This window comes from Watersipora subatra, chromosome 7 (assembly GCF_963576615.1).
Source record: "Watersipora subatra chromosome 7, tzWatSuba1.1, whole genome shotgun sequence".
In the NCBI taxonomy this organism is placed as follows: domain Eukaryota; kingdom Metazoa; phylum Bryozoa; class Gymnolaemata; order Cheilostomatida; family Watersiporidae; genus Watersipora; species Watersipora subatra.
Window position 1 is genome coordinate 25,415,119 of NC_088714.1, and position 72,089 is coordinate 25,487,207.

The 72,089-nt window shown below is 33.0% G+C and overlaps 2 protein-coding genes across 2 annotated transcripts; both read left to right on the plus strand.

Moving 5' to 3' along the window:
- Positions 1-21,191: 21,191 nt before the first annotated feature.
- On the plus strand, positions 21,192-22,461 carry LOC137400587 (uncharacterized). Its single transcript, XM_068086918.1, has 5 exons — positions 21,192-21,344; positions 21,496-21,564; positions 21,830-21,895; positions 22,189-22,248; positions 22,357-22,461. The coding sequence occupies exons 1-5, from the start codon at positions 21,192-21,194 to the stop codon at positions 22,405-22,407; spliced, it is 399 nt and encodes a 132-aa protein (XP_067943019.1). The 3' UTR covers positions 22,408-22,461.
- A 1,519-nt stretch (positions 22,462-23,980) lies between these two features.
- Positions 23,981-54,653, plus strand: LOC137400589 (uncharacterized). Its single transcript, XM_068086919.1, has 10 exons — positions 23,981-23,996; positions 24,751-24,954; positions 26,394-26,618; positions 38,848-39,051; positions 40,258-40,476; positions 49,213-49,365; positions 50,851-50,970; positions 52,550-52,753; positions 53,474-53,707; positions 54,532-54,653. Exons 1-10 carry the CDS (start codon positions 23,981-23,983, stop codon positions 54,651-54,653), a joined length of 1,701 nt encoding a protein of 566 aa, XP_067943020.1.
- Positions 54,654-72,089: the final 17,436 nt, after the last annotated feature.

Sequence of the window (72,089 nt, forward strand, 5' to 3'; positions counted from 1 at the left end):
TGAGTCTTTAAGAGTCAACCTTGTCAACCCTATATAATATATATTTTCCTCACCCCGGATACCTTGTATGGTTGGTAATTTCTGCTCTAACTCGAGTCTCCTACCAGAGACCTGGGAGTTTGAACACTCGCCTCAAGATCTTAGCTGATCCCAATAGCGCACTTTTCTGCAACTCACCTGAATTGATTGCTGTTGGTATTTGGGCAAGCCACATTTTATGCGCCAGTGTTATTGCGCCCAGTGTCCCAATGACTGCTGGGATTACAGTTGTTCTTACATCCCAGAATTTTTCAATATCTTCTCCAAAAGGGAGATATTGCGCTACCTTTTCTTTTTCTTTGCTGGCTATATTATAGTCATTGGGTACTGCTATATCTATTATAGTAGCCCTCTTGTTCTCCTTGTCCACCACAGTATATATATATTATATATATATATATATATATATATATATATATATATATATATATATATATATATATATATATATATATATATATATATATATATATATATATATATATATATATATATACATGTATATATTATATATTTCTTCAGGCTTCTACTTAGAGTAGCAGCCTAAAGAATTCCATTCAAGTTAAACATGTGTTCGAACTATCCGAGAGTGAGCTATCAGGGTTTGACTGTATATTGATATAGAGGTGTAAAAAGGTGCTATGTCTTCTTTTATTCAGTGAGATGTAATTATACACCCATATTGCGAATGTTTTTCATCCCCTTGACCCATAAACCCTATAGCACTAATTCACCCAACTAAGCTGTTGTTCCCATTCATCTATTCATGCCAATGTCAACATTCATCAATCAATGCTCTGTGATCCATTGGTCTGTCAGCACAGGTCAATAAGGGCTATTAAAAAAGTTAAGCTATGATCAACTAAAATATGCCTGCTCACTGCCTTGTAAAGAGGAAGTTGTGTTAGGGGCTTCCATTCAACGTAACAAGTATGTTCTATCACTATCTTACGCTCATCAGAGGCAAATCCTAGCTTAAACCATAACTGCCACGAACAACTTTTATCGTATTTACTAGGTAAATCAGACATGCTGATTCCGATTTTGTAATCAAAATAAAGATTAGGCCACTAACTTTCAGAGTAATAAAGGATTTTTCATAGCGTTTTAATATCGGTCTCGAAAACAACACGATCGGCTTAACAAGCTCCGCCCATAAATACTTGACGTAACCTAGCTTTTTAGGAACAGAAGTTACGTAGGGATGTGTAGACCGATTTAGAATAATAGAGATGGGTGTTTTAAAATCCATTAATATCTAAATTCAGCCTTAAAAATAATATCAGTCTTTTCTGAAAGGTAGATAAGCTATTTAGCATTGCATATTTAAAAAGCGCAATAACAACGCTAGCTCGTGATAAAACCGCGCTTTTTGAGCTCATTTTTTTTGGCGTCCAGCCCATTTAAACGTCATGTAACAAGCTGGGAGCAATTTTAAATAGTTTATATCCCTTTCAGAAATAACTGAAACTTTTTTACAGGCTAGATTTAGATAATAATGGGTTTTAAGACACCCATCTCTATTATTCTAAATCGGATTAAACATTCCCAACTTCCGTTTCTGAAAAAGCTAGGTTTCGTCAAATATTTATGGGTGGAGCTTGTAATGCCGATTGTGTTGTTTTTGAAACGGATATTGAAACGCTTTAAAAAAAGCCTAAATAACTTTGAAGGTTAGTGGACTAATCTTTATTTTGAGTACAAAATCGGAATCAGCGTGTCTGATTTACTTAGAAAATACGATAAAAGTTGTTCGTGACAGTTATGGTTTAAGCTATGATCAACTAAGATATGCCTGCTCACTGCCTAGTAAAGAGGAAGTTGTGTTAGGGGCTTCGATTCAACGTAATAAGTATATTCTATCACTATCTTACGCTTATCAGAGTCAAATGCTAGCTTAAGTTAGTGACAGGCATTCAGCATGTATAGTCTTGCTGTTATCACTCTAATACTAGCTTCTGCAGCACCTCTACAAAGTGAGTCTTTAAGAGTCAACCTTGTCAGCCCTATATAATATATAGTTTCCTCACCCCGGATACCTTGTATGGTTGGTAATTTCTGCTCTAACTCGAGTCTCCTACCAGAGACCTGGGAGTTTGAACACTCACCTCAAGATCTTAGCTGTTCCCAATAGCGCACTTTTCTGCAACTCACCTGAATTGATTGCTGTTGGTATTTGGGCAAGCCACATTTTACGCGCCGGTGTTATTGCGCCCAGTGCCCCAATGACTACTGGGATTACAGTTGTTCTTACATCCCAGAATTTTTCAATCTCTTCTCCAAAAGGGAAATATTGCTCTACCTTTTATTTTTCTTTGCTGGCTATATTATAGTCATTGGGTACTGCTATATCTATTATAGTAGCCCGCTTGTTCTCCTTGTTCACCACAGTATATATATATTATATATATATTATATATATCTATATATATATATGTATATACATGTATATACATGTATATATTATATAGTTCTTCAGGCTGCTACTTAGAGTAGCAGCCTAAATAATTCCATTCAAGTTAAACATGTGTTCGATATATCCGAGAGTGAGTTATCGGGGTTTGACTGTATATTGATATAGAGGTATAAAAAGGTGCTCTGCCTTCTTTTATTCAGTGAGATGTAATTATACACCCAGATTGCGAATGTTTTTCATCCCCTTGACCCATAAACCCTATAGCACTAATTCACCCAACTAAGCTGTTGTTCCCATTCATCTATCCATGCCAATGTCAGCATTCATCAATCAATGCTCTGTGATCCATTCATCTGTCAGCACTGGTCAATAAGGGCTATTCAAAAAGTTAAGCTATGATCAACTAAAATATGCCTGCTCACTGCCTAATAAAGAGGAAGTTGTGTTAGGGGCTTCCATTCAACGTAACAAATATATTCTATCACTATCTTTTGCTTATCAGAGGCAAATGCTAGCTTAAGTTAGTGACAGGCATTCAGCATGTATAGTCTTGCTGTTATCACTCTAATACTAGCTTCTGCAGCACCTCTACAAGGTGAGTCTTTAAGAGTCAACCTTGTCAACCCTATATAATATATAGTTTCCTCACCCCGGATACCTTGTATGGTTGGTAATTTCTGCTCTAACTCGAGTTTCCTACCAGAGACCTGGGAGTTTGAACACTCGCCTCAACATCTTAGCTGTTCCCAATAGCGCACGTTTCTGCAACTCACCTGAATTGATTGCTGTTGGTATTTGGGCAAGCCACATTTTATGCGCCGGTGTTATTGCACCCAGTGTCCCAATGACTGCTGGGATTACAGTTGTTCTTACATCCCAGAATTTTTCAATCTCTTCTCCAAAAGGGAGATATTGCGCTACCTTTTAGTTTTCTTTTCTGGCTATATTATAGTCATTGGGTACTGCTATATCTATTATAGTAGCCCTCTTGTTCTCCTTGTCCACCACAGTATATATATATATATATATTATATATATATATTATATATATATATATATACATGTATATATTATATATTTCTTCAGGCTTCTACTTAGAGTAGCAGCCTAAAGAATTCCATTCAAGTTAAACATGTGTTCGAACTATCCGAGAATGAGCTATCAGGGTTTGACTGTATATTGATATAGAGGTGTAAAAAGGTGTTCTGTCTTCTTTTATTCAGTGAAATGTAATTATACACCTAGATTGCAAATGTTTTTCATCCCCTTGACCCATAAACCCTATAGCGCTAATTCACCCAACTAAGCTGTTGTTCCCATTCATCTATTCATGCCAATGTCAACATTCATCAATCAATGCTCTGTGATCCATTCGTCTGTCAGCACTGGTCAATAAGGGCTATTCAAAAAGTTAAGCTATGATCAATTAAAATATGCCTGCTCACTGCCTTGTAAAGAGGAAGTTGTGTTAGGGGCTTCCATTCAACGTAACAAGTATGTTCTATCACTATCTTACGCTCATCAGAGGCAAATCCTAGCTTGAACCATAACTGCCACGAACAACTTTTATCGTATTTACTAGGTAAATCAGACATGCTGATTCCGATTTTGTAATCAAAATAAAGATTAGGCCACTAACTTTCAGAGTAATAAAGGATTTTTTATAGCGTTTTAATATCGGTCTCGAAAACAACACGATCGGCATAACAAGCTCCGCCCATAAATACTTGACGTAACCTAGCTTTTTAGGAACAGAAGTTACGTAGAGATGTTTAGACCAATTTAGAATAATAGAGATGGGTGTTTTAAAATCTATTAATATCTAAATCCAGCTTTTAAAATAATATCAGTCTTTTCTGAAAGGTAGATAAGCTATTTAGCATTGCATATTTAAAAAGCGCGATAACAACGCTAGCTCGTGATAAAACCGCGCTTTTTGAGCTCATTTTTCTTGGCGTCCAGCCCATTTAAACGTCATGTAACAAGCTGCGAACAATTTTAAATAGTTTATATCCCTTTCAGAAAAAACTGAAACTATTTTACAGGCTGGATTTAGATAATAATGGGTTTTAAGACACCCATCTCTATTATTCTAAATCGGACTAAACTTTCCTAACTTCCGCTTCTGAAAAAGCTAGGTTTCGCCACATATTTATGGGCGGAGCTTGTAATGCCGATTGTGTTGTTTTCGAAACAGATATTGAAACGCTGTAAAAAAGCCTAAATGACTTTGAAGGTTAGTGGACTAATCTTTATTTTGAGTACAAAATCGGAATCAGCGTGTCTGATTTACCTAGTAAATACAATAAAAGTTGTTCGTGACAGTTATGGTTTAAGTTAGTGACAGGCATTCAGCATGTATAGTCTTGCTGTTATCACTCTAATACTAGCTTCTGCAGCACCTCTACAAGGTGAGTCTTTAAGAGTCAACCTTGTCAACCCTGGTTATGATGATAACTTCAGATTTTTGTTCATGAGACTCTTTAATAGTTTTCATCATATGTTGTCAACAAGCTATTATATTCTAGTCTGTAAGGCTAATCACATCTTCAGAAGTGATATGCTTTAGCTTTAGTGGTTTTCTGTCGTATCATATTTAAAGATTATTAAAATTTACGTATCTAGTAAAACATTTGACATTAAAAAAAATGATCTGGTAACCTTCTGATATACATTGCATGCATGTCTGTTTTGTAGAGGTAAGTTGCAAGGTAGTTTGAGTTTTGTATACCATTACACCAAAATGACAACCTACTAGGTCTAAACATTGTTACATTCTATAGTTGAAAAAGCCATTAAAAATGATTTCTAGAAAAGGTAGCACCAAGCTGTATTACTATACATGAATATGCAGTAGGATAACTAAGGAGTTTGTAAACGATTTAGTAAATTAACAATTTTTTTGCGTACTTCCTTTTTATTCTTTAGGCATTGAATATTTGCAGAATAACAGACAACAAACTTAATTATCACAAGTGGGTATATGTAACTGCCAATAAAAGGCAAAGAAAACATATAAACAGAACATGTGTTAAACAAATCCTTTGCCTCACAAAATATTATTCATAGATACTTGATGGCAAGGTACTTCAAAGGTTGTTCATCAAATTTAGTTTTGTCTAGCATAATACAATCAATCAAGTTCTATGAGATAACAACACAAAAATGTAGCAAAACAATCTAAGTCCGCTTCAATCATTTATTTGATCTTATCTTTTACTCAACCTTAAATTCAATATTTAAGATGAAACAGAAATTCAGCATAACGTATGATACTGCGTAGCTAAATACTTAAAATTTTGTGTACTTTGACCCTTGTCTTTATTAGGTTAGGTTGATAGGTTTAACTTAACTGGAATGACTTACCTTTGTTATTGATATATCTTATTATAGACATCTTTCTAATTCAAGTGAGGCAAATTAAACTTTATTAGTGAACAATGATTATAGTGAGAGGTGGAGAAAATCAAATTTTGTATTTGTTGCAAAGGAGTATGCTTAATAGGTTTTTTTCAACACTTGTTTGTATTGAATGCTACCTGATAAAATCAAATTTTGCTTAGAATACATGTCTTTGCTAGCAAAATTTTAAAGCTTGTCAAGTCATAATATACAGCTATATCAAACTTTCGTACTGGATCCAAACTTGACAGCTTTTGTTGCCGTTTAAAGAGGTATTAGGGCTGGTATTGTTTGAGCCTAGATATGGGTAGTCTGCATGTCAGAGTCATTTGTGTTTGTATATCCTTGAACAAACACTGCAAAAGATTAAGTAGAACAAACTTTCAAGATTGGTGCGTGCTTACATCGTCAGTAAAATAAATTTCGTGTGCTAATAGAGTGAGCAAAATACTTATCCCAAACTTCAAACAGACCATCAACTTGCCGTAACAGCTCATGAATCAAGTTTTGTACCTTAAACAACGATAAACCTTTACTCAAAGAGTTCCGTACCGTCTAGATATAAAGAACACCACACGATCATGTATGCACTGCATTGTGTATATAGAGACATTTGATATGCTAAAATTTTTAGAACATTTTGTCTATCCACCTATATATGCTATATATATATCCACCAATACGATACAAACTTACAAGATTGTGGCGTTGCTTAAACCATCAGTGAAATAAATTCTTTGTGCTAATAGAGTGAGCAAAATAGTTATCCCAAACCTCAAACAGACCATCAACTTGCCGTAACAGCTCATGAAACAAGTTTTGTACCTTAAACAGAGATAAATCTTTATTCAAAAAGTTTGGCACTGTCTAGATATGAAGAACGCCACACAATCATGTATGCGCTGCTCTGTGTATATAGCGACAGTCGAAATGCTATATTTTCTGGAACATATTGTGTATCCACCTATAATTCCTAGTATCAACTAACTTTAATTCAGTTAAGGGTGTGAGATATGCATTATAAAATAGCCATTCATAAGCATTTTCATTGTATTAATTTTGTAAATAGCTGACAATCATTTAAAATAACGAATATTTCTATTATGCTGCACTTGATGATTTATCTGGTAAATATATTTAACGATTTATTATTGCACTAAGTCACATTGCTAAACCAGACACCAATCATAGTTATCCTTCATAACTGCTACCTAGAATAGCGTACTGAAATGTAATAATAAATGAATATTTTATAGGATTAAGTACAATTTCTTATCTTAAAGGTATATGAGCAAAATGGTTGGTATGCACTTTTCAGCGGGCTCCTTCCTTAGCAGCCCTTTTTCCGATTAAAATACCTATGTTTGTGTTTCCTAAAAAATTATAAAAAGTTTCTGTATATGGGTAACATTAATTGAAAAAAAGGACAAGGTAAACCAATTTAATTTATTTATAATTTCAAAATATGCCAAGTCATGATATGAAGCCAACCAAAGATGTAGGTATTACCAAAACACTATGTATTGGTAAGCTTACATTAAAACACTAATGCTTTTATCATAAACCAGTTAGTGTGACCTTTCTGATTATTTTTGTGTTATCTATCAAATAGTATCAGTTGTAACAAAGTAGCATGTAATTACAATCTTTAATAAAGGTGCAAATTATCCTGTTTGATGGTAAACATTTTTCAACATTAACACTTTTCAATCATATACTTATTTTCACCACTTTTTCATCACATAAATACTCTGTACATCCCAATTGCTCTGAATGCCTCTTATTTTCTCAACAAACGTTGAAACTACAGTTTGTTAACGTTATATTCTTTTTACTCTCAGCAATATAATTCAGGTAGTTTAGTTTAATATATTGTATCAACGGCTCTATTAAGTCAATATTGTCTATTAAAAGATTTCGTATGACCTTTCACTTACCTACACCAGAACTATCACACGTTCAAGCTTAATTGCTTACGTATACGTTAATTAAAAAGCATGACTTCTGATTATGTCTCAGCTTCTTTGTTTTGCTGCACTCTTTCTCATATCTCTCAAACTGTCTCCTTAAACAAATGCGCATCAGTATTTAATGTTCAACCTCCTTTTCTAGGATACAGCTAGTCCTTGTCAAGCTGGCTGAATCGTGCTTTGTTGGTTCTGTTCTTTAGGTAAATAGGGTTTACCGATAGTCAGCTGGTTTTGTCCTCTTTTTCCTTATGAGTATAGCCCACTGTTTAAATGTTTAAATGGGAATTAATTTGGCTTGAAAATATATTCCACCGTTTTTAAAACACCAATAATGGCATCCACTGGATTTTACAAGCTAGCACATTTTTTGTTGGTGTTTTTGCTAAATCCTTCATCTCTGTGGCAACTAATTGCTGCCATGGTGTCCGCAGCAAATCTTCTGGCCTTGCTGTAGATTTATATACAACACCAGTGCCATTGCCCAAGTATTAGTGACGCTCAAGTTTCTCCACATTTGTATATGCTCTAATCCAAAATTATGCCACACGTAATCCTGTATGATGAGTCATGCTTGCATATAAATTATTTAGGTTTTTTTCATTTTTGTAATGCTGATCATAGGTCTTCTCTGTTTGCTGTTAGATGTAAAAGTGCTTCTTCTAAATAAGGCCAAACACACTCACATTTTTAACCTATGCCATATTCCATGGTATTGGGAGGTGTGACTCTAAGGATTACCCACTCCCATTTCAATTAAACTTTTCAGTCATTTTAGCAGATTTGAAGTTATGCCATTCGAACTCCTTGGTGAGATCCAGAGTTTTTAGCCTTAACAGGGAACCCTTTTGTTTTAATTTGACTGATTGTAATTATTCAACTTGGACTGTTTGGTTTCAGAGTTGTTTAACATCTTTCTTTTGCCTCATTGCTCATGAGCTCAAGTCGGGTCATTGGTTCACAAATATAGGCAATGTTTGGCGGTAGGAGGGCATTTCTTACCTGCTTAAATACTTTACATTTGGTGAAGCCTGGCTACCTTTTTACTTGAAGTCCTTCTCATCTCTAGGATATTTGGGGCTTGACCAAATTCTATACAATGACCCTAGTATAGCTTGAGCCTGTCTTTGAGTTAAATAAAAATCCAGCCCTGTTGCACCACTATGTATGTGCATTTTTTCTTTGTTTTTTTCACTTGGTAGATTCTGATAAATTTGTTCTAAAGCAAGATTTTATCTCTTTGACTTTTTCTCTAGCTCCGTTAGTTGCCCATTCATATCTAATTGCTTGGTGCACATTATAGCAGATTCTTCTGGTCCTCCTGTTTACTCTCTACTGGCACATATAATATGTGCCAGTACATCTATGTTGGTTTTAAGCCGTATCTGAACTTGAACCACATATTCATGCAGCGAGCAGACTTTCATTAATGAAGGCTGAGATTCTAACTGGTCCAGAAGCTGCAGCTCTTGCCATAACATGACCATGTTGGCTATATTTTCTGCAGCTATGTGGTATGCACTTAAGGGCATCATCAGTTGTAGAAGCAACAAGTTCTTTTCTTCTCGACTGATTTTAAATAATAATTTTTTGAGAGAGCTGCTAACTTTCTTGCTATCTATTTTGCCAAAGATGCTCTTTTAAAACTTGTCTATATGCAACAGGTTGCGAAGCTTCATCCTTGACTGGCTTTAGAACTGAGCCTCTTGGGCTAATACTGTTAACATAAGTAGCTCTCAACTGGCCATAGTATGACATTCTTTTGGTGCTAACATCTTTCAGCCAAGAATTTATGGTAACCTGGAGTTTCTTCTCATTGTTACTTTTAAATCAGTAATGGGAGGTTTACAGGGACTGCTCAATAGGGAATAGTCATCCATGGCTAGCTACTCTTGGGCAGGTCTACCATTTCTCAGCTAGACTAGCTCACACTGCTAGCAGTTTTTGTATATCAGGTCTAGTGATGAAAGACAGTTTGCCAGTTCACAGTCAGATGCATGGCTGTCTCAAGATTTGGTCTACTCTATCTGTTGCTTTGAGTGACTCTTAACAGTCCTGCCTGGTGCTGCTCATCCTGGCTGTAAGCATCCCTTCAAATCAACATCTGGAGAAATTTCCAGATCTTTGGACTCTAGTTTTTCTCGAGCCTCATAGTAACTTTTGGTGGGTAAGGAAGATTGTATACGGGTCACATCTCCGCTACTTGTAAAGGTCTTCTTCACTGGTGACGCACTTGGCTGTGTAGGCCCTGTCAGCAGGAGTGCTTTTTACCAGGATCAAGATTGGTGGTAGCTTTACTGCAGCTATTAATCGGCACTACTGGGATGACCAAGTCTGCTGCAGAATCCCTCTTGCTGGATATCATTTTGGCCTCCACAACTCCAACAAAAGATAACCTTAATTAAGGTGCTTTTCTGGAGCCAGTGTTGTTTATTCTGAAGCTCTTAGACCTGTTTCGTTACCTGCTGCACCGGAATCGCAAGCTGGCTAATGGTTTGGTACTAAACCAACATGTACTGTCTTTCTGGCTCCTTTTCCATATATTTGATAGTTGGTTGCTACTGTTCCCTAGTTATGCTTTCCAGAAACCCTGTGCCAGTTTTTCCTGTGTCAGTCATTGTGGGCTAGATGCGACCAGTAAGTGTAATTGCAGTCGAGTAGTGTTAAACATGCTGCAGAACATTTCTTTGTCATAGGTTCCTCAGACCAGCTCTTTTACTCAAGTGGAATACCCTTGGATGGGAGTCTGTGGGGCCTTCCTATGGCTGGTCAGTTCAGATGAAGTCTTCCTAGAAGTGTTGCAAAACTGAGCGCAAATGAGCGCAAAAAATCTGCCTTTGACTTGGTTGACCTGTTTAATGTTCTCTTCCAATGCCTTCTTGAAAGAAAAAAAGATGGCTGCCTCTTTCTAATAATTGACTCCTGCTACCTCTAAAAAAATGACTTGAAAAACTTTACACTTTTGCTGCCTGCTTGTTTAGATGCTTTAAATTTATAGGCTGGGACTGAGGTCTGGGGCACCATCACCATTCTGTCCATCCGCATCAGCATCCTACTCTGGTCCGGCACTCAAGTTTTCGTTTTGCCAGATTCCTATTTTTCCTTAAAGTCTCCAAATGCTGAGCTTTTCAAAGATGTTGAGGTTTAAACTGACACAAATCTAGATTCTCATTCTTTCTTCTGACTCTTCTAATTGCTTGTTTAGACAAAATATTAGTGTTTAGCTTAACACAAACTTGGATCTTTATTGTTTCTATCAAGTACTTTAAGCGCTAAGTTTCTCAAATACGTTTGACCTTGACTAAGTACAAAGCCATAGTGTAGTGGCAGATTCTTAGGCACAGGGTCAGGACTGAAAAAAGCTGGCACGAGAGAAGGACAACTGACTATCGTGTAAAGGAAAATTGAGCTGAGCTGTTACTCGGTCGATCACACAACTCTCGATAAAGCGGTCGATTCAAGCGTAAAACAAGGTCAACCTAAGGGTAGAAGGAAGTTACGACTTTAAAAATACTACTTAAGAAGCATGTGAGTGCAAGAAGAAACAGAAATTTATGGCGGTCTCTTGCATGTGATTTACTGTAAGCTCATACTTTGAATTATTTATGCCTTCCCATTAAGTTTTTCAAATATATATCCTTTTGCCTTGTACTCAAGTAGTTTGGTTTTTGTGAAGCAGTAAAGAGAACACTGCAGTTTTCTTTACAATGGTGGCAGCAGTACAGTTGCAGATCATGCCTCCAAAAAAACTGGATGATCCTTTAATGTACATGCTGAGACTACCTCTGTGGTAGTAAGGGGAAAACCCAAGAAAAAAAACAAGAACCTCAAGGCAAAATACCTTCAAGCTTGAGAAAACCTAGCTGCCTTAATGCAACCTGCCTCCGAAGATCTAGGCTGTCCTCTCATAAAGATGTTAGGATGGCTACCAGACATACTCGAAGCGCGGATAAAACTACAAACCGTTTAGCAGAGGTGCTGGAGAAGATGATAATGATGCCATAAACTTCTGCCTTGACTCACCAGTTCAAGCCACATTGGTACTCTGACTCGGGATATGTTGAATACTTCATCAGCCACTTCCAGAGGGTGACAAAAGCGGTTGTGATTCCAAAGGTGATCGGCCTACTCAATTTTCGAGCTAATCTACAAGAGGATACAGAGAATTGTAGAAGGGTTGGCAACTGACCTTGAGAAAACTACTGCTGGTTCAAGAATGGCAAACCAACAAAAGGCTCAGGGAGCTAAAATGTTTTCTGGGCACAGTAGGCTACTACCAGCAGTACATCTTGAGCTTTGCCGCTACAGCAAGACCCTTGCACAAGCTGACTGAGAAGACCAAGAAGTTGACATGGAAAAAGAAAAAGACAGGCAACCTTTGAGGCTCTAAAGGAATGCATATTCTTTGCGCTTGTCTTAGAGTACCCTAATCTCAATCAGCCAAACATCCTGGATACGAATGCAAGCAGACTTGGAGTAGGGGCAGTATTGTCTCAAGTCAAAACAGAGCCAAACAAGTGATTGCCCACTTCAGCAAGACTCTCGAACTTGAGGGTGTCACACGGAGGTAGCTTGTGGCTGTGATCGAGGCTGTAAAGGCCGCGCTTGCAATCATACTTCTATGGATGACAGTTCCTACATCTAACCAACCATTAATCCTACTCTACTGGCTGTACCAGGAAAAGAAGCCATCTAACTAGGTGACAAAATGTCGAAAGTTTTTGCAAAATTTGAGTATATGCAGGAGCATCAAGCTGATGGGCAATGCTGATAGGCTGAGCTGACAGCCTTGCAAAGATTGAAGGCATCGTGAGCTCAATGAGCTGAGAACAAGTGGACCTACTCATAAGGAACTCTTCATAGAGAACACTATTCAGACATCTTTTGAGCCTTGTTGAGCAGACTCAAAAGAAGCCTGACGAAAGTGCCGAAAGTAGCCAGAACCATGTCCAAGACAGCCAGCTGTATTGGTCAACTTACTGCCACTACAGCAGCCAGGAGAGTAAGTTGACCAAGGGCAGGCCAAAGCTTACTCAGAACTTTGAGGCACAGCTTGATGAAAATTGAGGTGATGTCAAAAAATAACTGGCTCATATGCAGGCTACGACTGGAAACCTGTGGTTACCATGTACTGAGCACTGTTTTGGGGGAAGAGCTGACCAAGATATAGTTGGAGCTTAGTGGCCACCAACTCCAGCAACTACACGGTTATAAAATGAGAATTTGTCACTGGAAATACACAAAAATCTTTACTAGCTAAAAGAGGCAGAGGAGACCAAGCTTACCGAGACATCTCAGATTTTTTTATTAACAGAGGCCAAGTCCGCGAAAGAGCAGATCGTTCATTTTGTTTCAACTGCTACAAAAAACCACATTGTAGACCTAAAGAGAGCACCTCTAAAATTGACTAAGGACACTACCCTCAAAACTAAACAATTCATTAGACATGTCACTTAGAATAAGGTCCCCGAAGAACAGCAGGATAAACCAATCACGGGCGACTTGTGTGGATTGACAACCAGTATATGGCAAAGCCGGAAGCATGTCCTAGAACACTTTGCCATTTTTTTCTGCCCCTGTCAGTGGCAAAATGTTTTTAAAATTTAAGGTATATTAAGCTAAGGGGCAAACAGAGGTGACATGGGTGGCAATTCCACATACCATGTCGACAAAGCTAAGTAGGTAGCTTAAAGCATGAGGTTGGCCCAAAGAGTTTACCATAACGCTGAAGCCTGTACATCAACTCTTACCATGGCTCAAAAGAGAGTCAGAGGTCAATCTAATCAGAATGAACAGCATGGTTGCAAATCATTTCTTTTTTAATAATAGCAATATCTTTTGAGCAGCAAAAGTGACGTTGTAAAAAGAGTTGCAATCTTCAGTGCAATCAAGTCAGTTGCAGCGTATTTACTATGGTAAGTCGTACATATATAAATATATATATCTTCTTAAACATAAATATTCTTGCCTTGTAATTAAGTTTTTTTTTAGCATTAAAGGCAACACAGCCCTTTCATTTAGCATATCTCTTTTCTTTTTTTCTGAGTTCCCTAAGTGCTGTCATTTTTAAAGGTGTTCTTCTCCATTGCTCTGAGTTTATTTTTTTGGCTGCTACTTTTAAAGCAGAAAAAAAATGTTCATCCACAATGTTGTTTAAATTGGTGTGTGAACTGAGGTCTTTTATCGTACCAATTCCACCAGCGCTAAGAAACTTGCTTCTTGATTCAATCCGGTTCTAGACCAACGCAATTTTACTTATTGCCACCCATTTTTCAAAATGCTTACAATATTTATTGGCTGTAAGTAGTATATAGAGAGCAGATCTACACATAAAAGTGACGGATCCAGCGGGGGGATAGAAAAAGGGGGTTGTGAATTAAATTGGCTAGGGGTGTAGATTGAATCGTGTGGAGTTGAATGAGATGTTGGGGTTTGGGGGGAAATTGTGGTGTAGAGTAGGGGGTTGAATTCGAGGGGTTACGGATCCGCTCCTGGCGTAATCGGCGGATTATCTGTGGATGAGTCATCGGATTAGCGGGGGATGAGTCATCCGATTGAACGCGGATTATCGCGGGATTAGTCGGGGGAATCGTCGCGGATTAGTCGGGCGAATCGTCGCCGATTATCGGTGAAATAGTGGGGGTGAATATCTGGGACATCGAGGGCTGGATGGTTTTCCGGAGTGGATCTCGCGGATTATCGAGGAGAGCGAGAGATTACCTAGCGGATGAGTGAGGGGGTTAATATCTGGGACACCGAGGGGTTGATTTTCCGGAGATTGTTATATATTTGAAACATTGAATATATATGAGAAAGTGTTTATGTACAAAGTTATTTTTTGAAGATTTGATGATTTTGTAATGTTGAAGCTCTTGAATGGTTAAGAATTTTAAGGAATTTATTTTCGGTTTTTTTTGTATTTTTTTGTATGTAAGATTGAAAATTGTTGGAGAAATTAATATGTTGAATGAAAGATCAGTTTTATTACAAAATTATTCACTTTAAAAGATATATTTATATGTATTATTCATTATTTCCATCATCATTTTGTTTCAATAAAAATAAAATAGTTTATGTTTAACTTGAAATATATGAAAATATTCAAGTAGATAGGACACAATAAAGATAATATAGTATAAATGAAACATTGAATATATACCTAAGAAAATGTTCATGTACAATCTTTATCAGTACTTTATAATAATTGTACATATACTTATTCTCTGTACTTTATTAACACACCTGATGATCTCTTACAGCACTTTATAATAATTGTACAAATACTTATTCTCAGTACTTTATTAACACTCCTAATGATCTCTTACAGCACTTTATAATAATTATACATATACTTATTCTCTGTACTTTATTAATACACCTGATGATCTCTTACAGCACTTTATAATAATTGTACATATACTTGTTCTCAGTACTTTATTAACACACCTGATGATCTCTTACTACACTTTATAATAATTGTACACATACTTATTATCTGTACTTTGTTAACACACCTGGTGATCTCTTACAGCACTTTATAATAATTGTATATATACTTATTCTCAGTACTTTATTAACACTCTTGATGATCTCTTACAGCACTTTATAATAATTGTACACATACTTATTCTCAGTACATTATTAACACTCCTAATGAACTCTTACAACACTTTATAATAATTGTACATATACTTATTATCTGTACTTTATTAACACTCTTGATGATCTTTTTCAGCACTTTATAATAATTGTACATATACTTATTCTTTGTACTTTATTAATACTCCTGATGATCTCTTACAGCACTTTATAATAATTGTACACATACTTATTCTCAGTACTTTATTAACACTCCTGATGATCTTTTACAGCACTTTAGAATAATTGTACACATACTTATTTTCTGTACTTTATTAACACTCTTGATGATCTCTTACTACACTTTATAATAATTGTACACATACTTATTCTCTGTATTTTATTAACACTCTTGATGGACTTTTACTACACTTTATAATAATTGTACACATACTTATTCTCTGTACTTTTTTACTACACCTGATGATCTCTTACAGCACTTTATAATAATTGTACATATACTTATTCTCAGTACTTTATTAACACTCTTGATGATCTCTTATAGCACTTTATAAAAATTGTACATATACTTATTCTCAGTACTTTATTAACACTCTTGATGATCTCTTACAGCACTTTATAATAATTGTACATATACTTATTCTCAGTACTTTATTAACACTCTTGATGATCTCTTACAGCACTTTATAATAATTGTACATATACTTATTCTCAGTACTTTATTAACACTCTTGATGATCTCTTACAGCACTTTATAATAATTGTACACATACTTATTCTCAGTACATTATTAACACTTCTAATGAACTCTTACAGTACTTTATAGTAATTGTACATGTACTTATTATCTGTACTTTATTAACACTCTTGATGATCTCTTACAGCACTTTATAATAATTGTACACATACTTATTCTCAGTACTTTATTACCACTCCTGATGATCTCTTAATACACTTTATAATAATTGTACATATACTTATTCTCTGTACTTTATTAACACTCTTGATGATCTCTTACTACACTTTATAATAAATGTACATATACTTATTCTCAGTACTTCATTAACACTCCTGATGATCTCTTACAGCACTTTATAATAATTGTACATATACTTATTCTCAGTACTTTATTAACACTCTTGATGATCTCTTACAGTACTCTATAATAATTGTACATATACTTATTCTCTGTACTTTATTAACACTCCTGATGATCTCTTACAGCACTTTATAATAATTGTACATATACTTATTCTCAGTACTTTATTAACACTCTTGATGATCTCTTACAGCACTTTATAATAATTGTACATATACTTAATATCTGTACTTTATTAACACTCTTGATGAACTCTTACAGCACTTTATAATAACTGTACATATACTTATTATCTGTACTTTAATAACACTCCTGATGATCTCTTACTACAATTTATAATAATTGTACATATACTTATTCTCTGTACTTTATTAACAATCCTGATGATCTCTTACAGCACTTTATAATAATTGTACATATACTTATTCTCTGTACTTTATTAACACTCTTGATGATCTCTTACAGCACTTTATAATAATTGTACATATACTTATTCTTTGTACTTTATTAATACTCCTGATGATCTTTTACAGCACTTTAGAATAATTGTACACATACTTATTCTCTGTACTTTATTAACACTCTTGATGATCTCTTACAGCACTTTATAATAATTGTACATATACTTATTCTCAGTACTTTAATAACACTCTTGATGATCTCTTACAGCACTTTATAATAATTGTACAGACACTTATTCTCTGTACTTTATTAACACTCCTGATGATCTCTTACAGCACTTTATAATAATTGTACATATACTTATTCTCTGTACTTTATTAACACTCCTGATGATCTCTTACAGCACTTTATAATAATTGTACATATACTTATTCTCAGTACTTTATTACCACTCTTGATGTTCTCTTACAGCACTTTATAATAATTGTACATATACTTATTCTCAGTACTTTATTAACACTCCTGATGATCTCTTACAACACTCTATAATAATTGTACATCTACTTATTCTCAGTACTTTATTAACACTCCTGATCATCTCTTACTAGACTTTATAATAATTGTACATCTACTTATTCTCAGTACTTTATTAACACTCCTAATGATTTCTTACAGTACTTTATAATAATTGTACATATACTTATTCTCAGTACTTTATTAACACACCTGATGATCTTTTACAACACTTTATAATAATTGTACACATACTTATTCTCTGTACTTTATTAACACTCTTGATGATCTCTTACTACACTGTATAATAATTGTACACATACTTATTATCTGTACTTTGTTAACACACCTGATGATCTCTTACAGCACTTTATAATAATTGTACATATACTTATTCTCTGTACTTTATTAACACCCCTAATGATCTCTTACAACACTTTATAATAATTGTACATATACTTAATATCTGTACTTTATTAACACTCTTGATGAACTCTTACAGCGCTTTATAATAATTGTACATATACTTATTATCTGTACTTTGTTAAGACACCTGATGATCTCTTACAGCACTTTATAATAATTGTACATATACTTATTCTCTATACTTTATTAAACCTCCTGATGATCTCTGACAGCACTTTATAATAATTGTACATATACTTATTCTCTGTACTTTATTAACACTCTTGATGATCTCTTACAGCACTTTATAATAATTGTGCATATACTTATTCTCTGTACTTTATTAATACTCCTGATGTTCTCTTACAGCACTTTATAATAATTGTACACATACTTAATCTCAGTACTTTATTAACACTCCTGATTATCTTTTACAGCACCTTAGAATAATTGTACACATACTTATTATCTGTACTTTATTAACACTCTTGATGATCTCTTACTACACTTTATAATAATTGTACACATACTTATTCTCTGTATTTTATTAACACTCTTGATGGTCTTTTACTACACTTTATAATAATTGTACACATACTTATTCTCTGTACTTTTTTACCACACCTGATGATCTCTTACAGCACTTTATAATAATTGTACATATACTTATTCTCAGTACTTTATTAACACTCTTGATGATCTCTTACAGCACTTTATAATAATTGTACATATACTTATTCTCAGTACTTTATTAACACTCCTGATGATCTCTTACAGCACTTTATCATAATTGTACATATACTTATTCTCAGTACTTTATTAACACTCCTGATGATCTCTTACATCACTTTATAATAATTGTACATATACTTATTCTCAGTACTTTAATAACACTCCTGATCATCTCTTACTACACTTTATAATAATTGTACATATACTTATTCTCAATACTTTATTAACACTCCTAATGATCTCTTACAGTACTTTATAATAATTGTACATATACTTATTCTCTGTACTTTATTAACACACCTGATGATCTCTTACAGCACTTTATAATAATTGTACATATACTTATTCTCAGTACTTTATTAACACTCTTGATGATCTCTTACAGTACTTTATAATAATTGTACATATACTTATTCTCAGTACTTTGTTAACACTCCTGATGATCTCTTACAGTACTTTATAATAATTGTACATATGCTTATTCTCTGTACTTTATTAACACTCTTGATGATCTCTTACAGCAGTTTATAATAATTGTACATATACTTATTCTCTGTACTTTATTAACACTCTTGATGATCTCTTACAGCACTTTATAATAATTGTACACATACTTATTCTCAGTACTTTATTAACACTCCTGATGATCTCTTACTACACTTTATAATAATTGTACACATACTTATTCTCTGTACCTTATTAACACACCTGATGATCTCTTACTACACTTTATAATAATTGTACATATACTTATTCTCAGTACTTTATTAACACCCCTAATGATCTCTTACAGTACTTTATAATAATTGTACATATACTTATTCTCAGTACTTTATTAACACTCCTGATGATCTCTTACAGTACTTTATAATAATTGTACATATGCTTATTCTCTGTACTTTATTAACACTCTTGATGATCTCTTACAGCACTTTATAATAATTGTACATATACTTATTCTCTGTACTTTATTAACACTCTTGATGATCTCTTACAGCACTATATAATAATTGTACACATACTTATTCTCAGTACTTTATTAACACTCCTGATGATCTTTTACTACACTTTATAATAATTGTACACATACTTATTATCTGTACTTTATTAACACACCTGATGATCTCTTACTACACTTTATAATAACTGTACATATACTTACTCTCAGTACTTTATTAACAATCCTGATTGCACTGTGAGAGATCATCATGAGTAATCAGTATATTGAGAATTATTCCATGAAGCGGTAAAGCACCCATGGATCCTTTAATTAAATTAAACTAGTAGACTTGCTAGCATCACATTCTAACTGATATCTTCAAAATATGGAAAAGACTGTGAAGTGATATATAATACACAATCTTTCGATAAAATCATGACAAAATACTTTTGGTAAAGAGAACCCTGTTATCATTCATCAATCTTTGAGAGAATAAATGATACATACTACATTTATTCAAAACAATACATATATTCATTTTCTTTATATTCTCTTCAAAACGAATACTTACCTATACCTACCTTAGTACAATTCCTCCATCTGTCCATTGGGCCTTCTTTTTTTTTGCTCATCCCTCTATTTACTGGGCAAGAGACTGTTATGGAATGGTTAAGCCAAACCAAACAGGAGAATTCCATAGGCAAGCCTAGGAAAACACTCAGGTCGATTGCCAAGGCGCTTGTCCACACGACAGCCTGAACACAGCGACACTCAACGAACTTAATCGCGAGTAGCCGGCTAACAGAATTTTAGCTTATGGTATCAACGCTCGATTGCCCCAAAATCTCAATCTGTATATAAGTAGGCATCAGGAGCAGGACTAAGTGATGAAAAGGAAAATTACACTGAGCAAGCTTCTTATACAGAGTATTGAAGAATAGTGGCGTATCCAACAGAATAAATGAAGCGAAAATAGTAAACAGATTTTCGCGAAATTGAATTTCGCGAAAGTGAATTTCGCGAAATTGGATTTCGCGAAATTACACATTATATATATTATATAGTCAACTTTCGCGAAGTTGAATTTCGCGAAAGTGAATTTCGCGAAATTGGATGTCGCGAAATTACACATTATATATATATTATATAGTCAACTTTCGCGAAATTGAATTTCGCGAAAGTGAATTTCGCGAAATTGGATTTCGCGAAATTGGATTTCGCGAAATTACACATATATATTATATAGTCAACTTTCGCGAAATTGAATTTCGCGAAAGTGAATTTCGCGAAATTGGATTTCGCGAAATTGGATTTCGCGAAATTACACATATATATTATATAGTCAACTTTCGCGAAATTGAATTTCGCGAAAGTGAATTTCTCGAAATTGGATTTCGCGAAATTGGATTTCACGAAATTACACATATATATTATATAGTCAACTTTCGCGAAATTGAAATTCGCGAAAGTGAATTTCGCGAAATTGGATTTCGCGAAATTGGATTTCGCGAAATTGAATTTCGCGAAAGTGAATTTCGCGAAAACTCTTTAGCTGATTTTACAATTTCGTGAACATAAATTACACAAATTTAATGAACCATAACATTGCTTCTACTTACTATATAAGCAACGAGAAAGAATAAGTTTTTCATCTCATTTTATTTATAATAGTTTACAATGTGTGCTCGAGACAAAAACGTGGATAGACTCCTAACTCAGACAAATTGCATCGACACGTGTGTAGAGATATGGGGCTACTGCCCTTGGGGTAGAGAGGTAGATCCTGAAAAACAGAAGGCTTTTCGAAACAAGATCAAGCTTCAAAAGAAAGTAAGTATTACATTATAATATTTTACTAAATTATATTTTTGATTAAAGGAAACTTGAGAATATAAACTACATATTAAATGTATTTCGAATTATAGGGTTTGCTTAAATGAAACAATTAAATTATACAAAGTAATTTTGGAAATTATTGTAGAAATCATTGGTCATGCAGCAGCAAAGAGAGGAGTTCTTTCGTAACTTCGATGTTACATTGACTTTAAAAGTAAGTATTACATTATATTTATTTCGTCTAATATCGTTGTATAATGATAAAACATGTAACTAAAGATCAAATACATTTAACAAAATTCACTCCAATTGGTATGTAGGAATGTTAAAATGAGTATCAATCTGTGAAAACAGTAATTAATATTTTGTATAACTCCACTTTAAAACAAAAGGAGTTGGAATTGAAATTCAAAGTAAGACCTGACTGTGTTTTAATTTGTCTGTATGTTCTACTCTGACTATAATCAATGCAATTGTAGGATCCTGGGCATCACCGAACTAAATATAGTCCTTTTCGGAGAAGGCTTTATGAATTTGAATCTTCAGTAAGTAGTACATTATATTTATTTCTTTATTTTAACTGAATATCCTCCTCTGTCTGTGTGTCCTAGTCTGACTATGTGATATAACATATTTGTTTTTCTTATTGTCTGTATGTCCTACTCTAGCTGATTGCATATCCTATTCTGTCTGCATTACATCTTGCATATCATTCTATGATTCGATGACTAATGCAATTGAAATTTACAATTTAAGTTGGAGTCCATTGTGAATGTAGAGTCTACTATCTCAGCAAGGTTATAGTAATCCATCCTGACTGTAATCATTGCAATTGCAGGCTCCCATATCTCAACAGGAAGATTCCATTCAGAAAAAGGATGGATCTTCTTCTTCTTCAGTAAGTATTACATTATATTTGATTTTTAGTTTGAATGAATGATCTAATCTGATTGTATGTCTTACTTTTACTATATCTCACTAAAAATAATGTATGTTTTGATTGTAGACAGTTCATTCTCATTCGACAATGAAAGAAGAAGAAGAAAATTGGGATTGAATGAAACTCAAGAAAGATGTATTCCAAAACTTTCCTTTTTAAAACGAATGACAGAATGATTTTGATTTTTTTGTAACATTTATAGTTTATATTTTATAATAAAAACTTATCTCTCATTCAACCAAATATATAACAATCTCCGGAAAATCAACCCCTCGGTGTCCCAGATATTAACCCCCTCACTCATCCGCTAGGTAATCTCTCGCTCTCCTCGATAATCCGCGAGATCCACTCCGGAAAACCATCCAGCCCTCGATGTCCCAGATATTCACCCCCACTATTCCACCGATAATCGGCGACGATTCGCCCGACTAATCCGCGACGATTCCCCCGACTAATCCCGCGATAATCCGCGTTCAATCGGATGACTCATCCCTCGCTAATCCGATGACTCATCCACAGATAATCCGCCGATTACGCCAGGAGCGGATCCGTAACCCCTCGAATTCAACCCCCTACTCTACACCACAATTTCCCCCCAAACCCCAACATCTCATTCAACTCCACACGATTCAATCTACACCCCTAGCCAATTTAATTCACAACCCCCTTTTTCTATCCCCCCGCTGGATCCGTCACTTTTGTGTGTAGATCTGCTCTCTATATACTACTGCTGTAGCAACCACATGATACATATATTTGTACCTAAATATATTATAACATAGCAAAAGTGTTAGCCACAAACATGCTACATTCAGATCAAGGATCGATGGGACTCTTTTTTATATCTTTTTTGGCTTTGTGGTAAGCTCAGATCTCTTTGAGCTCCACTGATCATGTGTTTGGGATAGTCGTGCTTCACCTGTGATATTCGTGCCTTGCCGGAGGACTAATTGCTTTTCAATTTATATCGATACTTTTCTGGCTTGGATGACTGACTAATTGTCAGCGAGCCTGTCAGGCTCCTTTGGCTAGCTTTCACCACAGCATGTACAAATTGAAAATTGTGAATTTTAAGAAAAGGTTACCGATATATTATAGGAACATTCGTCTCGTCTCTAGTTTTTCATCGTGCTGATCTAGTGCTTCTTATTGTCTATTTAAAAAGAAAGACAGTTGCCTTTTATACACTTGTTGCTTTTTGTTTAGGCAGCTTGCTTGTGTTATTTTATCTCAGTTTCTGTTGCTTTTCAGTCGTTCCTTTTAGAAAAAAAGTTAAAAGGTTTTCTAGCACATCAGCAGTAAAAATTAGTACAGGTCAGTACAATGCAGTACAGGTCTGGTTCAATCTTAAAAAGTGGAATAATTGGTGCAACACTTATGAAAAAGTTGAAACTCTTGTTAAAGCTAACACCTCATCCACAGCAATAGTAACTGTTTTGAAAATTAGTTTAAATTTTAACCTGTTGCTGATAAATCAACACATACAAAGTCAAGAGAAGCATTTGCCCAATATTCTGTGTTTATCCTGTACTAATGTTATTGAAAGGCTCAACAGCTAATATTTAAGTAATACTTGGGCTGTGCATGACTTGTGTGTGTGTGCGTGAGTGCGTGCGTGCGTGTGTGTGCGTGTGTGTGTGCGTGTGCGCGTGCATGTGCGTGTGTGTGAGACATGATTTGTGTCTGTATAATGTGTGACTTGACTAGTGTGTGCATGACTACTTTTGTTTGCACAGGCTGGGCATGTTGCACACATTTTGTTTGCACACGAATGGGCATGTATGTGTGGGCTTGTGCATGAGAGAAAATGTGAACTTATGTGTGTGGGTGTAAGCTTGTTAACATAATTATTGCGGATATTAATTATTCAGCTTTTCTAAAAATAAAAAAAGGTAAAAATATATGCAAAATTAAAAAACTTTGCTATTTGTGCGCATGCTTTATCAATAGAACATTTCTGACTTCATTCATAGCAACTGAGACATTTTTTATGTAGACTTTGTACTTGTGTGCCATTTATTACAAATGTATGCTTGCTAGTTGATATACATTTACTTGACAATTATGGAATTATATTTATAGTACAATCAGCAAATCATCAACATCTCTACATGTATGTCCACGATTTGAAAATTTGCTTAAAAGCTGTTTAAATTTCTTTGCAATTAAGGTAGCCTTTTTATTTTGTTTCTTCTAAACAATTTTTGCCAAAGGTTTCATTCTTCTTATTTATAAAAACCAGTCGTTAAAACTAAAATAAGTTTTTATTTTTTCAAGATGCAGAGAGTATAATCTTTCTCTAAAATACTCTTAGTTGGTACTCTATTGCTTCTAAAATAGGATTTCATTTAGTTATTTAGTAATTTCATACATAATGCCTACATGTGTTTTTTTATCTTAAAAAAAGTCATATTCACTTGAGTTCATTCAGCCAGTACATGTAAGTCTCATATGTTACAGCTGCAGTTAATCTAGCTCTGAACAGACCAGCACAACAAAGTAGCACCCTAAGCAGCTACACAGCAGACTTAGCTGTCAATGGAGGAACAGGAGACTTTACACACACAATATCATCAGATGATGACAAGTGGTGGATGGTGAATCTACAGGCTAAATACTCCGTTGGTAGAATAATACTCTACAACAGAAATGGCCTTCCATACTGTAAGTAGATATGAAAATAAGAAGGTCTGATCAAAAAAACTTGTTATTACCTTTCTACGTATTCCCATGTGAACTTTTATTTTTCAATTTTACAAAAATAAAATCCTATAGGATTAATCCTATAATAAAATCCTAGTTAAAATGGTTTTGTGATATTAACCTAAATATTGACCTTTACTCGAATTTTAGTACACTGGTTTGCTTAGTCAAATTATTGTACTGTAAATAAAACTGCTGGTCCCCTTTAATCTCTATAAAACAGCCAAGCAATAACACTGAGCATTATAAACTCTAATGATATGTACTATATATTGAAATAAATATACATCAGCATACATGTACGATAGGCAATAAACCACATGCAAACATGCAGCTCTTTTTTCATATTTTCTCCTCTTTCGCTCAGCCCTATTTTCTTTTTGTTTTGTTCAGTCTTCTAGTACAGTCTCCTCAGTCATCCAGGCGTGTTCAACAATGACCCAGGGTTTCCCTCTGACTACAAAGATTGTCCCTGTAAGTGTGGTAGCCAGAAGGTCAACCGTTATAACTCTGGTCATGGCACTCTGCCTTAACAGTATGGTTTTAAGTTTTGTGGAACTCAGGAAAATGTGTCCTTCAATCAGAAAAACTTTGCAGTCTTAAGCCACCTGCATTACTCGACACTCTATTAAGTTTTTATTGCATACCGTAAAGTTGCTTTAATAGTTGTTTGATTTAAATTTTTATTCTGGTTAACTAATTCTATATTTACTTCTGATTTCACACATAGTAACCATTAGCAATCCTATTACGCATGCTTTAAAAACATGTAAATCTACAACAGCTATCTAAAAATTTGTAATTTGGAGTATTTTGAATTTTTTTGGACTAATTGAATTCATTAAGCGTTCCTTGAATATTAGGAAAACCCTTATTTAAGCACAAATATCCTGTAAAATGATTAACATTTTATGTATTGCTGACCGATTATTCGTTTGTTAAAACTTTTTACTTTCTACAGAATACGCCTATTTTACAAAAATGCAGCGTTAGGAAATATATTTTGAATTACTCCAGCACTTCAAATTTATAAATCTAAACTGAAAAGTGCAAAAAGTTAGCAACTCTGCCTTTACATATTTTTGGAGTCAACCAGAAAATATTTTTATAGTTGTTTCATTATTGTCAGTTTATAGCCATCCAGTGTCATAGCATAAAAATAGATTTTGATGTAGAATATTTTCAGATTTCAACCAGTGTTTGTGAGTGACCATGATGACCCGCTCCGTGATGACATAGTCTACGTTTAGCAACTAATAAAAGGTCTGAAGAAAATTTGTCAAATTTTCTCAACATTTTAAAATCTTATTGAACACTTTTATGAACTTTTTTTATTTAACTGAACTTTTTACTTAAACTTTACACGGTGATATTTTTTAAGTTTTGAATTATATATTCAGATTACCGCTCAGCCAAGCAATCTCTTTTAATCTCTATTCACCCATCACCGGAAGATCCCTCCCTCAGCTCTAATCAATGGACTCGCATAGACTATAGAGATGCAGCGTTTAATGCCACTTACATGTACATCAAAGAGACTGACCAACCACTTGAAGTACAACATTTGGCTGTTTACAGTCAACTGAAAGGAAGTCCTCTGAGTTTGGCTGAAGTAGAAGTTTATGGTATGTCTTGAAACTTAGTTTTATTATTTACCTTGAACCTTTTGTAGATACAAGTTAATGTTAATAAGTGTAAATAGTGTCTTGGAAAATCAAGTTTATAATACTAATCACATAATTTTCCCATGCACTTGATCTTGCATATTTTCTGGCTTTAAAAATTTCACAAGCAACCAAAAAAGTGATTTTTTATATTTGTCAGCGCGATAAAGATAAATACATACGATTGGAAAAATGTTAAAAATGAACTTTTATGAAAAAACTGTTTGTTATGTCATGCACTGCTTGTTGACAATCTTTTGTAATCACTGAGGGCTTCTGACTGTCAAGCTTGAATAGAGACTAATTATGGAAAAAAATAAAGAAATCTCTTTTATACCCTTGTTAAAAAGTTTTCTACCTATCACATCAACTTCAAAAGTCAGTATCAGTAGGCATACTATGTAACTTAATCTATGAAATAAATATTCACAGACTTTATAAATTTCACTATTTTCTATTCCCAAGCTAAATCAGGTAAATAGAAAGCGTAAACATGATCAGCGATTGTGCACATTATCAATTAATGTAGAAGAATTTGCATTTATTAATTTTGGTTCACCTACCAACTGTTTTAAAGACAAAGGATTTTATATTTTGCTATTTAAATTAGACCCCATTTTTGTGGTCAACAAGTTGACATTAAAACCACTTAGAACCAAAGTTTTCTTTAGTTTTTTTAGTGATGCGGTAACACTCTTTCACTAAGTCTGAAAATTTGATTATCCAATCTATTGTTGAATTTGAAAACAAGTATATACTATTATAAACAAGATACACTTGAAATAAGTGAAATGACTTTAATGGAAATAAAGTCAACATCAATTTCACTAATTGCAAATACCACATGATTGAAACGAATGAAGTGGTAAATATAGCATAACAACCCAGCATCCTGGTTATAGTTCCTATCATTTCTTATTCACCACCAAATTAATGGGCCAAAATCCAGCCTAATTGCCTAGTGCCTTAGTAAAAATATAAGAGTATAAACTACTACCACTTTTTATTTACCACCTGTGGACCAAAGTATAATGGCTCTATTATAAAGGCAATGTATTTTTATAAAATGGTTAAATCGAGGTTTTAGAACAACAATGATCATAATGGAAAAAAATTGATAATTGCTAGAAATGAAAATAAAACAACAATTGATAGCAATCTTTCTTGAAGCCTGAAAGGTTTGGCGTAAAGCTAAATAACTTTTTGTTTGTTATAGCTGTAATGTAAATGAATGTCAAAAAGAATTTGTATCTGCAACAGATCACTGTTACATTTTCATATTACTTAACACATTTAACAGCTTATTAAATTTAATCAAAGGCACTAATAATCATAAATAATATTAAACCATGATATTAAGCAATGATATTATCTAAAATATCTCTCTGAGTTGCCATATTGAATTACAGTCACGCTTCTGTTGAAAAAAGGTTGTTGCATAGTAAATTTTAAAAGTTAATAAAATTAAGATGTGTGGTATTAGTAAGAAGCAGTTTTAAATGTTTCTGCATTTAATGATTAAAAATGTTACTTAAATTTTCATAGAAAACTTGAGCGCTTTGTTGGTGAGGACTGTGATTGCAAAGGCTGCATCACACTGGTTTTATTTCAACCCTTAAATTATTATAATGTCTGCATTGTTTGTTCATGAAAGCCTTCTTGAATTGTATTATTGAAGTCTTAGCTATTTCAATTAAAAACTTGCAAAATTTACTTCAACCTTTAAATCGTTTAAATTAAATTGAAATTCCTACTTTAAATCCAAGAAATATTTTCTGTTCAACATGCTTGAAAGCTATCAGATAGCTTAAAGTTCAAGGTTGACTTGCAAAAAATTTCACATTTCAGTTATTTGATATCAAAAGGATCACCATGTTGTACTCTGCTGTGTTGCAGGTACCTAATATGTGAGAATGTGATTACAAGCTCTTGAAAGCTCAAAAACTAACAATTAATTACAGCCATCACAAAAACGTCGTAGGTTGGAATCTCACTCTAAAATGGCTCAAATAGGACATAGTCGAACACGATGTTCTTCTGTTTACACTTTCATGCAACCTCATTCGTCGAAATATTTTCACTACAATATACTTCACGCATTCAATATAACCATGCCTACTGTTCTCACACATTCATTTCATCATCATTGTAAGGCTGTCACTTTGAGCACTGACATCTCAAAACCTAGCCTAAAAACTAGTTTAAATTTTGAACCTTAGATCGAATGAGTGCATATCATCTTCTGATAAACACAAGGAGCCTGTTAGTCACCTGTGATAGTCAAACAATGCTTCAAAAGTTTTTTGCGCCATTTGGTAATAAGTATGGGTTACATGATCAGATTACGACTAGATAATTAGACCAAGCTGAAACAAAACTGTAAAGTAGCGAGCATTTGTATTTGATAAGGGCTTTCTGGTAGAACTCGAAGCGTTTGTCATAAACTAGTGCTACAAGCCATTTTGAATTGAGCCTTTTATTGGCCTTTCATTCACTAGATAATAAAACAATAACCACGTCGACTTGAGTATGTCATTAAAAGGAAGGGATTCTAACCTACGGCATTTTTGTGATGGATGCGGTTAACTGTTTGTTTTAGAGCTTTTAAGAGCTCATAATCGTATTTCCACTTGTTTTTCACCTACAATACAGCAGAGTAAGACATGGTGGACCTTTTGAAACAACATAACTGTAATGTGAGTTTTGTTGCAAGTCAACCTTTAATGGATTTAGCCTCTGAATTATGCACTAAAATTGCAAGTAGAAAGACCATCTTAATGAGTTAAATCATAATGATTCACATTAAGAGTGCTTAAGGTATATAAAATGTATATCTTGGTGGTATGAGTACAAGATGTACAAAATGTACATGATGTACTAGCTTATGCATTAGCAATAAGCTTAATTTAACTTGTTTCATCGAAAGCATTACTTATTTGAATTGTTCACTTTTCACCAGTCCTAACACATAAACTGTATCTAAACATCTGTATGCAGGTTTATTTGCTAATTATGAGTTTTATAAATAAACTTACATAAATATTCAGCAACTTCAATCAAAAGTATTTATAGTTTTCTATTATTTATGACTATTTTTATGTTTGAGGTTATTTGACTGCCAGAAGGTTTCAAGATTAAAATCCCCAAAACTTATCACAGCTCAAATGATCAGCAGAAAATGTTGTGCAAAACGATATCAGTAGTAGCTACTTTAGCTGTAGTTGATATCGGCTATTGCATTCAAGTTGCAGTATTAAGTGCCACTATATGATCAGTATGTTTGCACCAATAGACATAATCACACTTTCTCTTGATCTGAACATTGTAAATGTGAGCAAGTTTTTTTAATTTCAATCTTGAAACATTCTGGCAATCTGAGCACATCAAAAACAATTGCAAATGATAAAAACTATTAATACTATCTGATAAAATCAACTACATTTTTTGTGCAAGTCCATCTTAAATCAAAATGAAAAAAAAAAGATTTTAAGATGGTGACTTGTATCAAAGAATGCTACGCCTTGTCAATGTTCATGGCTTTCACTCATTTTAGATCTCTTAACAACATCTAATTTCCTCTCCATGGCAAATACTTAATACCCTAAAAACGGCTAAAATGGTCTAAAAAGGTGAGAATAAGAGCTTTTATGTGAAACGAAATGCTACGTCATTAAAATTGAGTAATACACTGATACTGTCTAACTCCCAACAATCATATTAAACCATATTACATGTCATTTTCTGAGTACTAGAAACCAATTCTGAATTGTTCATGTGGCTGATGGAAATTCATTAATTATTACATTAGAGTGTCCCATGGAATGTGCTCATATTTTCAAAACAATACAAATTTAGGTCATTTTATTTAGAAGATCAATTCTAGTTTTTTTATTGTGACAAATATAATAGCACAGACTGTAATTGTATTACGACAATTTTTATGCTTTTATTTGTGTTCTTGAAAGATTTTTCCCGTCAGCATAAGTTCAGACTTTTAAATGTTATACAGTAATACTTTTATAAAATTAAAATATTTTAGTTAATCTTCAGATATAAGAAATCAAAATATTGTCAGCATAATAGTGTTGCAGCTTCAATAGTGCAATGTTAACAACAAAAAAGTTTTTCCTATCCAAATGTATTATTTAATATTAGGAAACAATTAAAGTCAATTAGTTTTGTCTTAAACCAGATGTTTAAAGCTATAAATATTTTAGCTACTTAGCTCTTACTTTTGGGTTTATTAAGCTTTTGGAATCAATTTAAATTAAAGCGTTTCTATAGTAACAAACAGCAAAGTATCTTTGTGTATAAACAGTAAACGTCCAACTTCAAAATAACTTTGTTTTAGGTGAGATAGCAAATCTTTGTTAAAATCCATAGGAAATTCTCTTACAGTATTTTCTCACAGCGCATAACACTAACTAAAAGTTAATATTACCATCAAATAATATTTGTTTTTAGCAAAGTATTTTATGTGATGAGATGCACGTGCTACAATCACCTAGTTGATTTGCTACAACGAAAACAGATATTCGCATTACAAAGTTTTTTTGACACTATTTTACATATATCATGCTTATATCATTATGCTTGCTATTTATATTTTTGCTCCGATTTTCTACTTTATTTTTTCATTAACCAAAATTACATGACAAATAAATAATAGGCTAGAATTTATATAACACAAAATACAAACAATTCTAGTGTATCGGTTTTAAAGTGACATACAGTGCATTACCTTAAACTTATTATTTTTGTTTCTTCAACATATTCACAATAAATAATTTCTGTTCAAACATCTAAAAAACATTATTGACCTTTATTTTATGGGATAAAAAACATTTAAAACATCGAGTTGAGTATGTCATTCAAATGAAGGGGTTCCAATCTATGGCCTTTTCATGATGATTGCGATTAACTGTTTGTTTTTGAGCTTTTAAAAGCTCAAAATCACATTTCCACATATTTTGCACCTAAAAAGCAGCAGAGTAAGACATGGCGAATCTTTTGATACATTTATAATTGTAATGTGAATATTGTTGCAAGTAAACCTTTAACGAACTTCGTCTCTGAATCATGTGCTGAAATTGCAAGTAGATTTCTACTTCCTTTTTAATGAGTTAAATCATAATGATTCACATTAAGATGCTTAAGGTATATAAAATGAATATATCTGGGTGCTATGAATTTGATATGTACAAAATGTACAAGGTGTACTACCTTATGTCTTATCAATTAGCTTAATTTAACTTGTTTCATAGAAAACATTACTTATTTGAATTGTTCACTTTTCACCAGCCCTAACACATAAGCTGTGTCTAAACATCTGTATGCAGGTTTATTTGCATATTATGAGTTTTATAAATAAACTTACATAATTATTTAGCAACTTCAATCAAAAGTACTTATAATTTTCTATTATTTATGACTAGTTTTATGTTTGAGGTGATCTGACTGCCAGGAGGTTTCAAGATTAAAATCCCCTATCACAGCTCAAACGGTCAGCAAAAAAATTTGTTCCAAACGATATCACTAGTTGCTACTGTAGCTGTAGATGATATTGGCTATTGCATTCAAGTTGCACCAGTAAGCGCCACTATCCGATCAGTATGTTTGCACCTATAGACATAATCACACCTTCACTTGATCTGAGCATTTTAAATGCGATCAAGTTTTTTAATTTCAATCTTGAAATATTCTGGCAATCTGAGCACATCAAACATCAAAAACCAATTGCAAAAGATAAAAAATACTGATACTGTCCAATGAAATCAACTACATTTTTGTGCATGTCCATCTTAAGACATAATGAAAAAAATAATATTTTAAGATGGTGAACTATATCAAAAAATACTAGGCCTTGTCAATGTTCATGGCTTTCACTCTTTTTAGATCTCTTAACAACATCTAATTTCCCCTCCATTGCAAATACTGAATAACCTAATAATGACTAAACACGATCTGCAAAGGTGCGAATAAGAGCTTTTATGTGCAACAAAAATGTCGCATCATTAAAATTGAGTAATACAATGATACTGTCTAACTCCCAACAAGTATGTTAAACCCTATTAGTTTCTTGAGTACTAAAAACTAATTCTGAATTGCTTATGTGGTTGATAGAAGTTCATTAAGACTTACATTAGAATGTCTCATATGAAATGTGCTCATAACTTCAAAACAGTACAAATTTAGCTCATCGTAAATAGAAGAGTAAATCTAGTTTTTTTATTGCGAAAAATGTAGTACTACAGACTGTGATTGCATTATGGCATTTTTTATGCTTTCATTCATGTTCGGTAAATATTTTTCCCATGAGCAAAAATTCAGACTATTAAATGTTATACAGTAATACTTTGATAAAATGAAAATATTTTAGTTAAGCTTCAGATATAAGAAATCTAAATATTGTCAGGATAATAACATTGCAGCTTCGACATTGCAACATTAACAATAAAATGTTTTTTCCTATACAAATGTATCATTTAATATTAGAGAACAATTAAAGTCAATTAATTTTGTTTTCAACCAGGTTTATGAAACCATAAATAATATTTAGGGTAAGAGCTAAGTAGCTGAAATATTATTTCAGCTACTTAGCTCTTACCCTTGGGTTTTATTAAGTTTTTGGAATCAGATTAAATTAAAATGTTTCTATAGTAAAAAATAGCAAAGTGGTTTTGTGTATAAACAGTAAACATCTAACTTTAAAATAATTTTGTCTCACAGGAGGTAGCAAATCTTTGTTAATATTTATTGGAAACGCTTTTACAAAATCTTCTTACAGAGCATAACGCTCTAACTAAAAGTTAATATTATCATCAAATAGTATTTGTTCTTAGCACTATTTTTGGTTTGATGAAGTGCGCACGCCACAATCACCTAGTTGATTTGCTACAACGAAAACATATATTGGCACCACCAAGCTCTTTTGGCAGTGTGCTTATATCATAATGTTTGCTGTTTTTATTTTAACTCCGATTTTGGACTTTTTTTCTTTAAACAAATTTACGTGCCACATAAATAAAAAGCTAGCATTTATATAACACCAAAAAATAAAAATTTCTAGAGTATCGGTTTTAAAGTAACATACAATGCTTTACCTTAAACTTGCTTTCATTGTTTTTACAACACATTCACAACAAATAATTTTATTTTAAATATTTTAAAGAGCATTAGCCAAACAATCTATTTGGGTTAAAAAGTTAATAAAAACCATAATATATCTAGTTAAACATTTTATATATTTATTATATATATTATGTTATATTATTTTGTTAATCTTTTGTCATATAAATATTAGATATTCTAATGCTGCTCAGCAAATACTTTGAGATTATCTTTACAATTTTTTGTACGCAGGCAATTTTTTTTATTGCATTTAAACATTTGTAAAAATTCTTTTGACAATATGGTCCAATTGTTTTTTGTTAGTGATAACTTGGCTTTGCTTACACGTATGCTTGTCCACTTTTTTAGGTTCACCACTTACTTAATGAGTGGTTGTCACTGTTTCAGTTAAGCAACAGTTAAATTATATTTTATTTGACTTTTATAGTGAGTTTTTGTTACACCGGTACTCAGTTCATATAATTCTCTTAGTAATGCATTTTAATTATTTTGAACTTGTTGTGTTAGTTAGTGCTACTTAGTTGCTAAAGTTACATAACCAATATAAATTTAGGTATTGCTAATCGCAGTTATTTTTACTTTGAACCATAAAAATGAATGTTTATTTTTATATTCAGCATTAGTTCTATATTGGAAGCTGCAGTAGAAAGCTAAAAAGGGGACTAATAAAATAAGTTGTAAATGTTTATAACAATTAGTACTCATAGTTTGTGTGTACAACAAGTTTTTTCACAAGAAAATACAAGTCTCCAAAACATGAAAATACTAATATCACTTTATTATATAGCTAATTCATTGTTCTTAATGTAAACAAGCCTTTTAGACACTAACTGACAAACACATTTACTACAAATTCTGGTTTATGTAAAGCCAACAAGTTCATTGTCCTAGTAAGTTTTACTTTGTTTTATAAGTTGAATAAATCTAAATACAAAAGTTCTTAATATTTAGATTTTTATTCAATAATAAAATGTGACTGAATATTTTAAATACCACTTTGCAAATAAATAAACTGTAATAAATAAATGAACATGAATGAAATTTGTGCTGATTTTCTTGACAATCTCATTTGTCTTAAAGGTTTACAAAAAAAATTTATTTTTAAAATTACAACAGCTAAAAAGTTGTTAATTCTATCTTTTGTAATCGAAATGGTATTATTTTTGTTAAAAATCAACAGCATCTCTGCCAGCAGTTAGTCTTAGTAGGAACACTAACGTCTTTGGGCACAGTATATTTGAATCAATTTAACTTATAGGCAAAAAAATAAAGTAATCTACTTTTAGTAGTTAGTTGCGGAAACTAAAGTATTAATTATTTTATGTGTCAGAGTGCTTTCGATGTATTAAATATTAAAACATTGGAGTCTCTTCTTTGAAAAGTTTACAAAACTTTGCTTTCAAGCAGTTAGAAATTTTCTAATAAGAGTTTGAAAGATTATGCACTTTCAAACTTCTATTAAAGAAGTTTGAAGGTGCATATAAAGGAGTTTGACCAATTTGTGTCACCACATTCCTATGAAGAAAAAAGGCTTACACAAATGGGTCAATGAGTTATTAGAACATATATTCATGTTTTCTATTAAGAAAAAAGGCTTATCTAACAAGAATAATAAAACTATGAAAAACGGGGTGTCAAAGTACGTCCTGCAAAAAAAACGCTTGGTTCAGGTACTCAAAATGTGACGTCATAATTCTCATTTAGCCTTAGGTCGTCGATCCCTTTCGCTGCCATTGAAACTGCGTTTTTTTGTGACAATCGGTGCTGTTAAACCCGGAGAGCGCTAATAATAAACTAAGATTCTAGATAATCAACAATGCCCGACCAACAATGCTAACGCCCGACCAATACAACACATGTTCTGGGTTAATTAATTATGTTTCAATAAATGTACTGTCGTTGATAAATGTAATGAAATCACATCGATTAAATTATGACCTGCAGTTGCGTGGCCCTTGAACTAAATGTCAATCGCACTTTTGCCAGATCACGCAATGCTTGAAATTAAATAGTCTCAGTCGTCACCCTCAACATCGCATTAAACATAAAAAGCTAGTGCATAATATCACCCGAAAAATATAGTATGGTTCTTGGAGTCTGAGGTACTTATCATAGAAATAATATGTACATGGAGAACTAATGACAGTGATTCCTTTGTCATCTTCATTTGTTCTCTGGAGTTGTCCTACCTTCGCCTGCCACTAGCGTCATTATCGTAGTTGATAAATAAGCGGTAAGAGCACACAACAACGAATATGAGAATTGTGACATCACAATTTTCGAGACCATGCCAGTAAACTTTTTTGCGATAGAGCTCTGGGGAAATCCTATAAACACCAATCAATGTCTGTCTCACCATGGCAAACAATAAGTTAATAACAATAATTTATGTGCTTTAAGTAATTTGCCTGTTCCATTACTCTTCGTGAAACAGGTAGTCAAAACTTCAAGTTTTTAGCCACAAGAATATATATATATATATATATATATATATTATATATATATATATATATATATATATATATATATATATATATATAATATATATATATATATATATATCTATATCTATATATATTTATATACATATATATATTTATATATGTATATATATATCTATATACATATATATATATTTATATATGTATATATATATATATATAAAATTGTTTGCTCACCCCGGATACCCCGTATGGGTGGTAAATTCTGCTCTAACTCGGGTCTCTTACCAGAGACCTGGGAGTTTGAGCACTCGCCTCAAGATCTTAGCTGTTCCCAATAGCGCACTTTTCTGCAACTCGTCTGAGTTGATTGTTGTTGGTATTTGGGCAAGCCACATTTTATGCGCCGGTGTTATTGCGCCCAGTGCCCCAATGACTACTGGGATTACAGTTGTTCTTACATTCCAGCATATATATATATATATATTTTTTTTTTTAAACATAAATCTTCTTGCCTTGTAATGAATGTTTTTTGTTGAGCATTAAAGGGAACACAACAGTTTCCTTTAGCATATCTCTTTTCTTTTTTTGAGTTCCCTAAGCGCTGTCATTTTTTGGGGTCTTCTCCATCGCTCAAAGTTTTCTTTTAGCTGCTACTTTTAAAGCTGGAAGAAAATGTTAAATCACAATGTTGTTCAAGATGGTGTGTAAACTGAGGTATTTGATCTTACCATTTCCACCAGGGGAAAAAAACTTGCTTCTTGACTCAATCTGGTTCTACGCCAACACACTTTTACTTATTGACACCCATTTTTAAAAATGCTTGCAATATGCAGTGGCTGTAGCAACCATATGATACATATATTAGTACACAAATATTTTGTAACATAGCATAAGTGTAAGCCACAAGCATGCTACTTTCAGTTCAAGGGTTGATGAGACTCTGTTTATATCTTTTTTGGCTTCGCGGTAAACTCAGCTCTCTTTGAGATTACTGATCATGTGTTTGAGATAGTAGTGCTTCACCTGCGATAATCGTCCCGTGCCGGATCGCTAATTGCTTTTCGGATTCGTATTGATGCTTTTCTGGCTTGAATGACTGGCTAATTGTCAGTGAGCTTGTCAGGCTCATTTGACTGGCTTTCATCACAGCATGTATATACATGTATTGGAAATTGTGAATTTTAATAAAATGTTACATATATAATCAAGGAACATTGGTCTTGTTTCTAGTTTTTTATCGTGCTGCTCTAGTGTTTCTTATTGTCTACTTAAAAAGAAGTACAGTTGTCTCTTATACACTTGTTGCTTTTTGTCTAAGCAGCTTGCATGTGTTAATTCATTTCAGTTTATGTTCCTTTTTAGTCTTTTTTTTAAAGAGAAAGCTAAAAATTTTCCTAACACATCAGCAGTAAAAAATAGTACAAGTCAGAAACTGGGACATAGATTTCTAGCTCTACATAGAGGTTAAAGCTATTGTTTAAAATCTTATTGCTACTATATACATTTACCAAAGGTTCAATCTTAAAAAGGGGAATAATTGGTGCAACACTTACATGTATGAAAAAGTTGAAACCCTTGTTAAAGCTAACATCTTATCCACAGCAATAGTAACTGTGTTAAAAATTAGTTTAAATTTTAACCTTTTGCCATAAATCAACACATACAAAGTCAAGTTAAGCACTTGCCCTATATTCTGTGTTTATCTTGTGCTAATGTTATTGAAAGGCTCAATGGCTGTTTAAGTAATATTTGTGCTGTGCATGACCTGTGTGTGTGTGTGTGCGTGTGTGCGTGTGTGCGTGTGTGACTTGACTATAGTGTGCATGACTACTCATGCGTACACAGGCTTGTGCTTGTGGGTGTACGTGTGTGAGCTTACGCATGGGCATGTATGTGTGGGCTTGTGCATGCGAAAAAATATGAACTCATGAGTGTGGGTGTAGGCTTGTTAACATAATTATTGTGAATATCAATAATTTAGCTTATCTAAAATACTATAAGTTAAAATGTTCCCAAAGGTAGAAAACGTTGCTATTTGTGCGAATGCTTTAACAATAGAACATTTCTGACTTCATTCATAGCAACTGAGACATTTTAAATGTATACTTTGTAATTGTGTGCCATTTATTACAAATATATGATTGTAGTTGTCATACATTTACTTGACATTTATAGTATTTTATTTAATGTACAATCAGCAAATCATCGACATCTCTAAATGTATGTCCAGGATTTGCTAACTTGTTTAAAAACCATTTATATTTTTTCTGTAAATAAAGTAGCTTTCTATAGCCAATTTTTGCCAAACGTTTGTTTTTCCCATTTATAAACATCAGTCGTAAAAGCTAAAACAAGTTTTTTTTTCAAGATGCAGAGAGTAAAATCTTTTTCTAAAAAATTCTTAGTTAGTACTCTATAGCTTCTAAAATATAATTTCATTACTTATAACTTGCTCAATTTTTTGCTAGCTATTAAAATATATGTTCTTCTAAAACTTTCCATATCAAAACCTGCTATTGGGTTAAAAATAATTCTTGGATATTTACTTTATCATCTCGATCACTAGGTACTATTTGATTGAGATCAGTAGCTATGGTGAGTCTCAATGATTACAGCTGCCGTTAATCTAGCTCTGAACCGACCAGCACAACAAAGTAGCACCCTAAACAGCTACACAGCAGACTTAGCTGTCAATGGAGGAGCAGGAGACTTTACACACACATTATCATCAGATGAGGACAAGTGGTGGATAGTTAATCTACAGACTAAATACTCTGTTGGTAGAATAATACTCTACAACAGAAATGAGGCTCAATACTGTAAGTGGATATGAAAATAAAAAAAGTCTGAAAAAAAGCATTTTATTACCTTTCTACCTGATCCAATCTAAACTTTAATTTTGTAAATTTACAAAAATAAAATCCTATAGTTGAAGGTGTTTTGTGATATTTACCTAAATATTGACCTTTACTCGAATTTTAGTACACTGGTTTGCTTAGCCAAATTATGGTACTGTAAATAAAAAATGCTGGCTCCCTTTAATTTTTATAAAACAGTCAGGCAATAACACCGAGTGTTAAACACCAATGACATATACTGTATATGTAAATAAATAAATATACATCAAAATACTTGTACAATATGCCATAAACCATATGCAAAAACTTAATCTTTTTTTATATTTTCTCCTCTTTCGCTCAGCCAACTTTTCTTCTTGTTTTGTTCAGTCTTCTAGTAGAGTCTCCTCAGTCATTCAGGCGTGTTCAACAATGACACAGGGTTACCCTGTGACTACAAAGCCTGGCCCTGTAAGTGTGGTAGCCAGGAGGACAATAATATTGTTATAACTCTGGTCATGGCACTCTGTCTTAACAGTATAGCTTTAAGTTTTGTGAAACTCAGGAAAATGTGTCTTTTAATAAAAAAAAACTTTGCAGTCTTAAGCCACCTGCATTACTTGACACCCTTTTAAGTTTTTATTGCATACCATAAAGTTGCTTTGATAGTTGTTTGATTTAAATTTTTATTCTGGTCAACTAATTTTATATTTACTTATGATTTCACACACAGTAACCATTAGCAATTCCATTCTGTATGCTTTGAAAACTACATGTAAATCTACAACAGCTATCTACAATTTGTAATTTGGATTAATTACAATTTTTTTGGAGAATTTGAATTCATTAAGTTTTCTTTGAATAACAAGAAAACCCTTATTTAAGCACAAATATCCTGTAAATGATTAACATTTTATGCATTGCTGACCGATTATTCGGTTGTTCAAATTTTTTACTGTCTACAGAATACCCTTATTTTACAAAAATGCAGCATTAGAAAATATATTTTGAATTACTCCAGCACTTCAAATTTATAAAACTAAACTGAGAAGTGCAAAAAGTTTGCAACTTTACATTTTAAAAATCTTATTGAACACTTTTATGAACTTTTTTCCACCGGTATTTAACTGAACTTTTTACTTAAACTTTACATGTTGATATCTTGTAACTATTGAATTATATATTCAGATAACCGCTCAGCCAAACAATCTCTTTTAATCTCTACTCATCCCTCACCGGAAGATCCCTCCCTCAGCTCTAATCAGTGGACTCGCATAGACTATAGAGATGCATCGTTTAATGCTACTTACATCAAAAAGATTGACCAACCACTCGAAGTACAACATTTGGCGGTTTACAGTCAACTGAAAGGAAGTCCTCTGAGTTTGGCTGAGGTGGAAGTCTATGGTATGTCTTGAAATTTAATTTTATTATTTACCTTGAACTTTTGTAGATACCAGTTTTTTTAGTAAGTATACATAGTGAGAAATAGAGAAATCAAGCCTATTATGCTAATCACATTCTTTTTATATGCACTTGATCTTGCAGAAATTTTGACTTTAAAAAGTTGAAAAACAATCAAAAAAGTGACTTTTTTATATTTGTCAGTGAGTTAAAGATAAATAGATACGATTGTCAACAATATTAAAAATGACCCTTTATGAAAATCTGTTTGATATGCCATGCACTTCTTGTTGACAATATTTTTTAATCAATGAGGGCTTCTGACTGTCAAACTTAAATAGAGACTAATTATGAATTTAAATGGAAAAATATATTTTATAAACTTGTTGAAAAATTTTATATTTATCACATCAACTTCAAAACTCAGTATCGGTAGGCATACTATGTAACTTAATATATGAAATAATTATTCACACACTTTATAAATTTCACTATTTTCTATTCTCAAGATAACTCAGGTAAACAGGAAGTGTAAACATGATCAGTGATTGTGCACATAATCAATTAATGTAGAAGAGTTTGCATTTACTATTTTTGGTTCAACAAGTAACTGTTTAAATACAAAGGATTACATATTTTGCTATTTAAATTAGACCCCATTTTTGTGTTCAACAAGTTTACATTAAAATCTCCTAGATCCAAAGTTTTTTAGTTTTTTAGTGATGCGGTAACACTCTTTCACTAAGTCTGAAAATTTTGTTATCCTATCTATTGTTGAATTTGAAGACAAGTATATACTATTATAAACAAGATGCGCTGGAAATAAGTTAAATGACTTTAATGGAAATAAAGTCAACATAAATTTCACTAATTGCAAATACTACATGATTGAAACTAATGAAGTGGTAAATATAGCATAACAATCCAGCATCCTGGTTATAGTTCCTATCATTTTTTATCCACCACCAAAATAATGGGTCAAAATCCAGCCTAATTGCCTAATGCCTTGGTAAAATATAAGAGTATAAACTACTACCACTTTTTATTTACCACCTGCGGACCAAAGTATAATGGCTCTATAAAGGCAATGTATCTTTATAAAACAGTTATTTCAAGGTTTTAAGAACAACAATGATCACAATGAAAAAAATTGATAATTGCTAGAAAAGAAAATAAAACAACAATGGATAGCAATCTTTTTTGAAGCCTAACAGGTTTGGCGTAAAGCTGAAGAACTTTTTTGTTAGCTGTTATGTAAATTAATGTCAACAAGAGTTTGTATCTCCAACAGATAACTGTTACATTTTCATATTACTTAACACATTTAGCAGCTTATTAAATTTAATTAAAAGCACTAATAATCCTAAATAATCTTAAACAATGGTATTATCTAAAATATCTCTCTGAGTTGAAATACATACTTTAAATCCAAGAAATATTTTCTGTTCAACATGCTTGAAAGCTATCAGCTAGCGTAAAGTTCAAGGTTGACTTGCAAAAAATTTCACTTTTCAGTTATTTGATATCAAAAGACTCACCATGTTTTACTCTGCTGTGTTGCAGGTACAAATAATATTTGTAAAAAATTTCCAATTTTTTTGCAAATAATATATGCAAAAATTTCACTTTTCAGTTCTTTGATATCAAAATGTTCACCATGTTTTCCTCTGCTGTGTTGCAGGTACAAATCATATTTGTACCTGCAACACGGCGGAGTAAAACATGGTGATCCTTTTGATATCAAATAACTGAAAAGTGAAATTTTTTGCAAGTCAACCTAAGTTCCACATATTATGTGGAAATGTGATTACAAGCTCTTGAAAGCTCAAAAACGAGCAGTTAATCACAACCATCACAAAAATGTCGTAGGTTGGAATCTCGCTCTAAAACGGCTCAAATAGGACATAGTCGAACACGATGTGCTTCGGTTTACACTTTCATGCAATTTCATTCGTCAAAATAATTTTACTACCATATAATTCACGCATTCAATATAACCATGCCTACTGTTCTCACGCATCCATTTCATCATCATTATAAGGCTGTTAATTTGAGCACTGATATCTCAAAACCTAGCCTAAAAATCAGTTTAATTTTTCAACCTTAGATCGAATGAGCGCATATCATCTTCTGATAAACACGAGGAGCCTGTTAGTCACCTGTGATACTCAAACAATGCTTCAAAATTTTTTGCGCCATTTGGTAAGAAGTATGAGTTACATGATCAGATTACGACTAGAGGATTAGACCAAGCTGAAACAAAGCTGTAAAGTAGCGAGCATCTGTATTTGATAAGGGCTTTCTGGTAGAACCCAAAGCGTTTGTCATAAACTAATGCTACAAGCCATTTTGAATTGAGCCTTTTATTGGCCTTTCTTTCACTAGATAATATAACAATAACCCCGTCGACTTGAGCATGTCATTTAAAGGAAGGGATTCTAACCTACGGCATTTTTGTGATGGCTGCGGTTAACTGTTTGTTTTAGAGCTTTTAAGAGCTCATAACCGCATTTCCACTTGTTTTTCACCTACAACACAGCAGAGTAAGACTTGGTGGACCTTTTGATACAACATAATTGTAATGTGAGTTTTGTTGCAAGTCAACCTTTAATGGATTTAGCCTCTGAATTATGCGTTGAAATTGCAAGTAGAAAGACCATCTTAATGAGGTAAATCATAATGATTCACATTAAGAGTGATTAAGGTATATAAAATGAATATCTCTGGGTGGTATGAGTACGAGATGTACAAAATGTACAATATTTACTAGCTTATGTGTTATCAATAAGCTTAATTTAACTTGTTTCATATAGAAAGTATTACTTATTTGAATTGTTTACTTTTCACCAGCCCTAAGCCATAAACTGTATCTAAACATCTGTATGCAGGTTTATTTGCTAATTATGAGTTTTATAAATAAACTTACATAATTATTTAGCAACTTCAATCAAAAGTACTCATAGTTTTCTATTATTTATGACTATTTTTATGTTTGAGGTGATCCGACTGCCAGGAAGTTTCAAAATTAAAATCCACTAAAATTATCGCGGCTCAAACAGTCAGCAGGAAATTTTGTACAAAGCAATATCATTAGTTGCTACTGTAGCTGTAGTTGATATTGGTTATTGCTATCAAGTTGCACCAGTAAGCGCCACTATCTGATCGGTATGTTTGCACCTATAGACATAATCACACTTTCCCTTGATCTGAGCATTTTTAATGCGAGCAAGTTTTTTCAATTTCAATCTTGAAATATTCTGGCAATCTGAGCACATCAAACATCCAAAGCAATTGCAAATGATAACAAAATACCGATACTGTCCGGTAAAATCAACTACATTTTTGTGCAAGTCCATCTTAAAACATAATGAAAAAACTAATATTTTAAGATGGTGAACTATATCAAAAAAAGCTAGGCCTTGTCAATATTCATGGCTTTCACTCTTTTTAGATCTCTTAATAACATCTAATTTCCTCTCCATAGCAAATACTTAATACCCTAATAATAGCTAATAATAGTCTAAAAAGGTGAGAATAAGAGGTTTCATGTGCAACAAAACTTCTCCATCATTAAAATTAATTAATGCAACCCAACTCAACTCTCAACAAGCATATTAAACCATATTAGTTTCCTGAGTACTAAAAACTAATTCTGAATTGCTTATGTGGCTGATAGAAGTTCATTAACACTTACATTAGAATGTCTCGTGGAATGTGCTCATAACTTCAAAACAGTACAAATTTAGCTCATTGTAAATAGAAGAGTAAATCTAGTTTTTTATTGCGAAAAATGTAGTAGTACAGACTGGAATTGTATTACGACATTTTCTATGCTTTCATTGATGTTCTGAAAATATCTTTCCCATCAGCAAAAAGTCAGACTTTTAAATGCATTACAGTAATACTTTGATAAAAGTGAAATATTTTAGTTAAACTTCAGATATAAAAAATCAAAATATTGTCATGATAATAATGTTGCAGCTTTGATAGTGCAACATTAATAACAAACCGTTTTTTCCTATACAAGTGTATCATTTAATATTTATTTAGGGAATAATTAAAGTCAATTAGTTTTCTTTTCAACCAGGTGTTTTAAGCCATAAATATTTTAGCTACTTGGCTCTTACCCTCGAGTTTTATTAAGCTTTTGGAATCAGATTAAATTAAAGTGTTTTTATAGTAAAAAAGAGCCAAGTAGCTTTGAGTATAAACAGCAAACATTTAACTTTAAAATAATTTTGTCTCACAAGAGGTAGCAAATCTTTGTTAAAATTCATTTGAAATGCTCTTACAACATTTCCTTACAGCGCATATCGCTCTAACTAAAAGTTAACATTACCATCAAATATTATTTGTTCTTAGCAAAGTTTTTGGTTTGATGAGGTGCGCACGCGACAATCACTTAGTTGATTTGCTACAACAAACACATATATTGGTACTACCAAGTTCTTTTGGCAGTATTTCTACGTATTTCATGCTTATATCATAATGCTTGCTGTTTGTATTTTAGCTTCGATTTTCCACTTTATGGTTTCATTAAACAAAATTGTGTGCCAAATAAATAAATGGCTAGCATTTATATAACACAAAATGTAAAAAAATCTTAGTGTATCGGTTTTAAAGTAACATACAATGCATTACCTTAAACTTGCCTTTTGTTTTTACAAAGCATTCACAGTAAATAATTTTACTTTAAAAATATTAAAGAGCATCAGTCAAACACTCTTTTTTGAGCTAAAAAGTTCATAAAAACCGTATTATAACAAATTAAACATTTTATATATTTATTATATATAATATTTTATATTATTGTGTTAATATTTTGCCATATAAATTTTAGATATTCTAATACTGCTCAGCAAACACTTCTAGATTATCTTTGCAATTTTTTGTTAGCAGGCAATTCTTTTTGTTGTTTTTAAACATTTATAAAAAGATTTTAGACAGTTGGGTCTAATTGTTTCTTTTTTAGTGATAACTTGGCTTTGCTTACTAGTCTGCTTGTCCTCTTTTTTAGTACTGTCACTTCTACTGCTCTGGGCTCTAGTTTTTCAAATAATATCCATCTATGCTTATCTATTGTTACCCCACCTACAATTTAACTGTGTAATAGGATAAATCCCTAATACGATTAGATAACCGCTTAATAACTTAATTAATGAGCGGTTGTCACGGCTTCAGTTAAACAAAAGTTAAACTTTATTTTATTTGACTTTTATGGTGAGTTTTTGTTACACCGGTACTCAGTTCATATAATTCATATAGTAATGCTTTTTAATTATTTTGAACTTGTTGTGTTAGCTAGTGCTACTTAGTTGCTAAGGTTACTTAATCAATATAAATTTAGCTATTAGTAATTGCAGTGATATTTACTTTAAACCAGGTAAAAGACTATATATTTTTATTTTCAGCAATAGTTCTATATTTGAAGCTGCAGTAAAGAGCTAAAAAAGGACTTATCAAATAATTTGTAAATGTTTATAACAATTATTACTCACAGTTTGCGTGTACAAAAAGTTTTTTCACAAAAAATACAAGCCTCCTGAACATGAACATACTAATATAACTTTATTGTATGGCTATTGCATTGTTCTTAATGTAAACAAGCTTTTTAGACGCTAACTGAAAAACAAATTTACTACATATACTGGTTAATGTAAAGCCAACAATCTCACTTTCCTAGTAAGTCTTACTTTGTTTTATAAGTTGAATAAATCTAAATACAAAATTGTTAATATTTAGATTTTTATTCAATTGTAACATGTGACTGAATATTTTAAATACCAATTCGCAAATAAATAGACTGTAATAAATAAATGAACTAAAAGAAAGTTTTGCTGATGTTCTTAAAAATATTATTTGTGTTAAAGGATTTAAAAAAAATCTTTATCTTTAAAATCACAACAGCTAAAAAGTTGTTATTTCCATATTTTGTAATTGAAATGATATGATTTGTGTTAAAAATTAACAGCATCTCTGCCAGCAGTTAGTCTTAATAGGCACGCTAACGTCATTGGGCACAATATAATTGAATCAATTTAACTTATAGGCAAAAAAATAAAATAATCTCTTTTTAGTAATTAGTTGCTGGAAGTAAAGTATTAATTATTTTATGTGTCACAGCGCTTTTGATGTATTATATTATTAGAACATTAGAGTCTCTTTAAAAATTTACAAAATTTTGCTTTCAAGCAGAAAGAGATTTTATATTAGGAGTTTGAAGGATTATGCACTTTCAAACTTCTACTAGAGGAGTTTACAAGCTCGTATAAAGAAGTTTGACCAATTTGGGTCACCACATTTCTATAAAGAAAAAAGGCTTACACAAATGGGTCAATGAGTTAGTTGAATATATATTCATGTTTTAAGTTGTGTATGAAGATCACAAAGCATGTTTCTGTTTGGCTAAATTATCGTATCAGCCAAAAGCTGTTTAGAAACATTATTGTTAAGGAATTTGCCTGTTTCATTACTCTCCATAAAACAGGAAGTCAACACAAAATGTTTTTAGCCACAAGAATATATATTTGACAATAAATATATATGAATGTACAAAGTTCAACATCTTAAGTTTCTCTTAAGCCAAGGCTAAAGCAATTTGAAGAAAAACTTTTGTTATAGGTATGATGCTAATTAAATATTTTTATGAGCTACTTTGCACATTTTCTATGTTTCTTGCATTTCTTCATAATCTCAAAGCCTGTTTTTCAATAAAAATAGACTGTAACAAAATCTTTTTTTTTTCTTTCCATCCAATAATGTTTCAATTTGCAAGTATGAATTGAGAAGAAAGATTGTGAAATAATATTAATTTCCTTTCATTAGCTTTTTCCGGATGTGAGTGGTGTGACCATACTGCATCTGCTTTGAAATATTGTGGTGGCCATGGCACACAGACATTATCGGCTACGTTTTGAAACTTAATTTATTTTAGTGATCCTCAGCAGCATTAGCTGTGATGTATACATATCTAAATTTAGCCACTTATCATATTATTCTCTTGGTGTATTGAATAATGCCTTATCACAAATTTTGTAATGGCCATCACGAGTTTGACCATGCTATGTTATGTAAAACTTGTTGTTGCCGTAGGCCAACCATATAAAAAACTTGCACTTTTTCTAAGATCGCAGAGTAGTGTTTGACTGTGGCTGCACTTGATATATGTGAATATACATTAAAGCACTCTACTCTCTTGTGTTATTATTTCTGAGCGGCAAAATTGGATAGTTAGCTAGTGTTCTGTGAAAGACAAAGCAGAGTATTTTACACGGGTGGCAACAGTGAGATCAAGTCAGATCTAAAGGCTACCAGAACAGCCATTTAATTTGGTTTTAATGATCATCTTTTGCCTGCTTTAAAAGTGACGGTTGGGAGAAGATTGAAGTAGTTGGAGGAGAGTGGAAGCCTCAAACCGTGATGAGACTAAGTTTCGTGCTGTTTAAACATCCGTCCATTTTTAGTACTAATCAGTACCTAGCTGTCACACTGTGATCTCTAACTGAAGGTTGAGAGCCAAGTAGATGCAGTCTGTACTCTGAACCCATTGAAGTTTAGTTAGATTAGTGCATTAAACCTATGAGTGACGGACAAAGATTTGAATCCGAGCTTTAGGCTGGTAGTACCCTGCATCCACACAAAGCCCCAGCGCTCAAAGCAAGATGAACCGCTGGACACACAGTGCTGACTGAGATACTGATCGTCTAGCTGACGCCCTGGAAAAGTTGTTGGCGGTGCCACAGACACTGACACCACATTTTCAGGCTATCCAGTACTCCAGCACAGGAGACCCAAAGTATTTGATTTCAAGATATCAAGACATGGCACAGGCAAAAGAATAGACAAAGCTGCGGTTTTCTTACATTTGAAAACAGCCTTGAAGAAAGAAGCTGAGAGTTGCGGACCAGCGTGAGGATGCCATCATTGATGCCATTTAGATGTTAAGGCATCTTCGATGCCTTAAAATCGAAAATGTACATAATAACACCCAGTACATTACAGCTACCATTGCAGCTACCGTTGCAGTTATCCTATTGCACTGCAGTGCCATTTGACTACTAATATTTGATTTCTCAGCCAGCAATAGGGACACCACCTCTATTAGGCAAACTATAATTGACTCAATTTAACTTACAGGCAAAAATCTATTTTTAGTAATTTGTTGCTGAAAGTAAAGTATTAATTATTTTATGTGTTACAATTTTTTTGACGTATTGAGTTATTATAACATTGAAGTTGCTTCTTTGAAAAAGTTACAAAGTCTTGCTTTCAAGCAGTTAGAAATTTTCTAATAGGGGTTTGAAAGATTATGCACTTTCAAACTTCTATTAAAGAAGTTTGAAGGTGCATATAAAGGAGTTTGACTAATTTGTGTCACCACATTCCTATGAAGAAAAGTGCTTACACATATCGGCCGTATGCTTATTTAGGCATCTTTGATGCCTTAACAAGAGTGTGGCCATCTCAGCACCATTAGAAAGGCTAGCATAGCCCTGTTGTAAAAACTTGCAACAGAAATTGAAAGACTGGTACACATGGCGTATACAGATTTGCCAAAGCAATCTAAGAGGAATCTGATTGGGAAGAATTTTAAAAACTTCTTGTACAATGCAGCTCTTCGATGACACTTACTGGCCGCGTCAACACTAACCGAAGCAGTAAGAACAGGAAAAAAATTTCTGCTAATAAAAGCCAGACAATAGTCCCACAGCTTAACCACTTTGAGTGTGAGTGCTGCAGAACCTAGAGGAAGAGGTGGCAGAAGCAAAGCCAGTCTAGACCTCGAACAACTCAAACCTAGAGCAGGTTATACTAAGACAGAGCTGGTCGAGGAGTTGAAAGTACGACCGAGTCTCTTTTTCAAGCATTGCACAGAGAAACATTTCTTGATCTGTTGGGAGTGCAGAAAAAAGGAACTTGTCCAAAAACACTGCCCCAGTTATAAAAAAATTGTGCCGAGAAAAGGCCAAGGGCCGCGGCAGTAAAACATGCGACTGGCCACACAAAGCGCTGAATATGAAACTGTCGGAAAAAGAGCTAGAAGCACCCTCTCTAGCAAAAAACTACCAATAAGGAGACGATAGGAAACAAAGCTAGAAATTTTGAAGAGAGCCAAGCTCTGCTCTGGATCAGAAGGACTGCACATAATACGATTAGCCCGCTGAGATCAAGTCCTGCTTTAAACGTGGTGGACATAGTTGATTTAAAGCCCGGTAGAGTCACACTGAGATACCATTGCATTGAGCAGGTGATGATTTAAGATATGCAAAGTCAGACTCCTCCTCTACGAAAAACCTGGGCAAAGCCTGCCAGGACAATATAGGCGATGACCGGGTCCCTTGAGCTAGTACTGCCTTAAAAGCGGTGGACTCAGTTGACTCGAGGCCGGTCAAAGTCCCACTGAGAATTCCCAGCATGGAAAAGGTGACAGCCTAGATTATGCGGGTTAGACTACCCATTTGCAAAAAAATTAGGCTGATGCCATTAGGATCGTGCACAAAACGGTCAGCTCTTTCAGACCCAGTCTTGCTTTAGAAATAGTGAAAATGGTGGACTCAAGAGCAGATGAAGCCACCCCTAAACCTTTGATGTGAACGCAAGAGCCAATCAAGCTGACACCACTGAAAAATGGCAAGCGTGGGGTGGCACGACCCTGGACTGACCCAAGAACGGGAATTGCCCTAAAAAGAGTGGTTCTCAGCAGTGGTCCTGCCTTAAATATGTCCAGGTCCCAATAAAATGATGGAATCAATGCTATGAAATCAAGAGAAGCAAGAAGAGCTGAAGCCACGACTGATAAGGGCTTGCCGCGGAACCTCACAGTCAATGACTCAGGAAACTACCCACAGAACTAGCCAGACACAATTCCTCTGCCAAGACAAATCGAGCCTAACCTAAGTTCCCTGCCGGTATGGCATGGTATGGTATGGCATAAACTTTGACAGGCCCAGATGCAGTCAAAACCAGATAGACCAGGAGACAGGGCATACTATATCGTCACATATAATCAACACAACCAATTTACAAAGAAAATTACTAGATAAGTGTATGAGAATAGGCCCCTAAAGAACAACAAGCCATACTGCTCGCCTAAAACTTAACAGCCGCCACCTTTTTGGAAAATTTTTTACATAAAATACTGGAAATTTTAAAGGCGCTAGGCATTTTAGGAGACTGTACAATATATACCGCCACAAAGCCTAAGACAGTAACAAGCTCTAAGTTAAAAAGAATGAGCAGCCTCTAAATTTATACGCTGAGTACACAGACTTGTCGGTCAACTCTCGCGCTGCCAGCTCTGAGCCTATCTCAAAAGTTGTGGCAGAAGAGCCAGCTAGGATGGACCGCATCAAAATGCAAAAAGACCCGCTCTCTCAGCTGCTGACAAAACTAACAAGAAGAGACGGACTGGCATAGTCAGAACAGCCCTACACCTGTCAGCCAAAATTATGGAGAAAGTAAAACAGACTATGCAACAGAAAGGTCGATGCAGTGCCGGTGGGCTCACGACCAACTCCACGTAATGCAATATTTTGGCACTAAATATCTGCACGTCTACATATTTTCACATCTCTTGGGATTGACTCATGGTACATTTTAGGAATACACACCCGGACCGGCACAAGCCCGAAGTCTACTATGTAGACAAACCATAGCGGTCCTGTTTTTGAAGAGAGATGGGCTAGAAAATCGTGGCTATGAAGCCCTGTACATCTTTTCTTAAACCCAGAAAAGAGATCAAACTAGCTGGAGCTAGTTGATACAAGAGCTAAGACAACTAAAGACAGTTATTCATATAGCCCACTTTTAACTGCCAGACTTACTGCTACATCATGATTTTATCCAGCCAGCCAGACTATGAACAAAAAACACTGACAACGCTATCAACAGCTGCTAAAATACGCGAACCATTGAAAAAAAGCCTGAGATGATAAACGACTATTGACTAAAAAAAGACTCTTTAAACAGTTGGAGGGAATGATACACCGGCCTAGCCAACCTACTACGACTTTCACCGAGCCGTTGTTGAAGTTTCTCCAGTACCTCCAACGAGAGTAGTGTGTGGCGGCTGTGGCACATAGACATAATCGACTACATTTTAAAAGCTTACACTTAATTTTAATGATCTTCGGCAGCAGTGGCTGTCACGTATTGCCTATCTATAATAATTAGCCACATATTATATTACTTTCCATGTGTATTGAATAATGTCTTATCACAACCTATGTAAATTCTATCACGAATTTGACCATGCTATGTTATGTAACACTTTTTGTTGTCAGAGGCCAACCACATAAAAACCTGGTACTTTTTCTGAGATGGCAAAATAACCTTTGTCTACGACGGTGCCTGTTATATGTTAATAAACACTGAAGCACTCTACTCTTATGCATTATTATTTATGAGCCGGTAAAACGGAAAAATTAGTTGATGTGCCATGAACAAGCTAGCAGTGTCTTTGAGAACATACTATTATTTGAAAAAAATTATTACAAGACTTTTTTTAAAACTTACAACACTAAACTTGAAAACTATCAAAATCAGTTTTCTCAAAAAATTAATGATACTTTATACCGTAAAAAAATTCATAATTCTTTGAGAACACAACAAAAGCAAATAACAATGTTGGTGAGTAGCAAATTAATAGAAGAACAGTAAGAACTCCAATCAGGTGAATGACTGTGAAATACCTACTTGTTTGTGCAGACTAAATGAAATTAAATGTGGACAATGTAATAAACCTCTACAAAAAATTTCCCAACAAATTTAGCGATTTTTTCATAACATGGGCACTTAGCGCTATTTTCATAACGTGGGCACTGTATAATTACATGTAATTAAGTAATTTTTGGTATGTAAAATAATTGAGGCAAGTCTGCATTTATTCAAACTAACACAATTTGTTCATGCCTTTACTTTATAATTATATCTGCGTTGCAATAGATTATGTGATCAACTAATAATTCCCACTATCTGTTGATTATGGATAGTGAGAATTATTAGTTTTTAAAAGTAATTAACAGATTTTAATGCATGAAAATTACTGCGGTGCATATTCAGCTTTAAATATTTGTAGAATACAACTATGCTATGAATAAAATGACTGGCCAGTCAAGCAACGCTGGTAATGCTGGCAGAGCAGTTGATGGAGACTTGAGCAGTCTGTCTACAACCGAAACAGAGGCTGGCCCTTGGTGGAGAGTTGACCTCGGGCAAATGATAGTCTTTAAAGAAGTTGTTGTCTATGTAAAAAATGGAAACTGTGGTTCTCAACTCTGTGGTATGTTTTGCTTATAGGTACAGGCTGCCTATGCTTGCAACAAATCATTTGTGAATGCCAATAAAGTAATCCTTCAGTTTAGATCTTTATGGCGAGACATGTATTTTGTGTTGGTTTCAGTTTTTACCAAAGTATTGAATTTGCTGAAATGATATAATTATTAGCCAAAAATTGACTCCGTGAAAACCTATGGGAAAATTCGGCATATAACAATAATTTTATTACTTAAAATCAGTCTCATGAGTACTAGGTACTAAAGTATATGGTGACATTTTTATTAACATGTCATTTCTATTACCATTCAGTATATTAGAAATATAGCATTGCTTAACATAATCTGTTTTTATGTTTGACGCAATGATCTGCTCAGAGACTGATCAAGGAAAAATATTACAATTATTGTTTCTATTAATCAAATTATAGTTCGTTTCAAATGACTGAATATGTACACAAGTTTGTTGCCAGAAAGCCTAAATTATCAATTTTGAAAAAGTATTAGGTCTAAAAATACTGAAAACCATCATCCATGGCTTAACTTTTTTAGTCAAAAATAGACTATTCAGTTGATAAATTTAAACACAACTTATTAAAAGCTACTTGTACGTTTCAACGATAAACATTGCATACAAGTTTTCCATTAGTAATAGTATAAGATAGATGTATCATTTTATAACTTCATGTTAGGTGCTAATCTATTCACACAGTTGAATATTTGCACAGCAAATCGATTACACGATGTCTACTTCCTTACAAACAAGCGACCAACCTCAGATGCACCCAATGGAGGAGGAACAAATGGGTGGTCAATTTGCTCCAGTAGTTTGTCTGCATTAGGAAATGAGTATACAAGAAGATGTGATTCTGACACCATCAACCCTCTTGCTAGATATTTCAGCATTTACAGTTCAGCAAATACTAGAATAGAGCTAAGAGAAGTTGAAGTCTATGGGCATGGTATGTTAACATACAAAAGGGAAGTGAGGCAGCTATAATTGAACCTTGGAATACAATTATGTTGTAGTGAATTGTTTGTTTATACTATGGTCTAAATAACCTTAAAGAACTTTTAGAAAACCTTGTCAAAGCTCTATATTTATTTAAGTTCTACATAGCAAATGTTTATGTTGAGGCAAAGGCGGGAGGTTACATGAATAGTTATTATTTTAAGTACTTTAAGAATGGCTCTGTAGTGTACTTGGTTCACCAACTAACTAACCTATTTGAATGTATAAAAGTTGTTATCTATAGTATTGCTTTTTATGAAGATGTCACAAGCGATTTTAATTTACTGTTTTATTTAATGGAGATAATATTTTATTTTACATAGTTCATAAATGGTGTGCCATTGTACATGTACCTAAACATTTATCTGATTTGATGCTAAGTTTTATTAATATTTTAAAACTGCATGGGCACAGAGTTATTTTACATAGATAAAACCTGAAGCAAATTTTTTTATTGCAACAAAATTTCATTCAGTTGGAAAAACGTACAAAAAGATGGCTAGTAAGAGCTTACGATTTATTATTTACAGTAGCTGATGATTGTAAATTTAAATCTGAACTGCTATTTTTGACTTTAAGGTTAAAATTTGTGACTCACGTTTCTATGTTATACATACATGTATGTCTATATATTACACAATGGTTTAATAACAGACAGCCTTATCTGTTACTATAAATTATATTATTTCTTAGGATATGTTGTTAACAGTCTTGAGTTTTACTAAAAGTAAATAAACACAAATGTGAACGTAAATACTTTCATTACTGTTTTAGAGTTGCCACAGCTTAATAACGACCTTGATATCATAGCTGAAACTGTAACCTCTTCATCAATCACCTTATTATTTCTGCAGTGGAATCAGACAATGACTGGTGGTTGGCCACCAACAAAGTGAGTAAATTGTTAATCAGATTCATATCTGGTAAATTAATTCTTTATTTCTAAATTTTCTCAACGATGTGAGTTACATCCAACTTTGCTTGTTGCAACTGAGTTCAACTAAGGTCAACTGTGGCAAATGAGTTCACTATCCATAAGTTTATAATAAACATGAGTTGAAATATAATTTTAATGTAATCAAGATTCCAATTTAAGTAAAATAGAAAAATAAAAAAAATTTTTACACTAAAAGAGTTGATAGAAAAATGCTTATTAACATCTTCTTTTCCGATTTTTTAAAAATTTAATTTGCTTAATGTGCCTAAAAACCTTCGATTTTTCTAACCTTTTGAGTTTTTGTACTATACATGTATGTTGAGTTAAAATATAATTATCTTTACAAGTCTAAAAATTCCATCTACTGATAACCAGTTATTTGAGCAACTTTGAAATTCATGCATAATTTCAATGCCCTTTTCTCATCTAACACAATCAGCGATATACATGTAAAGGTGCTTACAAAGCCATTCATCACTGATTTGAAGTTATATACAATGTAATTAATAAACAATAGTCAAACTTCTCAAGTATCTTGATTGATCAGTATGTTTAGGCTTTGAGCAAAATAACCTGAGTCCTGTAATCATAGACAACATCAAAACATGCTTACACATCCTTTACCAGTTTCCTTGCACTAATTTACTTAGACACAATTAAGCTCTACTTTTACTGATATGGGTTAAATTTTGCAATAAGTAATCTGTACAGTAAACCTTACTTTTTTGTCAACATCATGAGCAATAAGTTACCTGAATAATATGTTTTTATTGTTTTTATTAATATAAAAACTTAAAGCTAAAATTTTAGTTTGGTATGCTAAACATATATTACTTTAGACTCTCTATTAACATATGCTTCCTATAATGTAAATTCAACATAGTGGGAAAAATTTACTTAAAGTTTTTCCTAGGTATTATGTAAAAAAATTTGCTAGCGTTGAGGGTGACATCTGTGCACATTCTCAAAGCTGATTTGAATAACATGAATCTTGTGGTTGGCCTTAAAAATATTTCTTTCTCTCTTACTGAACTTTGAAGAGAAAATGACACATAAGGTTCTCTCTATTACCATAAAACTTCCATTCAAACGTGACTTCTACTTGAACGCCATCTCTGTTAAAGTGTCACTATAGGTGAAATATATGAACATACAGCACCACTTATTAACTAAACATCACTTCTATTTAACTGACAGTGATTCTTGAACTTATAATAAAAATAGATCAGTAGAAAAGTGTCCACAAAGACGTACTGATAATGACTCACTTAATCTGATTAATTATTGAATGTGGCTGTAGTGGCTGTTATGGTGTTAGCAGCAGTGTACTTGAAACACTGATTGTCACAGTCTTAAAATTACATTTTGATTTGAAGTCAGTAAAGTTCAATTTTGGTCTGTGGTATTCAAATTTGTTCATAATGTGTTTTACAATCTGTCTTAAAACTTTAAATCATTTTGAAGAGCAATTAGATAACTCTTCAGAAACATTATATGATGGCATGAAGTGTTTGTAGAATAGCCGCCATTGTTATGGCACATAAATGTTTCTTTTTTAACTCTGAAGTGTTACAGCATTTTCCTTAACACTTTGAAAGTTGCACTATCAAAATTAGTAATAGCTATTAATATCTTTCTAATATGTTTCAATCAAAATAAATCTTTCTTCCACTCTGTCAAGTACTTTTACGCATATGAAAAACAGTTTAACAAAATGCTGAGCTGACGGCATTAATATTGCTCCACCAAGCATTAGCATCACTCAGACCTGTAAAAGGGTTAAACTATCTTTCCAAAATTTCGAAGAGCTAGTCAACTATTATAGATTCAATATACATTGTGGAATTTTATATTATGCATACTACTACTTTCACAGTCTCATTTGCCATGAGAGACAAATGAGACTGTAATGGTACATTGAAGGACATTTAAAAATACTTTTGAATTCTCTGTTTAAAAAACATAAAAACAGTTGAAACTCAAATAAAGCATTGTGATATATATCGCTACTGCTTGTAATTGTAACAGAATAATGGTCATATGCTATGTTTAGAAACTATAGTATAGCATATTCGTTGATCATAGCTTTGATACCTACATTTAAAATATTCACTCTTGTATTGAGGAATGCTGGGAAGTTTTCGAGTAGGTATAGGGAAAGACTGTGGTGCAAAATTTATGTTGCAACTGCAGTTGTGTGCAGCAGGCACAAATTGTATGCTGTATCGACACAAAAATACTCTCATTTTTATGTTGATGAGCACATTTGTGACATCCAAATTGACAACAAATTTGAATGTCATCAGTCGTAGTACCATAAAAAGCCATCATTCATCCTAACTTGGAACCCTACAACTGATGGATGCACCGCAAGATAAACATCAATCATATTATAGTAATGTTGTACTTTGCCTTACAGTATTGGGGACAGATGAAACAGTTTTATAACTTTTTTGCAGAATAGTATTTGCTGTTAAACAAACATATAAAAGTTGTTGTAACTACATTGTACTATTGAAGGCATGCACTTTTCGTTATTTATTATGGAATTGCCGGAATTATGGGCAGTATAAAAAAATTTGTTATACTGTCATACATGTACTTTGATTTAATGAAAATACTACAAAAAAGGTTGCCGACACAAACCCATAATACTACAGTTACGCTATGGCTATCATATTGAAAAATAAAATCTAATTTTTTTTTACTTTTCTAGAGTTTTCGAAAAACCCTGAAGGAGAACTACATCTTGAATATTCCTGAAACGGATTATTTACATTGTAGCAGCTGTGACAGTGAATAGTTTTTTTGGGTATTCTATGCATATTAATAGTATTTAATTGTTAAAATCTCAACCTTTAGTTCAGTAAAATATACTTGTAACATTTAGGTGATGGTTATTGCTATAGCTGATAAAACTTGATAACAAGCTTTTGATTGCTTCATAGATTGGAAATGTTTAAGCGAGTTATTATTACCAATTTGGTTGAGCTAGCTGCCAAAAATCGTATTAAAAAACTGTTGTTCTGAAATCTTTAAACGTTATGAGTCAAATGTAAAATAATTTATTTATTTTATTATTTCTTTTATTTATTTCAAAATTAATACCATCATATTCCTTGAAATTTTTGTTGTAACAGTCACGTTCTAAAACAAGTTCTACCATAAATATATGCTTATTTATAAATATTAAAGTCATCAACTATTTGATTCCAATTATCAAAACAAGAGTAACTTGTAGTGTCAAACTAATGTACAATTATTACAAAAAGCTTGAAAAACTTTTCTCAGTTCTCAGTTTACTTGTTTATATGATTAATCAGCTTAAGCTTAATCAAACTTTAAATTTAATCATTCTAAATTAATGTGTGTTTTTATTTAAAAAATATTCTTTCATCTTATGTCTATTTAATAGCTTACACGCAAAATAGAAATTTTGATCTTAACAATTTGAAAATTAACCAAAAAAAGTTACAATGACAGTTCATTTTTGTTTTTCCCTAACAGTTTATTTTATGCAACCACAAAAGTTAATTGAATTTGCAATTAATTAGAGTGATAAGTAACTCCAAGTATACAAATCATAAATTTTAATCTAAGTCTACAGATTATAATTTATTTAATAAAATGACGAATAAATATGAAACAACTAGTAAAACAGCAGTTTTTACCATCAACTACAAAGGAAGAAGACAATGGTTATTTTAACAAACTTAAGAAGACTATATTTTCTTAAACATACAGTTTTTAAAATTTTGTATTACCGAATTATAAAGTAAGTAAAACATTTTCACTTAAAAACACTTTCTAGCTAATAAAATATACCATTTATCAATATTAGTGCAACAAGAATTTTACGTCTTAACCAAAGAGCTTTGTTGAGTTGGATATTAATTGCAGCTTTATTTTTAAAATATATTAAAAATGTTATACTTTTTACTAGTTGAATGCTGGACGTTGCCCAGGTAATAAAATTCATTGCTAAAAAACTTATTTTGATTTAACATATCATCAGAGTTACCATTCTAACCTTCAAATTTCATATCCTAATATATTTTTGTGCAGATCAAAAAAATTAAATTAAAGAAGTATAAAACGGGTTTTAATGTAAATTTAAATAAAATAACTAGCAAGTACAGTAATAGTTAAATCAACCCTTTGAACACTGGCCATTCTTGTCAATGGGTGTCATTAACCCTGGGAAATTGGTCAAATAATCCAAAATTTTAAAATTTTTATTAAATATATATAAAAGCGCTCATAATACCATGATATTTGGTAAAAAATGAGTAAAATAGTCAGGCAACCCGCAGAAAATGTCATCAAACATAAAAAAATCAGTAGTTCACCATTTTTTGGCTGAAACTAACAAAAAATTTGTACAATTTTAAAAACTCATCAAAAACATTTACAGTAGTATCATATCTATTGAGCACATGTCCATTGAGCACACGTTAATCATCAATTCATGCCTTAAAATATACTAGAAAATTTTAGCTAGTATCACAAAACTCTTTATTTTCATTACAATCATTTATAAACTACCAACAAATGAGTAATACCTTCTTTTCTACGATATCGTTCTAATCAAACTTTTTATTATAACAAAAGAAGTAGATAAAGATATTTGAAAAAATTTATAAATATAAATAAAATTTTTGGTCTAACATCCTGTGCAGGAATTAATTTGATTGGTTTACACCGTTACTTGAAAACAGCTTTTAAAAACAGAGCCATGTGAATGCCGGTAATGTGGCTGTTAGGGTTTCTGACACACTCTACGCAATGCCGGAATACCGTCTGTAAGTGCTCAAATGGTTAAATCTGTTTCCTTCAATTACAATAAAAGCTGATTCGGTACTGATACAATTATTACAAACTGATAAAACCAAATAAAAATCCAGTAAATGTTGAATTAATAATAACAACTTGTGCATAGAAGTGTGTGTGTAAAATGCTACTGTCTCAGCAGAAGCTATGCATCAAAACTTTGAATACGATGGTATTGGTGCCTCTCAAGGCTAGTACAAGTGCAAACATGAGATATCATACAGACTTTTTCTGACCGAACCAAAAGATAATGTAAAGGCTGTTTCTACTCAAAACAGTACAATTGTCCGTGTGAAAGAAATTAGCCTTGAACACGATTTGGCAATTGAACCTTACAAAAAAATGGAAATAGAAGTTCACCAAAAGCGTCATGTTTCATGGAGTTAAAAGAGTTTATAGAGTTTCAATTGATAAATCATTTTTTGGAGAAAGAATGTATACGTTATTTTATAAAAGCTATGAATTGTAAGAGCCTTTGTGGTCTCTTTATTATAGAATTGAATTGTAACCCTGCAGACACAATCTTCATGAGTTCAAGTACAACGGAATGTGAAATTTTTATTTCAGAAATTGTATAGCTATAGCAAGACACAACAAAAAACACACATACACACATGCAGACACACAAACTTTGAAAAATTTATAGATACTAGCTGTGCCTCCCGGCTTTGCCCACATATTAAAATTCAGCTTATAAGCAATGAGAAAAGCTGAGAGTTGCAAACCACTTGCTATAAGCTAGGCACATTTCCAATGGAAAATGGCATTGAAAATCAGCTTACAAAAATGAGAAGATAGGAAGAGTTGCCTACTACTTGCTATTAGCCTGGCACATTGTCAATGGAAAATTCCAATAAGCTAATTAATAAATGCTAGCATATTTAATGATGGTATGCGATGACGCGGCATCAGGGTTGTCCAGCTACAGCTATTCTAATAATAGCTATAGCTGGAGGGACACACATACTTTGAGAATTATATATATATATATATACATATATATATATATATATAAATGTTTGCATGCTCATAATTATTTATATTGTAGTTACATTGTTACAATCAGTACAACAGAGGAACCTAAAATATTAAGTCACAATCCAGACATTTCACGAGTAAGCTTGGACTTTAGTGGGCTCAACGCAGGAGAGACGTTTACTTTCACTATTTCCTGCTCAATACAAGATGAAGGGTGCCCTGGAAACCAGCAAACTTTTACAGCTACAACACTATGCAAACGTAATACAATTTTAATGGTACACAGATCAAATTTTTTCAAAAGGATCTTTTTATTTAAAGTACTTGTTTTGATCTTAAAAAATTTATAAAAACTAATGAGAAAAGAACATTAATTATGAAACTACAACATAATGTTGATTATGTTGATTAATTGAAATGATCAATGTAAATTTTCATTTATTGTTAAACAGACATTTAATATATCAAATAAAGAAAAATGCTAAAACAAAATTAATGGTTGATTATCAAAGTTTATTGGGAAAAATCTTATCAAAAAACAATTATTTGCATTAGAGGCAGCTTTTTAAGCATGTGAGTTTTTATAATATGTATGTTTTTGAGTCAAGTATCGCTTTTATTCTGGTTGCCACCTCTGATAGCGGTTTAAAAATCTGACAAAGAATTCCATTTTTTATATTTTGTTAAATCAGCAAATAACTTTGTAGAAAAGTTAGTGTCATAACTTTGCTAATTTGTTGCTAATGGTTGCTAACTTTCTATTTGGTTAATAAACATTTAAAATTAATTTTATTAGGTTGCCGAAATTTTTTATAAAAAAAGCCATGAATTTAGTCGTTTGAAGTTTTAATGCAGATTTATTATAAAGTCTGTCAGTGACACATTTTTTTCCCTCAATCAACACTCTTCTTGAAGTAGCAACACATATTTCAGTTAAAAACTTTTCAAACGCAAACTGATTTTTTATGCAACTCTGCAACTCTGATATAAGCGCTATTAAGCTATGATGTCTCTGGCAGGTACGATGCATTCAGTAGATGCTTGTAATTTTAAACACGATATACTGCACAGTCTTCAGAGCAAAAAACATGCTCTTAAACCAAATTTTAGTAAATTTACTAGAAGGTATTGCTAATTTTTAACATTTGTGTTTACTTTGGATGTTAAAGTTGAACTGACTATAAGGATAATTCAAAAGTAAAGGTTTACTTGCAAAAAAACTCACATGACAGTTATTTGGTATCAAAAGATTCACAATTTCTTGCGCCGCTGTGTTGTAGGTGCAAAATATGTGGAAATGTAATTACAAGCTCTTAAAAGCTCAAAAACAAACAGTTAATCACGAGACCGCCGTAGATTAGAATATCTTTCTAAAATGGCTCAATTTATACAAGGATTTATATAGGGCTATTACTAGGTACTCTGGCTATTGTGTTTAAGTTTTACTATTAACCATCTCTATTTTTTTGATATATCAGCCGAAGTGTGACTATGGACTTTATGATCTCAATTCTGCTTTGAACTGAGCATTTGGACCGCGATGCAGCTCTGTCAATTTCAATTTTAAAACATGTTGGCAGTGAAGTTATCTTAAGTATAAAAGGTAGTCTCAAATGATAAGAAAATCACCGATGCTTTCTGATAAAATCTAAAATTTTGTTTCAGTCCTTGTTTGAAAAATAGCAAGATTGATAAATTTTGTTGCTGTACAAAAAAGAAACTGCCACCTCTACAATAATAAGTACTCAGTTTGCTCATTTGTATGTTTGCAGCTCTGTTAAAGGTTGAAAAAACAATAAATTTTATGGTGTTTAAACCCGCTGCATTATGTATCCCGTACTGGCACAGTAAAACTTTTGTCCATCGTTCATTTGCAGGGATTGTAGAACTCTAATTTTAAAACTTTATGCTTTAAAATTTAAATGTAATTGTTTTCTGTGCTTTATTGGCACAGATGACCATTTTGAGACAGCCCATTTACTACTCGGCTGCAGGTTGAAAATAAACGTAGCATCATACAGGATGCAAACTCATTTACTATACTTTAGAATTTGTAGCCTTGCAAAAAATAAAGTTTCTATTAACAGCATGATATGAAAAGGAAATACTTACAGATCATTAAGATGCAGGATAATTTATCTAAATGCAAGATAAATTACAAAATATATGTATGTCTAGAAGCAATGTGTACTGTAATGTGTACTTTAATGTGTACTGTAATGTGTATTGTAATGTGTACTGTATTGTGTACTGCAATGTGTACTGCGATGTGTACTGTATTGTGTACTGTAATGTGTACTGCAATGTGTACTGTAATGTGTACTGTAATGTGTACTGCAATGTGTACTGCAATATGTACTGTTTTGTGTACTGTAATGTGTACTGTAATGTGTACTGTAATGTGTACTGTAATGTGTACTGTAATGTGTACTGTAATGTGTACTGTAATGTGTACTGTAATGTGTACTGTAATGTGTACTGTAATGTGTACTGTAATTTGTACTGCAATGAAAGCATTATTTTTAGCGGATTATTGATTATAAGTTTAGTAATATTGATAGAAAGTGCTTTATAGTTCAATTTTAGCAAAAATAAACAAAGAATTTTCTAACTTGATGACACTTTTCACAAATTTCAAAATAGTTGTTAGCCAAACACATGCGTATTCATTGTTAGCCCAATAATATCTAGCGATAGTAGAAAATCAAATAAATTTTGTCAAGTATTTCAGGGTGAAAAGGATAATTTTATTGTTTGATTGCAGAAAGCTTTCAAATTGAAAGTCTTTAAATATTATAAGCGAGTTGACCAACTTCATGCATAATATGTCAAAGTTTGAATAAAGTTTTCTTTTGTAACGACAACATAAAATAATATAAGTGTTATTACCGTTCTTGGTATTCAAACCTGTTTATTCTACTGCAAAACCTTTGTAAACAGCTTAACAGTTGCAATTAAGTAAATATTTTTATGGCAATAGTTTTGCATATTAAAAAGCAGAGAAGTCACTGTATTAGACTACTTTAAAAAAAATCTTAGAATGTTGATCTAATCATATAATTACAGTAGCTTTTTATTTATCAAATGGGAAGGAACTTTTAGGCATTTATAAATTACATGTATGTGGCTGTCAATAAAATGCTTGGAACATAATACCTAGAGTTTTTGTTTAGCAACTGAATATCTCAAGATTTGAGATTATTCATCTGTCTTTTATCTGTTTTACAATTTCATTCCATCAAAAAATTTGTTTTTTAACCTGGTTACTTCTTGCTTTACTAATAGTTTTCTGTTTGAAGATCAATAACATTAACCAAAAACTGCCAAGTTTTGTCAAAGCCAGTAACGTGTAAGGGATATATATTTTGTCAGCTCCAAGCATGCCTCTGAACCCAGAACTGTCTTTTGCTAAAAAGACCATTGATGGCAGAAAAAAATGGAAGTACACAGCTACTTGGAAGGTAAGAATCTTTTAAAATCAATTTTAGTAATAATCTTGTAGGAAAAACACCTAAAATGATGATGGTAAGTTTTGACAAAACATGGTCCTGTTCAGAATGGTAAAACACTCTGTTTTTATCATAGCTTTATGACCTCCATAAAGTTTTACACAAATAAGCTTATAAACATGGAAACATAGAAAGTTTTTTATAATTGAAATCCGGAAAAAAACAACTGTATATTAGTCTAATTAGTTTAGAAAATGATTTAGGGTGCAGTTGTGCGAGACCAAAAAAATTGCTAGGATGAGAGAGAATTTGGAAAAATGAGTTGCTGCAATTATTACTTCATTTTTGGTATTTTTTCTGTTTATTTCATTGATAGGTTTGTTTAATAAATATCCTAAGCAAGTGTTTAGGCATTAGTTTATATTACAAGCACGAGATTAATGTATTGTATCAAACAAAATTTTTATGTCATTATTTTTAAGCAACTCATGACATTTTTGCAATACTTTTTTTAACTAAAATTAGTTTAAGTATTAAAAGCGCAGTATTTAGAAAAGTTCAATATAAGAAGTTGATTTTCTTTGTTTTTTATTGAATAAGTTTAATTATCAACATATTTTGTAATATTGTAAATTTTAATGTTTCGCAGAAACTCTTTACTTGTCCACCAAAACCAGCCGCTTTTCAAATAGTACAGTAAGACATTGGCGTTTAAATGTGAAGTATAAAGTAGTGTATGCAATGAGATACAAAAAGGTAAGATTACCTAGCGGCCTACCAAAATCCAGCCTGGAAAGCTGCGAGATCGGTTCCAGTCAATTCAGCTAGAGGTGGCTGGAGGCGGCCCAAGGCGGCTGGAGGAGCTGGAGGGGGCTGGAGGCAGCTGGGGAAATTGGATGCGGCTTGGCTACAGTTGCCTTGGCCTCAAGAATAGGCTGGTTTGGCCTACTGACAGGTCAACCATACATTTGCCATAAAAGTTGTAAGCTTCAGAGCAGCCGAATTTAATTTGCCTATGAGAAGAAATGGTGCTGACATAATTAGTGACCAGGCGTTGCAACAGTCCCACCTGACTAGCTACATCCATCTACATGTAGAAAGGGTACAGGTTTGATTTATCCAACTCCTTATTGACACTGATTGCACAATCAAACCACTGATCCAAAATGCGTTTGAATGGCTTTTTAAAGCAATGCAAGGTTGAATAAAAAAGTGCAATAGTGATGATCTTTTTTACAAAGACCAATTTACGGGATGATCTGACTTTCAGCATGGCTGTGAGATGTAATCATTGAAGAAGTCTATGTGATGAGCCAAATCAGCAGAAATGTAGTGCTTTAGGTTTTATTCTTGGTAGCTCACCAGTGCTCGATGGAGTTTAAACAGCTTATTCTTTTTATTAATAAATGGCAGATGCCTTGCGGGGATAGTCAAGACTAGGGATTGACTTATGTTGACTAAGGAACAGGTAGTGACCTAGTAACTGTAGCCTAAACTGAGGTGAACATTATATGTCAGGTTACTACCCAGCATTCCTGCCTGCTACGATAGGTAGATGACTGTTTAGTTGGATACTAGTTTGGCTACCTATAGTTGGCTACTAGCATAAACTCGCGTGGGCTGAAAAAAATTGTAGCCACACAGTGCCTTAAAATCACTGAACAGTCCCTGATGGTCTAAGCTATTATTACAGTAGGGGCCTACCCTAAAGTTAAAAAACCCTGAAGTAAATTAAAAATACCCTTCCTATGTTAAAAACAATTTATTCAAAGCAAAAAAAACCAAAAGGCTAAGTTCCAACCCCCCTAAAGGACCTATTTCAAACCGCCTGAGAAAACTGCGAAGATCCTAGCTGGCCAACCTTTTTCTAGCAGTACTAAACAACTTTACGCACCAGACAAAGGAGGTGAATTGACCTGCTATGGTTAAACACTCCATTCCACTCAAGGGAAATAAACTCACCCTCATTGGCCAGAACCAAAGTGAAAGGTAAAGGCACATTAAATACAGGACCTTTTGAAGAAGCGCTCATTGGGCCAACTGTTAGTGAATTAAGCTCGCATGTGGTGTTGGCCTAGAAGTATGGATGGAAGTAGAAATTCTGTGTCAACTACTAAAGCCTAAACAAAGGAACTGAACAAGCTATTTACCATTTTTCCTGGATCAATGAAAGCCTTGAAACTTTATTTTACAGCAAGTTTTCTAGTATTCCTGGCCTGGTCAGTGGCTAATGTTAGGTCTCCTTTGACTTTAGTGCCAAAAAAGTCAGCTATTGCGACCAGTTCTATTCTATAGACAGTAGAAAGTTCTGTCCTATGGAGCGACTCTAGCTTTAGACGCTTTGCAGAGGCTGATCGTGAGGGTGTCGGATAGCCATCTCAGGAGGAGTCATTGGCAACCTCAACCTAAGTTACTCAAGCCACACCAACTTTGGCAGAACTAGACATACTTGACAGAGATGCAAGGCCAGTCTTTAGTTCAAAGTGAAAATTGACCCAAAATGTACCACAAAATCTGAGAAAGGTTGTGCTGAGAAATTGCCACATTGGAACCCGCAGATAATTGAACAAGCAAGATACAGGTTACAAAAGATATAAAAGGTACCGAATCAACTATAAATAGCTGGAATTCTAGGTTGGGAGAGAGATTGATAAAAAAAACGTTAGTGAGTTCAACCGTTTTGCTAAAAATTGTTGCTTTACATCTAGCAAACAATCAATAACAATCAACAATAATGACGTGTCTGGTGAGCTAAACCGCTTTCTATAACAAATGCTTTACATCATCTGACCCTTTATATTCAGGGATGTTGATAGGCTAAAATATTTTTTTTAATTGGATAAGGATGTTGAAACTGCATATAAAATTTCAGCCGAACCAGAAACCTCGCCTAAATTTTCATGTCGAAAAATCGGCACTATGACACACAGTGATCTGATGAGGCAGTTTAACATGGATAATTGTGTCAACAGGATAGACACAGCCGATATTGCTTAGACTGCATTAAAAGTAGCAGAATATATCTGCACTGAGTCAACCCTATTTGACACCAAAGCTCTTGGTTCAACCAAAAGAGATCCCAAGCCTGCTTGTGTGTTAACATACAATACGGTACAATACCATACAATTTTTACTCTACATTGCCAGCGCCACTATAACCTTTTGAGAATACAAAATGGCTAAAGGACAACGAGTCTGTCAGGCTGAAAGACTCAGAGAATTTTTAGCCAGATGCATGTCAGCTGCGGGGCATAATAAAAAATGTCTATTTGTGAGAATGCTTGACTCACGTACCTTAACAGCTTCAGACCTGTGACACAAAAAAGTTCAAAATACTGCAGGTATATACCAAAAAGGAAAATCTAACTCCAAGCTCTTTTACTACATGGAACACAGAAGAAACTATTGAGAGGGTGAAGACACTCCCAAGCTCGGTAAGGTCACTTTTTTTTACCACCGCGTGACAAAAACTTAGAAAATAGGCTACCAGCCAGCATGAATGAACAAAAAAAGTTTACAGACTGTAATTGACTTTTGAACCACAACCCTGTGAGAGTGTAACAACAGCGCAAAGAATGCAAACACCCATGTAGGACTTGTTGCTACCTTAACAGCAACTGAAAAGCCCATCACTCTTTTTTGCGGCAATTTGTAATATTGGACCTCACGGTTCCTAAAAACATGAGACCAAGAACCAAATGAGTCAGCACCCATCGATTGGTGGATGCACTGTCTGAAGATGTGGTAAACCTGGTGGGCTGGTATGAGTGAGGCTGTTCTTGGTAAGCCGAGACTGTGATCTCAAGTTACAGATGTTTTTTTTGTAATCTATCCCTAACTAAAAAAACAAGTAATGAGCCAACAGGAAAGCTTAGCTTAAAGGGAAATGATCTCATCATGGCAGCTGCTATGCAGCATAATAACTCTAAAGGACTATAATGAACCAAGCTAAAACTTTGGACCGAGTTGCGGGCGGTCAGCTGGTCAACAAAGTGCTTCGAAAGAAGCAGCCACGGCGGGCATGGCAACGGGTGGTCGATGCTGCTTGAACGACCAGAGACACACAACAGGCTTTTGAGAACAACATAAATAAGCGTTTTGAAACGCAAAATAGAGCAGCTAAACGCTGAGCTCTAAAGAACCACCTATAAGCTCATATGGTGTTGTTCAAAAGCAGTTATTTAAACTCAAGCCTTTTAAAGAAGAATAAAGTGTGAAGGAAGCTGCCCAGATGAACTTGGATGTAGCTACTGCAAGGCAAAAATGAATCAGCTCTAAACAGTGGGAGGAGCTAGAGTCTGGAGCTATATGAAGACCAGCCGTACATTTATTCAGTACACAGGAGAGAAGTTTTGAAATACGAAGTACGCAAAAATCAATGTTATTATTATAGTTGACTGATTATTAACCATTTTCATTGGAGGAGAAATATATTATTTATATTGAAAAACACGATTATTATCTTATTGTGAATAAGCAAAAGGTTAGCCTTAGAAGCTTTACTTTTTGTAACTTAATGAGAAGTTTAAAAACAGATCAATTTTTAGTTTTACTGAAAAAGGTTTATTTAAGGTAAGGCACATTTGCAGATCTTACTTGAAAGTAAATTGGCATATAAGGCACACTGTAAATAATTTTATACTTAGTTTAAAAATACAATAAGACAAAACAGTTATGTTACTGTCATAAAAAATGACTAAAGTTATTGTATGACAAATTTTTTAATAGTAGTTGGTGGCTTGTTCTGTATTTTCTTATAATTTATTATGTGGAGAGGTATCATGGTAGAGTAGAAAATCATGGTAAAGATTGTTTGGAACCAATTTATTTAACACGTCGAATTGCTGGCTTTTGAACAGTTTTTAGTTTTATGTTTGGCCACGCACGGTCACAGAAAAACATTTTTTCATGCCATTGAAAATATTCAATTTTTGTATTTTTTTTTCTGTTAAAGATTTCAGTGTTAAATACTAGACATTCTCTTGTCATACAGCCCCCGACAAAAGTTATATTGGAAAAAAGAAAGGGTACTGATGATTGAGAAATGCAATATTACCAGTCAAATGGCACTGCAGTGCAATAGGATGACTGCAATGGTAGCTGTAATGTACTGGGTGTGGGTGTTATTATATACAACAAACAGCAATAATGAAAAAATATATTATGTGCTTATATCTTTCCCCTGCAATAAAAGAAATGCAATATTAGAAGTAAAATGCACTGATATTACTAGAATAGCCAATATTATAAATATAGTAACACAGTAATAATAGAAAACCAATGCAAAATTTAGTTTACATTTCAAACCCTCATAGCTAACAATATCAATATGTTGTGATGTTTATATATAATTTTAGAAAATATATTTAACAAAACTAATTAGAAAAAATAGTAACAGTAACATATTGCCCATCATCAATGATGTCAGTGTGACTATAAGACTTCAATAGTCATCCAAACTTATAATTCAATATTGTAATAATCTCATAAGAATCGTTAAAAAAATATCATCATCATTTCCATTACTTTCACTGCTTTGGACATCAGTTAGAATACCAAAGTACTCGAAAGTTTCCAAAATGTCAGTTACTTTGAAATCAACAAAAAAAAAACGATTTGTGTACTTCTACGTTAATTACAGAGCCCTTTGGTAATTCGACAATGCTATAGACTGGTGAAATGTGCACGTTATTTTTTTGTGAAATGCGCACGACTTAATGGTTATATTCTCTGTTGCTCGGCATTTTGTTTGCCGGTCTTAATTTTGATAATAGTATGGCTTGGCCAGTTTTAATAAAGATTTTCGGCCCAATTAATCTGTCTATTTGTGTATAATCTGATCAGATGAGTAAGGTTTAGGAATATGTCGACAATTTTCAGACTTGGTAACATATTCTAATAGGCTTATACGTGTTTTGTATCGTTATTATACTTTAACGACTCTACAAAAAATTGGTTAAATTTGTTGATGAAATTTCGATACAAGGGTTTGCGACGTTGTTGATGAATAATTTTCGTAAGTTGTGTGCACATGCATTTATCATAAAACTTTCAAACATTCGCTCTTCTCGTTTTGGTTGTGGGAATATGTATCGCGAGTTGTAATTTGGTTTGTAGCAAAACTTAAACAAGTAAAATTATTTACAGTGTAGCAGCTGTTAGTCTAAAGAAGATTGAGATCTTTCATATTAATCCTGTTACAAAACAAGTTTCCAGGGTCAGTGACAAAAACAGTGCATTTTTTGCCAGATTCTGACTCAATAGCTGTTTAAAATACTAGTATTTTGATCTGCTAACAGTTATATGAAATTGCTTATAAAAAACTTTGTGGTTTGTTACATCTTATTGACTGGTACTAGAGAGTCCAAAATTTTAGTGTTCCTATTGAGTGATTGTCATATAATACATGAAGTTATGGTGTAAGACAATGAAAATTACAAAGCAATTTGTTGAAGCAAAATCTATGAAATTGCAGCCAAATGAAAAGCAGAGATTTACAACACAAATAGAAAACTATTTAATGGATTATAAAGAAACAGCCATAAATTTAATATGTGTATGTTTGCATTGTCCTGACTTTCAGGAATGCTAGTAGCGAAAATATTCCATAGTTTGAATGGTAATGAATATATTTGAATATTCTATTGTTTGAATGTAAATGTACATATAGTGTTGTTTGACAAGTAAGCAAACATATTGCATATTACAGTGCGCTGGGTTGAAATGAAAATAATGAGCAAACAAGACAATGATTTTTAGCTTCAGTTCCAACTAGTGTTGAAAAGGTGCATACAAAACAGCAAAAGTATTTAGGTATTTGACAAAGTCTAAATGAGTCAAATAAAACTGAACTATCAAAAGTTAATACTTAAAAAATCAAATTACTAAAGTGTTAACTACTTCACTATTAAATTTATTTCTAGCTCTGACAGATTTTTTTCTAATAACACAAATATTGACAAAACGTCACTACTTTTGCGATGACTCGAGAGAGATTGAAGATATCCATTTAATTTAAAAACACCTTGTTGAAACAAAAACTTTATTATGAAATAGATAAAAATCTTCAATCAACTTAATCAAACTTTTTACAAGCTTGGTAAACAATATTTTGCCAACAATTTTGATAGTCATATTTTGACCGTCACCTACTATTCGGTTATTATTTCAATTTTTCACATGAAAAACATGAACTATAAGAGTCAGAACTACTTAATATAGAGTTACTGGTGTCCCAAAAGCTAAAAATGTTACAAGCTTATACAACTGTACATGATCACAGTAATTCTTTTTGTTCATGCTTTTTCCGCGGTGAGCTTTCTGTTTGATAATCAAGAAGCAGCAAGCGAAAAAACTTGCTGATTAATCTATATCGATATCAACAAGCTTGTTTTCACTGAGACCAAATCTTATTGGTCAATCTGAAGCACAAGCTGAGTAATTATAAATGAATTAGCGCGCTGTCTAAAAGTCGATGTGTCGGCTTCCGGTCACAAAGATAAGATAAACTGAACCGATACATTCACTTGCGGTAGTGAATAGTTAAAGACTTGTAGAAAACTGAATAACTAGTTCAACCAGTAATTATATATTTTTCACCAACTTTTCTGAATGCTAAAAGGTGATTGTCCAGGATATACAAACAGGAAACACCTTCAAAGACAAATAATAAATGCATAAAATGAGTAACTTTAATCAATATGTTTTTACTTATTAACATGTTTTATATTTTAGGTACCAAACAACATTAACTGTAACGAACAACCAGAATATCAATATGATATAACTCCAGGAAATGGTTCACCATGGCAGAGTAAATTAACCGGCACATTCTATTTGGATGGAGACGTATCATATACCTTCCGTGTTAGAGCGAAAAACAGTGCTGGCAGCTCAAACTGGGTTGAAAAATCAGGAAAATCTGATGCACTGAGTAAGTTTCCACTCAAGTTGTCATTTAACTGTTAATAATAACAATAATAAAACAGAACTATTTACCTTAATTCTGCTAAACTCCCTTTAATCATAAAGTAGTATTTCTCATATCTTTTATATTATTTAGAAGAGGTTTCCACACCTGATTGAGTTAGCATTCAAAATTTCTGCATTCAAACATCTCAACTGGTTCAAAGAAAGCA

What these genes read in the sequence shown, in the direction of transcription:
- LOC137400589 (XM_068086919.1), top strand. An exon ending in GGCTGAAGTAGAAGTTTATG is followed by an intron (nt 26,619 to 38,847) that starts GTATGTCTTGAA and finishes CAATGATTACAG; the next exon opens with CTGCCGTTAATCTAGCTCTG. An exon ending in GAAAGGTCGATGCAGTGCCG is followed by an intron (nt 50,971 to 52,549) that starts GTGGGCTCACGA and finishes AAATATTTGTAG; the next exon opens with AATACAACTATGCTATGAAT.
- LOC137400587 (XM_068086918.1), top strand. Translation starts at nt 21,192, where the DNA reads ATGTGTGCTCGAGACAAAAACGTGGATAGACTCCTAACTCAGACAAAT. An exon ending in ATGTTACATTGACTTTAAAA is followed by an intron (nt 21,565 to 21,829) that starts GTAAGTATTACA and finishes ATGCAATTGTAG; the next exon opens with GATCCTGGGCATCACCGAAC. An exon ending in ATGGATCTTCTTCTTCTTCA is followed by an intron (nt 22,249 to 22,356) that starts GTAAGTATTACA and finishes TTTTGATTGTAG; the next exon opens with ACAGTTCATTCTCATTCGAC.